The sequence below is a fragment of the Tachyglossus aculeatus genome, chromosome 2 (genome assembly GCF_015852505.1).
Source record: "Tachyglossus aculeatus isolate mTacAcu1 chromosome 2, mTacAcu1.pri, whole genome shotgun sequence".
NCBI lineage: Eukaryota > Metazoa > Chordata > Mammalia > Monotremata > Tachyglossidae > Tachyglossus > Tachyglossus aculeatus.
This window is the reverse complement of record NC_052067.1, coordinates 101,245,659-101,317,747: the sequence shown is the minus strand read 5'-3', so window position 1 is coordinate 101,317,747 and position 72,089 is coordinate 101,245,659. Positions and strand designations below refer to the sequence as shown.

The 72,089-nt window shown below is 45.0% G+C and overlaps 1 protein-coding gene across 2 annotated transcripts; it reads left to right on the top strand.

The window, feature by feature from the left end:
• Positions 1 to 16,777: 16,777 nt before the first annotated feature.
• On the top strand, positions 16,778 to 67,522 carry MALL (mal, T cell differentiation protein like). Of its 2 annotated transcripts, XM_038772963.1 has the most exons (4): positions 16,778 to 16,885; positions 61,916 to 62,083; positions 62,612 to 62,752; positions 66,263 to 67,522. In XM_038772963.1, the coding sequence occupies exons 1-4, from the start codon at positions 16,778 to 16,780 to the stop codon at positions 66,323 to 66,325; spliced, it is 480 nt and encodes a 159-aa protein (XP_038628891.1). In that variant the 3' UTR covers positions 66,326 to 67,522. The 2 variants fall into 2 exon arrangements, with proteins under 2 accessions (XP_038628891.1, XP_038628900.1); XM_038772972.1 differs by lacking the exon at positions 62,612 to 62,752.
• Positions 67,523 to 72,089: the final 4,567 nt, after the last annotated feature.

Genomic DNA, 72,089 nt, shown 5'->3' with positions numbered 1-72,089 from the left:
GTTAGACACAGTCCATGTCCCACATGGGGCTCACAGTCTTAATCCCCATTTTACAGGTGAGGTCACTGAGGCACAGAGAAATTAAATGTCTTGCAGAAGGTCACCCAGCAGACAAATGGTGGAGTCAAGATTGGAACTCAGGCCCTCAGACTCCCAGGCCTCTTCTTTTTCATTCATTCATTCAATCATTTATTGAGTGCTTACTGTGTGCAGTGCACTGTACTAAGTGCTTGGGAAGTACAAGTTGGCAATATATAAAGATGGTCACTACTGAAAAATGGGCTCACAGTCTAGAAGGGAGAGACAGACTACAAAACAAAACATGTAGACAGGTGTCAAAGTCATGAGAACAAATAGAATTGAAGCTATATGCACATCATTAACAAAATAAATAGAATAGTAAATATGTACAAGTAAAATATATAGAGTAATAAATCTGTACAAATATATATACAAGTGCTGTGGGGAGGGGAAGGAGGTAGGGTGGGGTGGATGGGGAGGAGGAGAGGGAAAATGGGGCTCAGTCTGGGAAGGCCTCTTGGAGGAGGTGAGCTCTCAGTAGGGCTTTGAAGGGAGGAAGAGAGTTAGCTTGGTGGATGTGTGGAGGGAGGGCATTCCAGGCCTGGGAAAGGACGTGGGCCGGGGGTCGATAGCGGGACAAGCTAGAACGAGGTACAATGGGGAGGTTAGCAACAGAGGAGCGGAGGGTGCGGGCTGGGCTGTAGAAGGAGAGAAGGGAGATGAGGTAGGAGGGGGTGAGGGGATGGAGAGCCTTGAAGCCGAGAGTGAGGAGTTTTTGCTTGATGCGTAGATTGACAGGCAGCCACTGGAGATTTCTGAGGAGGGGAGTAACATGCCCAGAGCGTTTCTGCACAGAGATGATCTGGGCAGCAGAGTGAAGTATAGACTGAAGTGGGGAGAGACAGGAGGATGGGAGATGGGAGAGGAGGCTGATACAATAATCCAGTTGGGATAGGATGAGAGACTGAACTGGCAAGTAGTAGTTTGGATGGAGAGGAAAGGGCAGATCTTAGCGATGTTGTGGAGGTGAGACCGGCAGGTTTTGGTGACAGATTGGATGTGTGGGGTGAATGAGAGAGTGGAGTCAAGGATAACACCAAGGTTGCTGGCTTGTAAGACGGGAAGGATAGTAGTGTCATCTACAGTGACAGGAAAGTCAGGGAGAGGGCAGGATTTGGGAGGGAAGATAAGGAGTTCAGTCTTGGATATATTGAGTTTTAGGTGGTGGGCAGACATCCAGATGGAGATGTCCTGCAGGCAGGAGGAGACACTAGCCTGAAGGGAGGGAGAGAGAGCAGGGACAGAGATGTAGATTTGGGTGTCATCAGCGTAGAGATGATAGTTGAAGCCATGGGAGTGGATGAGTTCACCAAGGGAGTAAGTGTTGATAGAGAACAGAAGGGGACCAAGAACTGACCCTTGAGGAACCCCTACAGTAAGGGGATGGGATGGGGAGGAGGAGCCCACAAAGGAGACTGAGAATGAATGGCCGGAGAGATAAGAGGAGAACCAGGAGAGGATGGAGTCAGTGAAGCCAAGGTTGGATAGCGTGTGGAGGAGAAGGGGGTGGTCCACAGTGTTGAAGGCATCTGAGAGGTGGAGGAGGATTAGGATAGACTAGGAGCCATTGGATTTGACAAGAAGGAGGTCACTGGTGACCTTTGAGAGGGAAGTTTCGGTGGAGTGTAGGGGACGGAAGACAGATTGGAGGGGGTCAGGGAGAGATTTGGCCTTGAGGAATTTGAGGCAGCGGGTGTAGATGACTCATTCTAGGAGTTTGGAAAGGAATGGTAGGAGGGAGATAGGGCGATAACTAGAAGGGGAGGTGGGGTCAAGAGAGGGTTTCCATTAGGTCACACTGCTTCTCTAGTGTAGAATTCTGGAGGGTGACCCCAGTCCTAAGGAATGGGAAGCCAGAGACAAAAGAGCTCACTGACCAGAAACTTCCCAAAACAATCTAGACTGTAAGCTCATTGTGAGCAGAGAATATGTCTGTTTATTGTCATATTGTACTCTCCCAAGCACTTAGTACAATGCTCTCCACACAGGAAAACACTCAATAAATACGACTGAATAAATGAAGAATCAGAGCCCTGGGTTCAGTACTGACCTTGATCAGTGATGATAAATTCCATTTGATTTAGAATCTGAGCATGCACTTGCTTAGGTATACCCTTATAAATTATTATCTCCCCTAACCTTAATCTATTTTCATATATGTCTCCCCCATTATATTGTACGTCCCCAAGCATTTAATACAGTGCTCTGTACCCAGTGAGCACTCAGTAAATACCAATGATTAATCTTTTAAATGATTTTAAATGGAAATAGGTTGAATTTCAAATCTCCCAGTCAGTGATTGGAGAAATGAACTTTCTGTTGGGATTTTGAAGGGAGACAAATATTTTGTAAAATTAATTTTAATTAATTTGAAATATGATAGCTTAAATAATAGTAAACGATATTAGTCAAAAATGGAGAGTGTAGAAGATAGCCAAAGAAGAAAATGAAACTTAAAATGTTTTCAAGCCTCTTTGGGTCAGATTTTATTTCCTTCCTTTACACTGTGACAAGCATCTAGCCACTCTGAACATACATCTGGTGGGTGCACAGCATGTAAAAACTTAAGCCCCAGGACAGTCTCTAGGAAACAAAAACAGTGGGAACAATCAGGATATCACCTTTGATAGGGCCCAGAAAATCAGAGGAAATTGGATTTAACAGGCTGAATGGCTCATTGGCTCCTGGGCGCGGATTTTGCTATAATCATTCTGCATCATAGAACTGCTTTCTTTGTCCAGGGGACTCACTGACAAAAATAGTGCAAACTAAGGGCCTCCTCCTCAATCAATCAATCAATCAATCATGGGAAGCAGCATGGCCTAGAGGAAAGAGCATAGGCCTGGGATTCAACTCTCTGTCCTTGGGCAAGTCACTTAACATTTCTGGGCCTGTTTCTTCATCACTAAAATGTGGATGAAATCCTACTCCCTCCTACCTAGACTGTGAGTCTCTTGTGAGACAGGGACCATGTCTTACCTAATAAAAATATAATGATGGCATTTGGTAAGCACTTACTATGTGCCAAGCACTGTTCTAAGCTCTGGGGGGATACGAGGTAAGCAGGTTGTCCCACATTGGGCTCACAGTCTTAATCCCCACTTTACAGATGAGGTAACTGAGGCCCAGAGAAGTGAAGTGACTTGCCCAAAGTCACACAGCTGACAAGTGGCAGAGCCGGGATTAGAACCCATGATCTCTGGCTCCCAAGCCCGTGCTCTTTCCACTGAGCCACTTGATAACTATATATCTACCCCAATGTTAGAAAAGTGTTTGGCATTTAGTAAGTGTTTAATAAATATGATATAATAATAAAACCAATCAATGGTATTAATAGAGCACTTAGTATCTGCAGAGCACTGTACTAAGCACTTGGGAGAGTACAGTATAACAAAATTGGTAGACAGTCATTCAATCGTATTTATTCAGCACTTTCTGTGTGCAGAGCACTGTACTAAGCTCTTGGGAGAGTACAATATAACAATAAACAGACACATTCCCTGCTCACAATGAGCTTACAGTCTCCCTGACCATAAGGATCTAACAGTCTAGAATAATAATAATGATGATGGCATTTGTTAAGCTCTTACTATGTGTCAAGCACTGTTTTAGGCCCTGAGAAGGGGAGAGAGACATTAAAATAAATTACGGCTATGCCGTATGCTGGGCTGGGCTGTGCTAAGCTGTGGGGCAAGAGCGAGGGTGACTCAGATGGGAAAGAAAGCAGGGGAAATGAAGACTTAGTCGGGGACTTAGTCCTCAACTTTCAAAACAGGAAAAGGTCATCAAGGAGCCAGAAGGCATAAGGGAATGTGCTTCTCTGGGCCCCCTGAAAGGAGATGTGAAATGAGCTCAGTGACTGAGGCAACTTCAGGACTCTTGGCTGAACATTGGCCTTGATACTATGCTAGAATCCCACATAAACAGGAGCAGAATTATCACAGGTCCTGTGCTCTGCCCTCATATGTTTGCAGGTAGGAATTTTGTTTGTCTATCGCTATCTTCAAGGACATTCTGACTGTAGTGGAATTTGACAATCTAGTTCCTGTCCAACGGCAAGATTTGCTCTATTCATCCCTGAGACGTTAAAAGTTGTGACGTTTTCTCCAAGGTGTGGCTCTGACAAAACCGCCCACGCCACAGAGGAATTTCCTCCCTTACATGGCCCTATTACCACCTTCTCTGGTTATTTTTTCACTGGTGTGCATCTAGCAAAGTTTGATTTTCATTTTTATAGCACTGTCGTTGGTAATTATTAATGAAAACGTCTAGCAACCTTCCCTTGACAATATTCATTCATTCATTCATTCAATCATATTTATTGAGTGCTTACTGTGTGCAGAGCACTGTACTAAGCACTTAGGAAGTACAAGTTGGCAACATATAGAGACAGTCCCTACCCAACAGCGGGCTCACAGTCCAGAAGGGGGAGACAGACAACAAAACAAAACATATTAACAAAATAAAATAAATAGAATAAATGTGTACAAGTAAAATAAATAGAGTAATAAATATGTACAAACATTTATACATATATACAGGTTCTGTGGGGAGGGGAAGGAGGTAAGGCGGGGGGATGGGGAGGGGGAGGAGAGAGAGAGGAAGGAGGGGGCTCAGTCTGAGAAGGCCTCCTGGAGGAGGTGAGCTCTCAGTAGGGCTTTGAAGGGAGGAAGAGAGCTAGTTTGGTGGATGTGCGGAGGGAGAGCATTCCAGGCCAGGGGGAGGACGTGGGCCAGGGGTCGATGGCGGGACAGGCGAGAACGAGGCACGGTGAGGAGGTTAGTGGCTGAGGAGCGGAGGGTGCGGGCTGGGCTGGAGAAGGAGAGAAGGGAGGTGAGGTAGGAGGGGGCGAGGTGATGGAGAGCCTTGAAGCCCAGGGTGAGGAGTTTTTGCCTGATGCGTAGGTTGATTGGTAGCCACTGGAGATTTTTGAGGAGGGGAGTAACATGCCCAGAGCATTTCTGCACAAAGACGATCCTGGCAGCAGCATGAACTATAGATTGAAGTGGGGAGAGACAGAAGGATGGGAGATCAGAGAGGAGGCTGATGCAGTAATCCAGTCGGGATAGGATGAGAGATTGAACGAGCAGGGTAGCGGTTTGGATGGAGAGGAAAATGCAGATCTTGGTGATGTTGTGGGGGTGAGACCGCAGATTTTGGTGACAGATTGGATGTGAGGGGTGAATGAGAGAGCGGAGTCGAGGATGACACCAAGGTTGCGGGCTTGTGAGACGGGAAGGATGGTAGTGCCATCAACAGTGATGGGAAAATCAGGGAGAGGGCAGGGTTTGGGAGGGAAGATAAGGAGTTCAGTCTTGGACATGTTGAGTTTTAGATGGTGGGCAGACATCCAGATGGAGATGTCCTGAAGGCAGGAGGAGATGCGAGCCTGGAGAGAGGGGGAGAGAGCAGGGGCAGAGATATAGATTTGGATGTCATCAGCGTAAAGATGATAGTTGAAGCCATGGGAGCTAATGAGTTCCCCAATGAGTGAGTGTAGATAGAGAACAGAAGGGGACCAAGAACTGACCCTTGAGGATTCCCTACAGTAAGGGGATGAGAGGGGGATGAGGAGCCTGCAAAAGAGACTGAGAATGAATGGCCGGAGAGATAAGATGAGAACCAGAAGAGGAAGCCTGTGAAGCCAAGGTTGGATAGCATGCTGAGGAGAAGGAGGTGGTCCACAGTGTCGAAGGCAGCTGAAAGGTCGAGGAGGATTAGGATAGAGTAGGAGCCATTGGATTTGGCAAGCAGGAGGTCATTGGTGACCTTTGAGAAGGCAGTTTCCATGGAATGTAGGGGACGGAAGCCAGATTGGAGGGGGTCGAGGAAAGAGTTGGCATTGAGGAATTCGTGGCAGTGCGTGTAGATGACTCGTTCAAGGAATTTGGAAAGGAATGGTAGGAGGGAGATAGGACAATAACTAGAAGGTGAGGTGGGGTCAAGAGAGGGTTTTTTTTAGGATGGGAGGGATGTGGGCATGTTTGAAGGCAGAGGGGAAGGAACCAGTGAAGAGTGAGTGGTTGAAGATGGAAGTTAAGGAGGGGAGAAGGGACGGAGCAAGAGATTTCATAAGATGAGAGGGAATGGGGTCAGAAGCACAGGTGGCCGGAGTAGCACTTGAGAGGAGGGAGGAGATCTCATCAAAGGATACTGCTGGGAAGGATGGGAGATCAAAGTGGTCAGACAATTTTATGTTAATCCCCATAGCACTGTGCCAAAGAAGGATGCAGCTATTCACATTATATCCTTATTCGATGAATGGAAAAATAGAGACCTGGAGGTTGAGAGGCAGCATGGCCTAGTATATATCTGAGAATATCTGAGGAATTGCTATCATTTTTTGATTCTTTAACAACAGCAGAATAATGTGTTGTGCTTTAATTTTTTTCTGAGAAGCAGTGTGGCTCAGTGGAAAGAGCCCGGGCTTGGGAGTCAGAGGTCATGGGTTCTAATTCCAACTCCACCACTTGTCAGTTGTGTGACTTTGGGCAAGTCACTTCACTTCTCTGGGCCTCAGTTACCTCATCTGTAAAATGGGGATTAAGACTGTGAGGCCAATGTGAGACAACCTTATTACCCTGTATCTCCCCCAGCTCTTAGAACATTGCTTGGCACATAATAAGCACTTAACGAATGCCATCATTATTATTAGTAGTAGTAAGAAGATTTTGGGCCTGGGAGTCAGAAGATTTGGGTTTTATTCCTGACTCTGCCATATGGTGGCTGGGCAAGTCAATTCACTTCTCTGGGCCTCAGTTTCCTCATCTGTAAAATGGGTAATCTCATCTCTAGACTGTAAGCTCATTGTAGGTAGGGAATGTGTCTGTTTATTGTTATATTGTACTCTCCCAAGCTCTTAGGACAGTGCTCACACAGTGAACGCTCAATAAATACAGTTGAATGAATGAATACCTGTGGATCTTCCTGCTTAGATGGTGAGCCCCATGTGGGACAGGGATTGTGTCTGACCTGATTATCCTGTATCTACCCCAAAATTTGGCACAGTGTTAGGCACATAGTAAGCGCTTAACAAATATTTAATTTATGACTTGGAGAGGAATGTTAGTGCAACGGGCTGGGTAGGCTTTGATAGTGCCATGCCCTCAACAGAGTCTTTGTAACTAGACAGCCTAGAACCATGTCTGATCTAATGATCATGTATCAGTGCTTAGCACACAGAAATGTCTAATAAGAACAGTTACTCTTCGGCCATTGCAGATAGTGAAGAAAAACACTAGTGGCCTAGTGGATAGAGCACGAGCCTGAGGGCAAGAAGGATCTGGGTTTTAATCCCTGCTCTGCCATTTGCCTGCTAAGTGACTTTGAGCAAGTCACTTTACTTCTCTGTGCCTCGGTTACCTCGTCTGTGAAATGGAGATTAAGACTGTGAGCCCTAAGGGGGACATAGACTGTGTCCAATTTGCCTATCTTGCATCTTACCCAGTGCTTAGAACTCTGCCTGGCATGTAGTAAGCAAAAAAAAATTAACAAACCAAAAAAAAAAAAAGACGTTATCACTATTCATTAACTCTCTGGGTGTCTAAGCAGCCCCATTAGGGATTCACTGCTCATCCGAATTGGGAAAGGACAAGAAACTGATCTAAAAATTTCCTTCCATCTTGAGTGGAAGGAATCAATGGTCGTGACTGGTCTTTTCAGCCACGTCACCCACGGAATTCAGCGTCAACAGCATCACCTGCAGAGGCAAACAGCTATGGGAAGAAGCAGGTGTGGGGACAGTCTATCATGTTACTGCGTCGAGATTGTTGAGTGATGATTGACAAAGTACCGAGAGCTTCCGACAAGAAAAATCTGCCCACTCCACCCCTGAGGCCTGGAGAGAGCAGAAGGGCCAGGCTCCCTGTGGCTGAGGTCTTACCTCGCTTTCTCCAACCTCCCCTGAGCTGGCTCTCTCTACCAACGCTCCCTCCTCAGTTTCCTTCTGCTGCAGCTCCTCCCACTGCAGCCTGCCTTTCTGCCCTTCAGTGGCTTTTGATGGCCCCCGGAGTATGGAGATGCTATAAAACCCAATCATACAGTGGAATTAGTACATAACTTTGGACCATATATTTCCAGCTTTCATCAGCTGTTTCTCCTGCTCTGCCGGTTCCAGGATTTGCCTTCCCTGGACTTTACTCCACTGACTCGTAGCATAAAATGGCAAGCCTTCACCCTATTATGAATCAGCGTGGCCTAGTGGATTGAGCACAGGCCTGGGAGGTAGAAAGACCTGGGTTCTAATCCCTGATCCACCACTTTTCTGTGTGACCTTGGGCAAGAGGCTTCACTTCTCAGTTACCTCATCTGTAAAATGGGGATTAAGACTGTGAACTCCATGTGGGACAGGGACTGTGTCCATCCCTATTTGGGGCTTTTATCCACCCCAGTGCTTTTTTCAGTGCCTGGCACATAGTAAGCGCTTAACAGATGCCACAATAGCAGGCAGACTAGGGATTTACAACAACAGTTGATTCCTGAAAACTGTTCCTTGAATCAAAATATCCCATGTTGGAGCCAATTTTCCTCTAGGAAGGATGTTAGAAATGGGGATTGGTTCCTGAACCAGGGTCAGATACCCTATTTTTATTCACTCATTCATTGAATTGTATTTATTGAGCACTTACTGTGTGCAGAGAAATGTACTAAGCACTTGGGAAGTACAAGTTGGGATTGGGAACAACAAGTATAAGTTTATCAAACATAGCCAGGATTGTGTGCTCAAACAATTAGGGTTGAGAAATATAGCTGCATTAACATATTTTATGTAAAGCTGGTGAGATTCTAAGATAGGGTAAGTGACTTCACTTGAGCGTAAAATAGCCTTGTCAGTCAGTCTGCCCCATTGGCTCTGCCTAACCCTAACCCTACCCACTTAACACCTCCTGACCTCTCCCACTCTGCTTTCTCTACCCTTTTAACACTAGCTCTCTTTCCTCCTCCCCTACCACCTTCTTCTCCTCCCTCCATCCTCCTCCCCTTCCACATAATGCTAAAGATACCGCTATTATAATAATAACTGTGATATGTCTTAAGCACTAATTGTATATGCCAAGTACCATACTAAACGCTGGGGTTGATACCAGCTAATCAGCTCCCAGATGGGACTCCCAGTCCAGATACGAGGGAGGGCAGGCATTGAATCCCCATTTTCCAGATAAGGGAACCGAGGTCCAAAGAAGTTAAATGACTTGCCCAAGCTCACACAGCAGTAAATGGTGGAGCTGGGATTAGAATCCAGGCCCACTGACTCCCAGATTCGTGCTCTTTTCACTAGGCCATGATACTTCCCTCTTCCTTATAACATAGTAAACATAGTAAGCACTTAATAAATGCCATTATTATTATTTTTTTAAATGCTTACTATGTGCCAAGCACTGTACTAGGCGCTGGGGTAGATACAAGTTAATCAGGTTGGACACAGTCCCTGTCGCACTTGGCGCTCACACTCTTAATCCCCATTTTACAGATGAGGTAACTGAGGCACAGAGAAGTGAAGTGACTTGCACAAGGTCACACAGCAGACATGTGGCTGAGAGGGAATTAGAACCAGGTCCTTCTGACTCCCAGTCCCGTGCCCTATCCATTAAGCCACACAGTTTCACTTCCTCTTCCTCCTACTCCTCCTATAACAGCTTTTCAAATCATTTCCCTATTTCTCTTGCAGTTCCCAGACTCCCTATCTCCCATGCCTCTGGAGCTGGTGCCATAGAGAAGGCTATTACTTTCATTCATTCATTCAGTCATATTTATTGAGCGCTTACTCTGTGCAGAGCACTGTACTAAGCCCCTGGGAGAGTACTATACAACAATAAATGGACACATTCCCTGCCCACAATGAGTTTACAGTCTACAGTGGGGGAGACAGACATCAACACAGATAAATAAATTACAGATACGTACATAAGTGCTGTGGGGCTGGAAAGCTGGGAAGAACCAAGGGAATAAATCAGGGTGGAGCAGAAGGGAATGGGAGAAGAGGAAAGTCATAGTCCCTGTGTTGTAAAGCTGGATTAGGATATGCATTGAGAAATGTTACACACATCATTCATCTTCACTCTAAATGTCTTAGGCCAAGGACTACTTGCAATGGGTACCCATGGTGTACAGAGCACTGTGGCCGACACCTACTATATGTGGAGAGCTGGGCACGGGCCTGGGAAGGAATCAAGAGAGGAGTCCATGACGTGAAAAGAGCAAAGGGTGAGTGGTGAGAACGTTGAGAGCAAGGAACAGTTAGAAGATGAGCTTGGAAGGAGAGGAGCATAACAACTAACATTTACCAGGAGAAGAAAGCAGACTGATGAAGAGATGGCTACTGGAGGGCCTTAAAGAGAAGCAGTGTGGGTTAGTGGAAAGAGCACGGGCTTGGGAGTCAGGTAGTGGGTTCTAATCCCGGCTCCGCCACTTGTAAGCTGTGTGACTTTGGGCCAGTCACTTAACTTCTCTGGGTCTTAGTTACCTCATCTGCAAAATGGAGATAAAGACTGTGAGCCCCATGTTAGAGAACCTGATTACCTTGTATAATAATAATGATAGCATTTATTAGGCGCTTACTATGTGCAAAGCACTGTTCTAAGCGCTGAGGAGGTTACAAGGTGATCAGGTTGACCCACAGCGGGCTCACAGTCAATCCCCATTTTACAGATGAGGTAACTGAGGCACAGAGAAGTTAAGTGACTTGCCTAAAGTCACACAGCTGACAACTGTGCTCTGCACACAGTAAGCGCTCAATAAATATGATTGAATGAATGAGTGAATTGGTGGACTCGGGATTTGAACCCCTGACCACTAACTCCAAAACCCATGCTCTTTCCACTGAGCCACACTGCTTTGTATCTACCCCCAGAGCTTAGAACTGTGTTTAGTAAGCATTTAACAAATACAATTGTTATTATTATTATTATACCCATAGTTTCTGTTTGATGCAGAGGAAAAGGGAAAACTATTGGATGGTTCTGGACGGAAGTGATCAATCAATCAATCGTATTTACTGAGCGCTTACTGTGTGCAGAGCACTGTACCAAATGGCATTTTAAGACTATAATCAGAAGGATGGACTGAAGTTGGATGAAGCTCAATTAAGGGAGATCAGGAAGAAGGTGGCTTCAGTAGTCAGTTTGGGAGATGATGAGGGCTAAGCACTTAGTACAGTGCTCTGCACACAGTAAGTGCTCAATAAATACGATTGAATGAATGTGGATCAGAATGGCATTTGGAAGGTAGTCGCAGAAGCCCGGGAGGTGTCAGTTGGCCAATTGGGGCTAAGAAAGGATCCCAAAGATTTCTCTATCCTCTTAGGCTATGGTCTGGAAGAGGAAGAATCAATCAATCAACTAATCAGTGGTACTGACTGAGAATTTACTGACTAAAGAGCACAGCTCTATGAGCTTAGAGCAGCCTTTTGTCAACTGGTTTTGAATAATAATGATAATAATTGTGATATTCGTTAAGTACTTACTATGTTCAAGACACCACACTAAGTGCTGGGGTGGATACAAGCAAATCAGGTTGGAAACAGTCCCTTCTCCACATGGAGCTCATGGTCTCAATGCTCGTTTCACAGATGAGGTCAGTGAAGCACAGAGAAGTGAAGTGACTTGCCCAAGGCCACAGAGCAGACAAATTCATTCATTCATTCAATTGTATTTATTGAGTACTCACTGTGTGCAGAGCACTGTACTAAGCGCTTGGAAAGTACAATTTGGCAACATATAGAGATAGTCCTTACCCAACAACAGGCTCACAGTCTAGAAGGGGGAGACAAACAGCAAAGCAAAACAATTAGACAGGTGTGAATACCATCAAAATCCCAGCTCTGTCAATTGTCAGCTGTGCGACTTTGGGCAAGTCACTTCACTTCTCTGTGCCTCAGTTTCCTCATCTGTAAAATGGGGGTTAAGACTGTGAGCCCCCTGTGAGACAATCTGATGGCCCTGTAACCTCCCCAGTGCTTAGAACAGTGCTTTGCACATAGTAAGCACTTAATAAATGTCATTATTATTATCAAAATAAATAGAATTATAGATATGTACACATCATTAATCAAATAAATAGAGTAATAAAAGTGTACAAATATGCACAAGTGCTGTGGGGAGGGGAAGAGGGTAGGGAAGAGGGAGGGAGTAGGGGCGATGGGGAGGGGAGGAGGAGCAGAGGATAAGGAGGAGGGAGGGGGAATTAGAACCAATGACCTTCTGACCAAAGCCCCTGCTTATCCACTATGCTTTGCTGCTTCCCCAGACACACATCCGAGCCCATGCTCACTGACCCGATCTCGGGCAAAAATGTGAACCTGGAGGTCACAACTTGAGAGTCAGAAGGACCTGGGTTCTAATCCCAGCTCTTCCATCTGTCTGCTGTGTGGCCTTGGAGAAATCCAGCGTGGCTCAGTGGAAAGAGCACAGGCTTTGGAGTCAGAGGTCGTAGGTTCAAATCCCGGCTCCACCACTTGTCAGCTGTGTGACGACGGGCAAGTCACTTCACTTCTCTGGGCCTCAGTTACCTCATCCGTAAAATGGGGATGAAGACTGTGAGCCCCTCGTGGGACAACCTGATTACCTTGTATCTACCCCAGCGCTTAGAACAGTGCTGTGCACATAGTAAGCACTTAACAAATACCAATATTATTATTATTATTGTCACTTCACTTCTCTGTGCCTCAGTTACCTCATCTGGAAAATGGGGATGAAGACTATGAGCCCCACGTGGAACATGTACTGTGTCCAACCTGATTCGCTTGTATCGACCCCCATACTCCTGCACAGTGCCTGGCACATAGTAAGCTCTTAGCAAATACCATAAAAAAAAAGAACCTTCATTCCCAGAGGTTCTCTGTGACTTACATGGCTAGGAAGCAGGCTCCCAGGCTCCAGAGTTCTGTGCCTGTGCAGTTCATTATCAGGGCAGAACTGCTCCCACTCATACATACCCTGGAGTCAGGAGGCCTTCCCAGACTGAGCCCCTTCCTTCCTCACCCCCTCATCCCCCTCTCCATCCCCCCCATCTTACCTCCTTCCCTTCCCCACAGCACCTGTATATATGTATATATGTTTGTACAGATTTATTTCTCTATTTATTTATTTATTTTACTGTCCATATCTATTCTATTTATTTTATTTTCTTGGTATGTTTGGTTTTGCTCTCTGTCTCCCCCTTTTAGACTGTGAGCCCACTATTGGGTAGGGACTGTCTCTATATGTTGCCAACTTGTACTTCCCAAGCGCTTAGTACAGTGCTCTGCACACAGTAAGCGCTCAATAAATACGATTGATGATGATGATGATGGGGTCTTGCTCCCTAAACATTTAATAGTTCTGACTAATAAAGGTTATAACTCTTTACCTTTCATCTGTGATTGCCAAATGACCCTACACTTATGAGTCAGCACACCATCCCCAGGAGCTATGGCAGAAGTGGCAGCCCCATTTTATAAAGGGGAAAACTACCTCATCAGACAATTAGGTGAGTTGTCCAAGGTCCCACCAAAGATGAGGGTCAGACTCAGAGCTGAGGTGGGTCTCCCATCCTTGTCACCTCTGTACTAGATCCACAGAGTCCTATGCTTAGTGAAATCAAAATCAAGAGGGAAAAGCCCTGTCACCTAGTGTGTGTGTGTGTGTGTGTGTGTGTGTGTGTGTGTGTGTGTGTGAGAGAGAGAGAGAGAGAGAGAGAGAGAGAGAGAGAGATGGGGGTCAGTCAGTGTTTTTCACTCTGAGGGTTAGCGTGACTGACATTTACACCTAGAGGAAACTTACCATCACCTCACACAATGGTCTGGCCTACCATTTTCATTTGAAGTCTATTTTACCCCAAATTTCCAGTTCTTAGAAAAAAATTTAAAAAAATATACCAAAATAAATCATTGTTTTTATTAATCCATATGGGCACGTAAGCCTTACTGAAGGCACATCTCCTCCAAGAGGCCTTCCCTGACGAAGCCCTCCTTTCCTCTTCTCCCACACTCTTCTGTGTCACTCTGACTTGCTCCCTTTATTCATCCAGCCCCATGGCACTTTCATACGTATCTGTAATTTATTTATTTATATTAATGTCTGTCATCCTCTCTAGACTGTAAACTCAATGTGGGCAGGGAAAGAATCTGCTTATTGTTGTATTGTACTCTCCCACACAGTAAGTGCTCACAGTACTGAGCACACAGCAGGTGCTCAATAAATACAACTGAATGAACAAATAAATGAATGTATGAATGGTGTCCCAGCCTAAAAATTCCAGCCTCACTCTGAACCGGAAGCTGCTGGAGGGCCCCCCGGCTGCTCTTTGATGTGATGTGAAGTTTCCAGAGATTTGTTCTAATGCTCAGACCCACTTCCCAAGTCAGAAACAAGACCCAAGAAGATACTTATATTTCTAGCACTTCCTGCTGCAGATGGGGGGAAACTAAAAAGGAAATTCCAGTTCTTAGCTGGAACAGCACACGCTTTCTTCCCACTAACATTTCCTCCAATTGGGCCGTAGCCACGGGTCCTGATGGATTCTTGGGGAAAAAGAAGTAAAACAGGGGGCTGAGACCTCACAGGGGTTATCCCAAACACAGATAGTTCAAGGGTCTACTCTATCTACACTCACTCCCTTGGTGAACTCATTCGCTCCCACGGCTTCAACTATCATCTCTACGCTGATGACATCCAAATCTACATCTCTGTCCCTGCTCTCTCTCCCTCCCTTCAGGCTCGTATCTTCTCCTGCCTGCAGGACATCTCCATCTGGATGTCTGCCCGCCATCTAAAACTCAACATGTTCAAGACTGAACTCCTTATCTTCCTCCACAAACCCTGCCCTCTCCCTGACTTTCCCATCACTGTTGATGGCACTACCATCCTTCCCGTTTCACAAGCCCGCAACCTTGGTGTCATCCTCGACTCCACTCTCTCGGTCACCCCTCACATCCAATCCGTCACCAAAACCTGCCAGTCTCACCTCTGCAACATCGCCAATATCCACCCTTTCCTCTTCATCCAAACCGCTACCCTGCTCATTCAATCTCTCATCCTATCCCGACTGGATTACTGCATCAGCCTCCTCTCCAACCTCCCATCCTCCTGTCTCTCCCCACTTCAATTCATACTTCACACCGCTGCCTGGATCATCTTTATGCAGAAACACTCTGGGCATGTTACTCCCCTCCTCAAAAATCTCCAGTGGCTACCAATCAACCTACACATCAGGCAAAAACTCCTCACCCTCGGCTTCAAGGCTGTCCATCACCTCTCCCCCTCCTACCTCACCTCCCTTCTCTCCTTCTACAGCCCAGCCTGCACCCTCCGCTCCTCTGCCACTAATCTCCTCACTGTGCCTTGTTCTCACCTGTCCCATCGTCGACCCCTAGCCCACTTCCTCCCCCTGCCTGGAATGTCCTCCCTCCGCACATCCACCAAGCTAGCTCTCTTCCTCCCTTCAAAGCCCTAGTGAGAGCTCACCTCCTCCAGGAGGCCTTCCCAGACTGAGCCCCCCCTTTCTCTCCCCTTCCTCCCTCTCCCCATTCCCCCAACTTACCTCCTTCCCCCCCTCACAGCATCTGTATATTTGTATATATGTTTGTATGTATTTATTACTCTATTTATTTTACTTGTACATATTTATTCTATTTATTTTATTTTGTTAATATGTTTTGTTTTGTTGTTTGTCTCCCCCTCCTAGACTGTGAGCCCACTGTTGGGTACCGACCGTCTCTATATGTTGCCAACTTGTACTTCCCAAGCGCTTAGTAGCTCTGCACACAGTAAGCACTCAATAAATACAATTGAATGAATGAATGAGTGAGGGTCTTGTTTTGTGGGCTCACAGCCAATTGGTAATGGCCACAGAACTTTATCCCATCCTCTTCTCTCTTTCCACTGGATTGGTGTGTCGTGAAAGTGGACTCTGGGGATCCCACAGTTCTCATGGGCCAGGAAAGGGAAAGGGATGAGGAAGGAAATGGGTGGGTGGGGCAGGATCCTGGAGATGAGGAAAGGCGCAGAGCGGGATGCTTTTGAGAGATAGGGGAGGAGGGGAGGGCTCTAAGGTTGATGGAAGGGCAGTGAGGTTGTGGAGACTAAGAGACTTTAGATGAAAACGAAAATACAAGTGATTGCCTGATGACCAGAGCAGACCCTGGTGGGGAAGCCCATTTTGGTTGTCACAGAAATGTAGCGGGGCTGTAGAAGGCAGAGGGTCCTGGAAAGGGGTAAGAGAGAATGTGTCCATTTATTGTTGAATTATGTTCTCTCCCAAGGGCTTAGCACAGTGCTCCGCACATGGTCAGCATTCAATAAATATGATTGAGTGAATGACTGGTTTCAGCATCTACATACTGGCCCATCAAACTGGGCTTTGGTGGTAAAAGACAAAGTCTCCAGATCCCCCTCTCACCACCACAACCAAGGCAGCTTCTTTCTCTATGCCTGCATCGAGAGAAAAGTTTGAATTTCAAGAGAAACGGAGTCTAGGTCAAGCCTCAGGATGCTCCCGCAGCCCAAGTCCCCACTCAGCCCCTTTCCACAGTTTCGCCGATGATTCTTGCGGTGGGAATGAGTGGAAGGACCTGCTAGGCTGGAACTTTTTTTTTCTCTCTCAGTCGCCAGCCCCATGGGTGTGTCGGGGTTTAATATCTGAAGCCATTGTGCCAGGAAGCCCTGTTACTCAGACCAGCGAGTCCTGGAGCAGCTGTGGGAGCTGGCCCAAAGGAGCAAGAATGGCATCTAAAGATCTCCCTCCCCCGACCACCTTTGCCCCACCTGAAATCCCTTCTGGGTTGGCTGTATTTAGGACCGTTCCGTATGCATTTTTCCTGCCGGAGCTGGTAAGTGTAAAATCTTCTTTTTTTTTTGCCTAAGGAAACAATCTGAAGTTTCCAGACAACTTTAAATTAAGATAAAATACCCATCAAACCCCGTTTAAAGAAGTAGCATGGAGAAAAGGAGAGTAACTCTCACCTGATCACTTCTGGAATCTGAGGCTAGGTAAGCCACTGAAATGATCTCAGCATGCAGTGACACCAGCTTCTGGAATGTGAGTGTTTGTTTAGAATATGCAAAGCCGATTTTGTGTCTAAACCTTCCCCATTTTTGCCTCTGATTTCCACAGATTTTTGTACAGGTTGTAAAGGTTTTGGGGGTCAGAATTCAGAACTGGATCACTGTGGTTATGATGGTCATGATTTCTTGATTATTCAGATTTGTATCTAGCTTTGGCCCCACAGATCTTGATTTGTTGCTTTTTTAAAGCAGAGAAGCAGCCAGGCTCAGTGGAAAGAGCCCGGGCTTTGGAGTCAGAGGTCATGGGTTCAAATTCCGGCTCCGCCACTTGTCAGCTGTGTGACTTTGGGCAAGCCACTTAACTTCTCTGTGCCTCCGTTCCCTCATCTGTGAAATGAAGATTAAGACTGTGAGCCCCACGTGGGACAACATGATCACCTTGTAACTTCCCCGGCGCTTAGAAGAGTGCTTTGCGTATAGTAAGTGCTTAATAAATGCCATTATTATTATTATTATTATTAAATCTTAATGAATCAAATGTCACCACTGTAATGGAAGGACAAAGAGAAAAGAGAAAGAAAATAGGACACCCCCCCCACACACACACACAAATAGTTTTCCTTATGACTACACATTTCAGAATCCAACAGCAGCAGGTATTTGATTGCTTGTTGACTTTGAACTTTGATTTGTTTGTACCACACACAAAAGTGACCTAACAGCTTGAGCTGTTGGAGAGATCCACTTCATGTCTAGGTTTATGCCCACGGACCTAGTGGCTGCACTGATTTACCCATTGTCAGAAGCAGAGTAAAATTCTTCAGGACCAGTGACAGGGTCTTACATTTGAAAATGCAGTCTGAAAACCCTGGGAGACTGCAGACTGGGTCTTCATACACACCTCCTGTCTCGGCTATTTGTGTCCCTGCCCCAGGAGGAAAAGCCAGAGGGTGAAGCTTTTTACACAGAGACTACTGGTGGGTTTTTTTGTATTCAGACTTTCTCTTCTGTTCTTCATTTGGCAACGGTGCCTGAGCCTTGAGTAATGCCGAGGCGGCCCGTTCTCAGGGCCTGAGTGTATGTAAATGGAAAATGGGTAACCAAACCCAAATAAGTCTAATGGTGCTTGTCATAACTAGCAGAAGCCCTACCCAAACCTACCGAGTTTTTCCCTCAGCTCTGTCTCTGCTCTGTTTCTGGCCAACTTAGAGTGTTTGGGCAGGGTGGGGGGGTTATGGTATTGTTAAGTGCTTACTGTATACCAGAAATTGAACTAATCTCTGGGATAGATACAGATCAGGTTGGACACAGTTCATGTCCCAGTTGGGACTCACACTTTTCATCCCCATTTTCCAGATAAGGTAACTGAGGCCCAGAGAAATGAAGTGACTTGCCCACGGTCACCCAGCAGGCGAGTGGTGGACCAGGGATTAGAAGCCCAGATACTTGTGACTCACAGGCTTGTGTTTTACCTACTAGGCCACACTGCTTCATCTGATAATCAAAGTCATTTGGCAGGCTGTTGGCAGGAGAACCGTAACCAAGCTACGTTTCTTTAGCTTGGAGGTGATGTGGGCAAGGCGGGCAGTTGGAAACTCATCGCTATTCTGATGAGAGGAACCAGAGGAAGGGCTAGTCTGTGTGTGGATGGGACAGCTGACAGTGCTGGGGGTGTCCATTCCGAAACCAGACCCAGAGATAATAGCCAATAGGAGGGATCCAAGAACCAGACTGGGTTTTCTGGGCCTCTGGCTGTATTCATTCATTCATTCAATCGTATTTATTGAGCGCTTACTGTGTGCAGAACACTGTATTAAGCACTTGGGAAGTACAAGTTGGCAACATACAGAGATGGTCCCTACCCAACAACGGGCTCACAGTCTAAAAAGGGGGGGACAGACAACAAAATAAAACATGTGGATAGGTGTCATCAGAACAAATAGAATTAAAGCTAAATTCACATCATTAACAAAATAGAGTATTAAATATGTACAAGTAAAATAAATAGAGTAATAAATCTGTTCAAACATATATACAGGTGCTGTGGGGAGGGCAAGAAGGTGAGGGGTGTTGGAGAGGAGGAGAGGAAAAAGGGGACAGTCTTTGATCAACAATCAGGCAAGCAAGCAATCAATCAATAATGGTATCTATTAAGTGCTCACTGTGCACACAGCACTGTAGATAGCATTTGGGGAAGTACAATATAATAGACTAGGTCCCCGCTGTGAGCAGGGATTGTCTCGCTTTACTGCTGAATTGTACTTTCCAACCACTTAGTTCAGTAATCTGCACACTGTAAGCACTCAATAAATACAATTGAATGAATGAATCCAATCCTTGCCCACGAGGAGCTTATAGTCTACTTGTCATATAGCTTATTGATTTTGACATGTGCTTTGACATATATAACCTGGACATATGTTCTACATTGTGCCACATATGGTATACTGGGCTATTAAAGCCACCCAAAAAGCCCCTCTTAATCCTGCTGGCTATGTCCACAGTAGGCAGTCAATGAGGTGGGCATGATAGAGACACCCAAGTTGTTTCAAGCTGGTTACAGAGAAGCAGCATATCTCAGTGGAAAGAGCACGAGCTCTGGAGTCAGAGGTCATGGGTTCAAATCCTGCCTCCACCCATTGTCAGCTGTGTGACTTTGGGCAAGCCACTTAACTTCTTTGTGCCTCAGGTATCTCATCTGTAAAATGGGGATTCAGACTGTGAGCCCCCTGTGGGTCAACCTGATCACCTTGTAACCTCCCCAGCATTTAGAACAGTGCTTTGCACATAATAAGCGCTTAATAAATGCAATTATTATTATTCAATGTACTGTTTCAGTCACCCAGACTGCTTTCCAGAGAGGAAACTAACTCTTCACAGTAGGCTACTAGAAACAAAATTAACTTTTTTATTTTGGCGCTGGGGGCACTTCTAGGCCTTAGGCTTTCCTGAAATACAAAAGAGAGAGAGGGAGCAACGACGCCAGTGAGGAAATGACTGTTCCCTTCCTTTCATTTTAAGAGTCAGTGACCTCTCCCTGCATCCTGGAGGCCTCCTTGTCTGCCTCCCTACCGAGAACAGAAAGCTCTCTCCACTCCCTCGATCCTCTGTCCCTCTGTCACGCTCACTTCACCAATCCCCAGCTGGAGCTGCTTCTGAGCAGCATGGCTCAGTGGAAAGAGCATGGGCTTTGGAGTTAGAGGTCATGGGTTTGAATCCCAACTCAGCCACATGTCTGCTGTGTGACCTTGGGCAAGTCAGTTAACTTCTCTGAGCCTCAGTTACCTCAACTGTAAAATGGGGATTAAGACTGTGAGCCCTACGAGGGACTACTAGATCACCTTGTATTCCCCCCGCCCCAGCGCTTAGAACAGAGCTCTGCACATAGTAAGAGCTTAACAAATGCCATTATTACTATTATTATCTACAGTCAGCTTCCTTCAAAGCCTAATTGAAGGCACATCTTCTCCAAGAGGACTTCCCTGACTAGCCCCCCCTTCCCTCTTCTCCCACTCCCTTCTGCATTGCCTTGACTTGCTCTCTTTATTCATCCCCCCTCCCAGCCCCATAGCACTTAGGTACATATCTGTAATTTATTTATATTAATGTCTGTCTCCCCCTCTAGACTGTAATCTCATTGTGGGCAGGGAATGTGTCTGTTTTATTATTATATTGTGCTCTCCCAAGCACTCAGTACAGTGCTCTGCACACAGTAAGCACTTGATAAAATTGAATGAATGAATGAATGAATGAATGAATGATGGGTTCTACTCGGTTCAAATCATTCTTGACCTCTCGACTGCCTTTGATGCTGTAGATTTTCTCCTGGGTCCCCTACTCTCCTAAATCTAGGCTCATTTGTTTCTGGAGCTGTGCTTGTACAAGGCATGGTTTACACACTGACACCAAATGTAAGTGCTCATGATATGTGTCGTAAAGGTACCAGGGATGCAAGGCATACAAAGGCTACGTTTAATAAGTAGGTTTCTTAGGGAAGCAATACTCACACCCCGATCAGTGGAGGGAAACACAAGCTTAGCCGCACAGAAGAGCCACAGGGAACACATGTGGCCTAGTGAGAAGGAGAGTGGCCTAATGGATAGAGCACAGGCTTGGGAGCCAGAAGGACCTGGGTTCTAATCCCAGCTCCACCACTTGTCTATTGTATGACCTTGGGCAACTCACTTCACTTCTCTGTGCCTCAGTTCCCTCATCTGTAAAATGGGGATTAAGACTGTGAGCCCCATGTGGGACATGGACTGTGTCCAACCCAACTATCTTGTATCTACCCCAGTACTTAGAACAGTGCCTGGCATATAGTAAGCACTTTAACAAATAGTACAATTACCACTTGCCTGCTATGTGACCTTAGGCAAGTCACTTCACTTCTCTGGGCCTCAGTTAATTCATTTGAAAAATGGGGATTGAGACTGTGAGCCCTTGTGGGTAGGGACTGTGTCCAATCTAATTACCTTATATCCATCCCAGCCTTAGTACAGTGCCTCATACATAGTAAGAGCTTAACAAATTCAGTGATAATAATAATGATGCAAAGGACGGTCTTTGCGACCCTCCATCATGGGTCTCAATAGGAAGAGGGATGCAGCAAGTTTTTCTAAGCTGTGCTGGTTTCGTGCACAACATGAAACCATGAAATGAGGGGCAGGGTTGGGGGGAGCTGTGGGAATGTTATCACCTCTGGAAGTATTCTCCCAACCAAGACCAGCATTTCCCCACAGCCCAGATTTTTATGTTTGTCTTTGCTATATGAGATAAGGACTACATTCCCTGAGTTGGGTCATCTGCACCTGGTGCAGGGATGTGGTTATTCTTTATCAGGGGCCATCCTCCTCCCAGGGATAAGAATAGAGGGGCCCATAGTTCTCGGGTTGGCACTGAGAGATCCTTGCCCGCTAGATTGGTTAAGTGCCACTAAGAGCCCTCCTCATTATTCTTCCACAGTATTCCCCTTACAGGAGCCCATTCATTCATTCACAGAGCTCCAGCTCGCACTTCAGTATGGTTGACTTCCAAATCTGCTTCACTAGCCCCTGCTATTTCATCTCAGATTTCATTTTATCTCAAGGACATGGAAGTCTTGCTAACACTTCATTCAGTAAGTGAGCTCTATCAAGTGCCTACTGTGTGCAAAATTCCTAAGATAGTATACCAGGACCAAAAGGTTCACATCAAGACACTTCGAATACAACATGACTAAAACTGAACTCCTTATCTTCCATTCTTTTTTTTAGTGATATTTGTTAAGCACTTACTATGTGCCAGGCACGTAGAGTCCCACATGAGCCTCCTAATCTATAATTCTATTTATTTAGATGGTATTGACACCAGTCTACTTGCTGTGTTTTGTTGTCTGTCTCCTCCTTCTAGACTGTGAGCCTGTTATTGGGTAGTGGCTGTCTCCATCTGTTGCCAAATTGTACTTTCCAAGCGCTCTGTACACAGTAAGCACTCAATAAATACAATTGAATGAATGAATCTTAATCCCTATTTTACAGATAAGGTAACTGAGGCATAGAGAAGTTAAGTGATTTGCCCAAGGTCACAAAATAGACAAATGGCCTTCTTTCTCCTCCCACTCATTAAGATCACCATTCTTCCTGTCCTTAAAGCTCGACACCTGTGTTATCCTTGACTCTGTGCTGTCTTTTAACTTTCACATTTAGTGTTAAATCCTGCAATTTTTACACCCATCTATGTTCTATCCCAGCTCTGCTGTATGACCTGGGGCAAGTCACTTAACTTCTCTGTGCCTCAGTCCCCTGATCTGTAATACTTGTTCTCCCTCCTACTTAGTAAGACCCATATGGGACCTTATTATCTTGTATCTATCCCAGCACTTAGTACAGTACTTGGTACATAGTAAGCACTTAACAAAAGCACACATTAGCATCTCCCATCTCCCCCATGCATCAGGTTGGGGTTTTTTTAGGGAATTTGCTAAATGCTTACTATGCTCCAGGCACTGTACTAGACGTGGTGTCGATTCAAGCTAATCAGGTGGGACACAGTCTGTGTTCCACATAGGGCTCCCATTCCACATTTTACAGAGAGGCTAACAATAATAATTAATAATAATTATGGTACTTGTTAAGCTCTTACTATGTGCCAAGTATTGTTCTAAGCACTGGATAGTATAAATTAATCAGGTTGCACACAGTCTGTGTCCCGCACTGGGCTTACACACTTAATCCCTATTTTTTACAAGTGAGGCAACTGAGGCACACAGAAGTGAAGTGATTTGGCCAAGGTCATACAGCAGGCATGTGGTAGAGCCGGAATTAGAACCCAGGTCCCTCTGACTCCCCCGTCCATGCTCTATCCACCAGGCCACACTGCTTCTCTTTAAGATCCTCTCTTCAACTGCTTCTCCCCTCCTCATACTCTTTGCTCTTTTTAAGCTTCTCACTGTTCTTACTCTTTGCTTTCTCACATAGCCCATTGTTGGGTAGGGACCATCACTGAATGTTGCTGACTTGTACTTCCCAAGCACTTAGTACAGTGCTCTGCACACAGTAAGCTCTCAATAAATATGATTGAATGAATTTTATCCGTTGCTCGTGCCCACCCCCTTATCCGTAACCTCATTCCCTTTCCAACTTCCCGACCCCACCTCTCGTCATCATCAAAGCCCTTCTGAAAACACGCTTCCTCCAGGTAGCTTTCCCCCTTTAATTTCATATTTTTAAATTCTTTATCTTTAAATTATGCATTATAAATGATTTATTTATATTAATGGCTGTCTCTTCCTCTAGATTGTAAGCTCCTTGTGGGCAGGGAATGTGTTTGCCAACTCTGTTGTATTGTACTCTCCGAAATGCTTAATACAGTACACTGCAAATAATAAACACTCAATAAATCCCAGTGTTTGATTGATCCCACCACTGTGGGTAATGTCAACCCAGAAGCCATAACTAGTATTTATCAAACCATCCTTAGCACTTTGGTTCATTTCTATGCACATCTACTATTGATTTATTCCCTTATTTATTCATCTATTAATCTTTCCATGCGGTTTCTATTATCTGTTGTCTCTCTGTTCTCTGTTCTGCCTCACTTATGCATATACCTGTAATTTATTTTAATCTCCATCTCGCCCTCTAGACTGTAAACTCCTTGTGGTCAAGGAAAGTGTCTACCAATTCTGTTGTACTGTACTCTCCCGAGCACTTAATAGAGTGCTTTTAACACAGTCAGTGCTCAATAAATACAATTGAGTGATGAATTGATTAATCTTCCTCCTCCTCCAGCTACTTTTAATTTGTACCCGCAGATCTTCCCCACTAGATTTTGAGTGTCTTGAGGGAAAGGCCAATGTTTGTTACTCTCACTGCATGTTCCCAACCACTCAGTGCAAAACGCTGCACATAGCAGTGTTCAAATAATACAATTGAACGAGGCAGGATTGAGTTCTGGAAAAGTTGCAAAGCTACGGCTTGTTCCAAACCAGTGTAAGACCAACCCCATGCCACAGCTGACCTGGCTTTGAGGAGGGTGAGCACCTCCCTGCCCTCCCACCCCCCTATCCCTCTCCCTGACCAAGAGCAACTATCCCAGGGACTGGACACATAGAGACCCCAAAGATGTGCCAAGACCCCACTATCCCCATGATGGTTACACAGGGTCATGCACATGCCCAGGGGAACTAAAATGAGGAGACTCTGAGCCCAGCCCACATTTCCATGGCTTGGCCACATTAGAAACTTCTTCAATCAATCAATCAATCCATCAGTCGTATTTATTGAGCACTTACTGTGTGCAGAGCACTGTACTAAGCACTTGGGAAGTACAAGTTGGCAACATATAGAGACGGTCCCTACCCAACAGTGGGCTCACAGGACAGGATCTTTAGAATGTTCTGTGGAAGAGAAATGGGAGTCTTGTAGGATCTCTAAGCAGTTCACCCCTCTTATCTCCAGCCCCCATCATTTTAGCTCTGTTTACCCTGAAGGGTGGGGATAGCAGAGCTGGGTACTAGTTGGCATAAGGATAATAATAACAATAATAATAATGATGGCATTAGTTAAGCACTTACTATGTGCAAAGCACTGTTCTAAGTGCTGGGGGGGATGCAAGGTGATCGGGTTGTCCCACATGGGGCTCACAGTCTTAATCCCCATTTTACAGATGGGGGAACTGAGGCTCAGAGAAGTTAAGTGATTTGCCCAAGATCACACAGTAGACATGTGGGGGAGCCGGGATTAGAACCCATGACCTCTGACTCCCAAGCCCGTGCTCTTTCTACCGAGCCATGCTGCTTCTCACATAGGATGAAAGGATTCATTCATTCATTCATTCATTCATTCGTATTTATTGAGCGCTTACTGTGTGCAGAAAGGATGAAAGGTGTCTGGCTTTTTTAAAGTTTCTTGTTCCAGTCTACCAAAGTTGCTTTTCACAAAGCACCCAAAATGGTTAAAATCCCACTTTCCCTTCTGAAAGAAAGCAATTTGGCCTAATGGAAAGAGTACAAGGGCTGGGAGTGAGGGAACCTGGGTTCTAAATCTGACTCTGCCACTTTTTTATCATATTTGTTAAGCACATACTATGTGACAAGCTCTGAACTCTAAATGCTAGGATAGATTATATCTGTAAACTGTAATTTATTTATTTATGTTAATAGCTGTCTCTTCCTCTAGATTGTAAATGCTAGAGAATGTCTGTTTATTGTTGTATTCTCCCAAACACTTAATACAATACTGTGCCCACAGGAAGTGCTCAATAAATATGATAAACTGACTGATGGACTGACTGAATACAAAATAATTGGGTTGGATGCAGTCCCTGTCCCACATAGGGCTCACAGTCTTAATCCCCATTTTAGAGATGAGGTAACTGAGGCACAGAGAAGTGAAGTGACTTGCCTCCAGGTCATGCAGCAGACAAATGGCTGGAAGCAGGATTAGAACACAGGTCCTTTAACTCCCACGCCCGTGCTTTCCACTAGGCCATCCATTTGCCTGCTTTGTGAACTTGGACAGGTCACTTAACTTCTCAATGCCTCACTTTCCTCATCTGTAAAATGAGGATTTGATAGCTTTTCTCCCTCTGACTTAGACCTTGAGCCCTGGATAAAGTGGGATCTTGTGTCTGACCTGATTATCTTGTATCTATCTCAGCATATAGTAAGTATAGCATCTTTGCATATAATAAGCGCTTGAAAAAGTACCTCAAATATCATTATTGTCATTATAATTATTACTGCTACTACAGTGAAATCAGTATTTATTCCAGTATAAAGTGTTTCTTGCCATGGCAGAGCCAGTGAGAGCGTGTTACAAGACCCCACTGATGTCATACAATGAATGATACCCTCTCAACTACCAAAATGATTCCCTGGATTTAATGTTCTGACTGACTCTGAAATCACCTTTCCCCAGTGAAGCAACAGCAATGACTTAGCTCCTTTTGTTTTTTTTTTTAAAGTAAAATCACAACTGGTTGTCGTCCTGTTAGCTAGCCACCCTTCAAAAATCCCATGGAAAAGTGAGATTCATTACAGCAGATTGTGGCATTCACATGGGCTTGGTTTTGAGAAGACAATAGCTTTCATGGCAGAAAATCTACATTAATTTGATGGCTTGAAGTACTCTTAAATAACAGCGTCTCTGAAGCAGTGTATGTGGTTGCGGCTCTTTTGTAGTATAAAATGGAATAAAGTGAAACAAAGAGAGAAATTTCCCACCTAGTAGGTCTCCATGAAGTTAAAGCTCTGTGGATTGAGAAGCTCTCTTTCTAGCTGACATTAATCTTGCCTACTGGCAGTGGCAAATTTCCAGGTGATGACAGAAGGAACTCAGCTCTTTCAGCACTCTCCTTGAGCTCTGAATGAAGCCATCTGAGGAAGATCACAACTTTTCTCCTATTAAAGAGCATCACGGGGGCCCATTCTGGACTTGATTTTTTAGGCCTGGCTGACGTTCAACCCATTTGACATTGTTATCTTGGTGACCAGACTAACTTGGCTGCTTGAGAGATGCTTCTGTGGTGAGGTTGATCCCCACCTCTCCACGGCAGCCCCACCCCAGTGAACAGGCAGGCGTTCTCTCTCTTCTGACTGGCGGGTTGTGTGACTGACAGGATCACGCCAGGACTGGCAAGTCTGAGTGAGTCAGGCGGGTGCTCAGGACCCACCCTTGAAACCCTAAGGCAGGAGCTGCCTTCTCTGCCAGCTGGCTCAGAAATAAGGAGAGGCCTGAAAGCCAAAGAGTAAGAGAAGTGGTGGCAGGGAGATAGAGTGTGTTTGTGTGTGTGTAAGAGAGAGAGAGAGACAGAGAGAGAGGAAGCTAGAGACAGGGAGAGAAAGAGAGGGAGGAAAAAGAGAGTTTCAACCCACCTGTTTAAGTTGCTGAAACAGAAAGGGTGAAAGGTGGCTAAGGAAAGAACCTTCACATAAAGACAGAGTCTTTAGAACATTTTCGTACCCATCTCTCTCCCCATTCTCCTGAATAGGTTTTGAGGCTCCTCTAATCCTCTTAGCTTCTCTCCATTTCTCTCCCCTCCAGATAAAAACACTAATAATAATAATCATTGTGGTATTTTTAATGGATTTTTTAATTTTAAATTTAAAAATTTAAAATTAAAATTTAAAAATTTAAAAATTTTAAAAATTTTAAATTTTTAAGTGCTTACTATCATCATCATCATCATCAATCGTATTTATTGAGCACTTACTATGTACAGAGCACCGTACTAAGCGCTTGGGAAGTACAAATTGGCAACATATAGAGACAGTCCCTACCCAACAGTGGGCTCACAGTCTAAAAGGGGGAGACAGAGAACAAAACCAAACATACTAACAAAATAAAATAAATAGAATAGATATGTACAAATAAAATAAATAAATAAGTAGAGTAATAAACATGTACAAACATATATACATATATACAGATGCTGTGGGGAAGGGAAGGAGGTAAGATGGGGGAGTGGAGAGAGGGACGAGGGGGAGAGGAAGGAAGGGGCTCAGTCTGGGAAGGCCTCCTGGAGGAGGTGAGCTCTCAGCAGGGCCTTGAAGGGAGGAAGAGAGCTAGCTTGGCAGATGGGCAGAGGGAGGGCATTCCAGGCCCGGGGGATGACGTGGGCCGGGGGTCGATGGCGGGACAGGCGAGAGCGAGGTACGGTGAGGAGATTAGCGGCGGAGGAGTGGAGGGTGCGGGCTGGGCTGGAGAAGGAGAGAAGGGAGGTGAGGTAGGAGGGGGCGAGGTGATGGACAGCCTTGAAGCCCAGGGTGAGGAGTTTCTGCCTGTTGCGCAGATTGATCGGTAGCCACTGGAGATTTTTGAGGAGAAAAATCTATGTGTTCTAAGTGTTCTATGAACACTATATGTTCTAAGCACTGGGGAGGCTACAAGGTGATCAGGTTGTCCCACGGGGGAGCTCACAGTCTTCATCCCCATTTTACAGATGAGGTAACTGAGGCACAGAGAAGTTAAGTGACTTGCCCAAAGTCACACAGCTGACACCTGGCAGAGCTGGGATTTGAATCCATGACCTCTGACTCCAAAGCCTGGGATCTTTCCACTGAGCCATGCTGCTTATGTGCCAAGCACTGTGCTAAGCCTTTCTAGACTGTGAGCCCACTGTTCGGTAGGGACTGTCTCTATATGTTGCCAACTTGTACTTCCCAAGCACTTAGTACAGTGCTCTGCACACAGTAAGCACTCAATAAATATGATTGAATGAATGAAAGCCCTGGGGGAGATACAATGCAGTCAGATCTGACATAGTCCCACTTGTGGAAAGAATAATACAGACTTGCATGCCCTCATTGTTAGGGTTGGAGAGGGTGGGAGATGGTTCCGGGCTTCGTTTCGGGACGCTTGACCAACCCATCCATCTTCATCATCATCTTCCTCCTTCTCATTATCTTCAGTTTTTATTAAATGCCTACTCAGTCAGTGAGTATTGAGCTCAGTATTCATATAGCACTTACTACGTGCAGAGCACTATACCAAGCATTTGGGAGAGTACAATAAAACAATTAACGACACATTCCCTGCCCACAATGAACATACAGTCTACACATTAATATAAATAAATATCTTACCCTATAAATACCCTGCTGTGTAAAGGATACTGGGCTGAGTGTCTCCTGGGTGCAGAGCCTTATACTGTGCATCTTCTCTGTGCAGATCACTATATTGAACACCTAACTGTATACAAAGCACTGTACTGAGTACCTACAGTGTGAACAACACTGCACCAGATACCTAGGGATGTGCAGAAAAGTAAAAAACTCCTATGTACCTGTCCTTTTTAAAAAAAAAATGGTATTTGTTAAGCACTTACTATGTGCCAGGCACTGTTCTAAGTGCTGGGGTGAAACAAGATAATCGGTTTGGACACAGTCCTTTTCCCACATGGGGCTTCTAGTCTTAAGCCCCATTTTACAGATGGGGGGACTGAAGCACAGAGAAGTGAAGCGACTTGTCAAAGGTCGCCCAACGGACAAGTGGCAGGACCTTCAGACTCCCAGTTCCATTCTCTATCCATTCGGCCATGCCGTTTCTCCTGCCCTTCCGGAGCTGACAATCAAATAAGGGAGACAGGCAGGCAGAGATTGTATATATACATCTGGAACAAGAGTCAAAGCACAGATATGACATGTAGCCAAAAAAAATAAGCAAAATAATGAACAAAACAGATGTTTATGCCATTTCCCCTCATTTTCTTCAGAGAACTCTCCAAGATGCCCTGGTCCCACCCTTGAAGTTCTTTGAGTTCTGTCAGTAAGGAAATCCCCCCGGTCTCCCAGTAGGCCTATTTTAATGTCCCACTATCCTGTCTGGCAGGAAACTCTTTATGTCGAATCCAAATCTCTTCTATTGTCATTTCAGCCAGTTGCGTTGTGTTCTGCTCTCTACACGCGAGCCTCCTCCTTGCATCAACCATGTGTGTTTGTGTGTATGTGTGTGTGGACAGCATTTGCGCTCCACTTCTGCTTTTGCAGGGAATGTGTCTGTTATACTGTTATTACTATTGTATTGTACTCTCCCAAGTACTTAGTACGGTGCTGTGCACACAGTAAGCTCTCAATCAATACTGACTGACTGATTAATTACTCCATGTCTTACTGGGCAATCCCGGGATTACCTTTGGAATGCTCCCAGTTCCTCTCCTTTCCCAAGCTGGGAACCTTCCTCATTTCCTTCCCCTCTCCCCATACTGTATTCTCCTCAATCATTCATTCATTCATTCAATCAATTATATTTATCAATCAATCAATCATATTTATTAAGCGCTTACTGTGTGCAATGCACTGTACTAAGCACCTGCCTCTTTCTCCCTCCAACCCTTCTTCTTGGCCCATCCTCTCCCTGCCATTTTCCCTGTCCCTGCTGCTCTGTCTAGTTTCGGCCTTGCTGGAGTTTCGACTCTGTTCTATGAGTAGCGTTTACTCAGACACATTCCAGGCCTCGCCCCCAACCCTCGTCCCACTTGAATAAAGTTCCCAAGTGAGAGAAATCAACACTAACGGGAATGAAGGGATGAATGGAGCAGTGCAGCTGAAGTCTGTGAAGCTAGTTTAATAATAATAAAAATAATTCTGGTATCTGTTAAGTGCTTGCTGTGTGCCAGGTACTGTACTAAGTGCTGGGGTGAGTACAAGCAAATCAGGTTGGACACAGTCCCTGTCCCATATGGGGCTCACAGGCTCAATCTCCATTTTACAAATGAGGAAACTGAGGCATGGAGAAGTGAAGTGACTTGCCCAAGGTCACACAGAAGACAAGTGTGAGCATATTATACATACTTACTACTCCTTGTACATATTTACCACTCTATTTTATTAATGTGCATATAGCTATAATTCTATTTATTCTTACGGTTTTAACACCTGTCTACATGTTTTGTTTTGTTGTCTGTACCCCCCTTCTAGACTGTGAGCCCGTTGTTGGGTAGGGACCATCTCTATATGTTGCCGGCTTGTACTTCCCAAGCACATAGTACAGTGATCTGCACACAGAAAGTGCTCAATAAATACGATTGAATGAATGAATGAAAGTAGGAGAGGTGGGATTAGAACCCACAACCTTCTGAATCCCAGGCCCCTGCTCTATTCATTGCGCCATGGTGCTTCTCGTGTAATGTAAATCCTGGTCCTTGCTGGGTCCATTCTGCTCTTCCTCAGATAGAAACCAGCTCTACCAGGGTGAAATAAAAGTGTTTGTTTTGTTTTATGGTACTTGTTGAGTGCTTATTATGTGTTTTAGAGAAGCAGCGTGGCTCAGTGGCAAGAGTTTGGCTTGGGAGTCAGAGGTCGTGGATTCTAATCCTGGCTCTGCCACTTGTCAGCTGTGTGACTTTGGGCAAGTCACTTAACTTCTCTGTGCCTCAGTTCCCTCATCTGTAAAATGGGGATTAAGACTGTGAGTCCCACTTGGGACAACCTTGATTACCTTGTATCCCCCCCAGTATTTAGAACAGTGCTTGGCACATAGTAAGTGCTTAACAAATACCAACATTACTATTATTATTGTTATGTGTCAAACAGTGTTCTAAGCTCTGGGGTGGGTACAAGTTAATTAGGTCAGATACAGTCCCTGGCCCACATGGGGGCTCAAAATCTTAAGTAGGAGGAATAATAGGTGTTGAATCCCCAATTTACAGTTGAGGAAACTGAGGCACAGAGAAGTTAAGTGACTTGCCCCAGATCACACAGCAAGCAATTGGCGCAGCCCATAATAATAATAATAATGGCATTTATTAAGCACTTACTCTGTGCAAAGCACTGTTCTAAGCACTGGGGAGGTTACAAGGTGATCAGGTTGTCCCAAAGGGGGTTCACAGTCTTAATCCCCATTTTACAGTTGAGGTAACTGAGGCACAGAGAAGTTAAGTGACTTGCCCAAAGTCACACAGCTGACAACTGGCGGAGCCAGAATTTGAACCCATGACCTCTGACTCCAAAGCCCGTGCTCTCTCCATTGAGCCATATTAGAACCCAGGTCCTCTAACTCCTAGGCCTGTGCCCCTTCCACTAAGCCAAACTGCTCCTTTAATAGGGCAAATAAATTATCTCTCTTTAGTCAACTCATAGGGAGTTTGCTCCCTTTTGTCATAAATTTTCGATGAACTTTTTGTTAAAATGGTATTTGTTAGGTGCTTAGTATGTGCCAAGCACTGTACTAAGCACTGGGGTAGATGCAAGATCATCAGGTTGGACACAGCCCACAATCTCAATCCCCATTTTACAGATGAGGTAACTGAGGCTCAGAGAAGTGAAGTGACTTGTCCAAGGTCACACAGCAGACAAGTGGCAGATCCGGGATTAGAACCCAGGTCCTTCTGATGCCCGGGCCCGTATTCTAATCCACCAGGCCATTCTATTCGTATTTCTAACAAAGGCACACACATGTAAACACAGGTGCTCACAATCAGTTGAGCAATGGTGTTTACTGAGCACCTTCTGAGCCCAGAGCACTGTACTAAACCCTGGGAGAGAATACACAGATGGGAATTAGACCTGATCCCTGTCCCTTGGGGGGCTCACATTGGAGGAATACAGTGGAATTACTAAAAATAATCCCTGCCTTCAAATACCTTGCAATCTAGTGGGAGAAACAGGTGCTAAAGTAAATTACAGATTGGAGTTGAGAAGCAGTGTGGCTTAGTGGAAAGAGCCAGGGTTTAGGAGTCAGAGGTCATGGGTTCTAATCCCGACTCCACCACTTAGCTGTGTGACTTTGGGCAAGTCACTTCACTTCTCTGCGCCTCAGTTACCTCATCTGTAAAATGGGAACTTAGAGTGTGAGCCCCACGTGGGACAACATGATTACTTTGTATCTCCCCCAGCGCTTAGAACACTGCTTGACACATAGTAAGCACTTAACAAATGCCATTATTATTATTATTAAAATACATTCATAAATGCTATGGAGCGTTGTGAGTACTTAAACGCATAGTCGGCACAGAAGAGCTTAAGTGGCAGTTGTGGGATATTAAAAGGGAAGATGAAAAATTACTTGAGGGAGGCCTCCTCGAGGAGATGCAATTTTGAAGGGACTTTGATGATAGGGAGAGCTGAGGTTTGGTCGATGTGCAGGGCGAGGGTGTTTTAGGTAATGAGTAGAGTGTGAGCTAGAGACTAGCAGCAGAAGAAACAAGAACAGGGCATAATAAGTAGATTAGCTTGAGAGGGACAAAGAGTGGGAGCTGGTTCACAATGGGAGAAGAGAGTGAATAACTGAAAGAGAGAGAGAGCAAGCACTGATTGAGTGTCATAAAGCCAGGTACTGAGTTTCTGCTTAATTCAGGGAGATTAACAAAGAGGTTGATGCAGTAGTCAGGCCAGGATATGACAGATGTCTGAGTCAACATGACTATTTGGATGAAGAGGAAGGGGCAGAGCTTGGAAAAGTTACATAATAATAATAATAATAATGGTATTAAGTGCTTACTATGTGCAAAGCACTGTTCTAAGTGCTGGGAAGGATACAAGGTGATCAGACTGTCCCACATGGGGCTCACAGTCTTCATCCTCATTTTACAGATGAGGTAACTGAGGCACAGAGAAGTTAAGTGACTTGCCCAGAGTCACAAAGTTGGCAATTGGCGGAGCCGGGAATTGAACCCATGACCTCTGACTCCCAAGCCCGTGTGCTTTCAATTGAGCCACGCTGCTTTATAAAATGTTACAAGCAAATGGAGGCTCGTAGAAATATGCACACCTCCAGATTTGCACACTCATATCCCCAGATACCCTCACATTCTTGCACACAAGCACACACATATACAACACACACATTTGAGCCCACCGTTGGGTAGAGACCATCTCTATATGTTGCCAACTTGTACTTCCCAAGCGCTTAGTACAGTGCTCTGCACACAGTAAGCGCTCAATACGATTGAATGAATGAATTTGAGCAAACATGCATATACACAGATCTAGACATGCAGACACACCCTTACACCCCCTACATACATGCTGAACACATGCAAGCACAAATGCAAGCATGCACCCACACAGGCAGACACCCTTTCCCCTTCTCTGAAGCCTAAAGCCATTTGTTGTGTTCCATGACAATGCTAGAAAAACAGAGCAGTAAAACTGGAAATTTCATTCCTTCAATTATATTTATTGAGTGCTTACTGTGTGCAGAGCACTGTACTAAGCGCTTGGGAAGTACAAATCGGCATGTAGAGATGGTCAATACCCAACAATGGGCTCAAAGTCTAGAAGGGGGAGACAGACAACAAAACAAACAAGTAGACAGGTGTCAATACTATCAGAATAAAAAGAATTATAGCCATATACATATCATTAATAAAATAAATATAGTAAATATGTACAAATAAAATAGAGTAATAAATAAGTAGAAATATATACAAGTGCTGTAGTGAGGGGAATTCTTTGGGCTTTGTTGGGCCCAGAGAGCACCTGCAGATAGTGACCATTATGCCTAGCCTGTAAGCTTGGTTGTGGACAGGAAACGTGTCTACCAACTCTGTTATATTGTAATCTGTCGTATTATATTAAGAAGCAGCATGGCTTAGTAGCAAGATCACGGGTTTGGGAGTCAGAGGATGTGGGTTCTAATCCCGGCTCTGCCACTCGTCTGCTGTGTGACCTTGGACAAGCCAGTTAACGTCTCTGTACCTCAGTTACCTCACCTGTAAAATGGGGATTAAGACTGTGAGCCCCATGTGGGGCAGGCTGATTGCCTTGTATCTTCCCCAGCTCTTAAAACAGTGCTTGGCATATAGTAAGTGCTTAACAGATACCATCATTATTATTATTACTTTCCCAAGCGCTCAGTACAGTGTTCTGCACACAGCAAATGTTCAGTAAATACAGTTGATTGATTGGGCTATGAAGCAAATGAAATTAAGCACCTTGACAGAATGTCTCCCCTTTTATATGAAACCCTTGGGTGATCAAGGCCCTTGCTGCGAAAAACCACCTTTGATTTTTGTGCTCCCAAGCACCTAGCACAATGCTCTATATATAGATAGGGTCCCACTTCAATGCTCTGCACAGAGTGCCTAGTACAGTGTCCTCATCTGTAAAATGGGGATTAAGACTGTGAGCCCCCTTTGGGACAACCTGATCACCTTGTAACCTCCCCTAGCGCTTAGAACAGTGCTTTGCACATAGTAAGCGCTTAATAAATGCCGTCATTATTACAGTGCTCTGCACACTTCTGTCCAATAAATGATACTATTGCTCTTGCTGATGATCATGAAGGATGAAGTAAATAGCTGTTCTTTCCCATGTACTCACTGCTCACTCCAAGAGGCTGATTTGCTCTGGGAAGGCCTGGGAGAGACTAGTGTACCATGGACGGGCATCAGGAGATCAGTTTAGTTTGGAGCGGCTCCTGAAACTCCTGAGCTTAGACAGAAAGGCACCGCAGAGATGTCCGAAGTCACTCGGTCGTGACTGATGTCCAACAAAGACCCAGGCTCTGGCCTCCGGTGAGGGAGATGAAGAGAAGAAAATGGCAGGTGACATCAGTGAAACAGAATGTTGGCCAGGGTGTTCCCATCAGCCCAGTCAATCACAAGAAAGATTGACTCCTGGAAAAGATGAGCCCTATTGATGTGGATGGAGAAACGGCAGGCCTGGATTGTCTGACATAATTGTAAGAGATTGTAATTAATGGAAAATGAAAACTGACTGAGAATTATATATATACATTTTTAATGTTTTTTGTAAAGTGCTCACTATGTGTCAAACACTGTTCTAAATAATAATAATAATAATGATGGCATTTATTAAGCGCTTACTATGTGCAAAGCACTGCTGTAAGTGCTGGGGTAGATAAACAGCAATCAAGTTGTCCCATGTGGGGCTCACAGACTTAATCCCCATTTTACAGAAGGTACAAGTTAATTAGCTTAGATACAGTCCCAGGTCTGTATGGGGCTGAAACTATAGGGGGAACAACAGGTATCCCCATTTTACAGTTGAGGAAAGTGAGGCATAGGGAGGTTGAGTGACTTACCCAAACTCACGCTGCAAGAAAATAGCGGGGCCGGTGATAGAACCCAGGTCCTTCTGACTCCCAGGTGTGGCTTCTCTCCAATTGGCCAGAGAAGCAGCATGGCTCAGTGGAAAGAGCCCGGGCTTTGGAGTCAGAGGTCATGGGTTCAAATCCTGGCTCTGCCACTTTTCAGCTGTGTGACTTAGGGCAAGTCACTTAACTTCTCTCTGCCTCAATTACCTCATCTGTAAAATTACCATTTTATGAGCCCCACGTGAGACAACCTGATCACCTTGTAACCTCCCCTGCACTTAGAACAGTGCTTTGCACATAGTAAGTGTTTAATAAATGCCATCATTATTATAATTATTAAGCTGCAGTTTCTTATATTCAAAGAAAATACCGTGAGAGAGGAGATAGTTCTGCTCCAGCTCTGGGGTGAGAATCCTCTTCTGGGATAGATGAAGAGGAAGTGGATCTGAAGATGTGACTGAGGGAAGGCTAGAGGAAACAGGGAGATAATTCAGTAGGTCTTTGGACTATCTGGAGAGAGAGAGAGGAAAATAAAAATCTCCTCCCTGAGAGGAGAACCAAACTGACCCTTTGGGAGAAAATCATCCTCTGTTAGATTTTTCTTGCCTCAAACTGTCAGAGAGAATGGAGTACTCGAGGTCAGCAAATGTTAGTCAGGGGCCCCAGGTAAAGCATTCCAGATGCAGAAAAGGCCCCTGGGTCTCTCTGCGTCCCCACCCAAAATAAAAATAAACATAATAATCATATTTGTACTATGTGACAGGCACGGTACCAAGCACTGGGCTAGATGGAAGATAATCGGGCTGGACACAGTTCCTGTTCCACTTGTGGCTCACAGTCTTAATCCCCATTTTACCAAGGCAAAGAGAAGTTAAATGACTTGCCCAAGGTCATTCATTCATTCAGTCGTATTTATTGAGCAGTTACTGTGTGCAAAGCACTGTGCTAAGTACCTGGGAGAGTACAATATAACAGACACATTGCCTGCACACAAGATCACACAGCAAAGTGGCAGAACCAGAATTACAACGCAGGTCCTCTGATTCCCAGGCCCATGCTCTTTCCACTGAACCATGCTCTTTCTCAAGCAAAATACCAAGGAGTCTGGGGCCTCTCCCAAGTCTGATGCCGTGAGGGAGAAAGAAATGATGGAGTCAGTAAACCTGTGGCAGGAATGACAGGGGAGCTGAACTAAACTGCCCTGCGTCTAGTCAGGGAATATTGCCCTCGGAGTCATTTCCAGGGAGGATCGGATATCGGAGAAAGATATCCTCAGGGATGTCATGTTTCCTATTTTCCTGAGTCATTTCAAAGGAGACGAAAAAAGGACTGAGGTGTCCTTTTGCTGGCAGGAACACTTGCCAAGATGGACAAGATTAGGGTTAGGATTCAGCTTGGTAGTGACGTCTCCAGCTTTGGCTAGTCAGTCAGAACGAATGCCAGGAGACCTGGTTTTCAGGATCTTAGGCCAAGCAGGGTGGGAGAGAGGGGTGGGTCAGAGTACAGCTTGTGAGGGGACAGGTGCTTCTCGTTCTGCTGATTTTGGAGCCAGGAATAGCCAGTGAAAACGGTTCATGAGATGAGCTGTAGTTAAAAAGGGGAGGGTGGTGACAGAGTGGTGGTGAAGGAGCAGGGATGAGGATAGAAAATTGATTTTGCATTCAGAGGGCTCAGGCTATGGGGTGAACATGTAAGCAGGAAGGCCAGGGAAAACAAACAGTGTTGTCAAGTGGTTAGAGCATGGTCTCACGAGTCAGAAGGATCTGAGTTCTAATTCTAAATCTGCCACTTGTCTGCTGAATGATGTTGAGCAAGCCATTTCTCTGAGCCACTTCTCTGAGCCTCAGTTACCTCATCTGTAAAATGGGAATGAAGACTCTGAGACCCAAGTGGGATGAACTTGTATCTACCCCAGTGCCTGGCAAATAATAAGTGCTTAACAAATACCATAAAAAGAAGAAGAAAAAAAAAAAGATGGTCAGAGCAAGTTGCAGGAAGGAGAGTATGTGCGGTAGCCAAAGCAGGATGTGGCCAGAAATTAGGGTGGCATGGAAGGCAGAAATAGCCAGAGATCAGGTGTGGGCTGCCAGGATGGCAGAGACAAGAAGGGATCCCCTTTTAAAGCTTGTGAAAAGAAGCAGGAAGTCTTGAGGTTGACATGCCTGTTGTATGAGCTTGGGCAAGTCACTTAACTTCTGTGTACCTCTGTTTCCCCATCTATAAAATGAGGATTAAGTACCTGTTCTCCTTCCTCCTTACACTGTGAGACAGGGACTGTGTCTGATCCGATTAAATAAATGAATTATTTATATTAACATTTGTCTACCCCCTCTAAACTGTGAACTCATTATGGACAGGGAATGGAACAATGTTTACTATTTCTGTTGCATTGTACTCCCCCAAGCATTTAGTACAGTACTCTGCACATGGTAAGTGTTCAATAAATACCATTGATTGATTATCTTGTATCTACTCCAGCGCTTAGTTCAGTGCCTGGCAGAGAGTAAGCATTTCATAAATACCCTATATCTGGAAGGGAGAGGAGAGGGTAGATAACTCCTGGGACCAGAAGTAGCAGTTATGTGAGGCAGGAAGGAGGAGGAAGTTCAGGGGAACTGGAGTTCAGCATTGAACTCTTGTCCCTTGACACCCTGTAAAATGACAATCGATACCTGCCACACACCCCTCCCCGCCCCCAGCTCGGGTCCGAGGTCTCTGGACGGGAGGGGCTCAAGGGCAGGTTTTTCTTGGACAGAACGGTCAGCTCAGGGCCGAGTCTGGGAACACCCAGTAGTTTGAAGAATGCCCTTCTCTAACTGGCTCCGGTAGTTGGGCAGGAACAACCCTCGAGGAGGAAACGAGTCCTGTGCCATTGTTTCCAGGGAGAGCTGAGTAATAATCATTCCCTCCTAAAGGCATAAAAGGGTGTAGCTCCCTCACCCCAACCCTGGCCCCTGCCTACGGAGTTCAGTCACTTCCTCAAACTCTTAGTCCAAAGTAGCAGGAAGCCCATGCTGAGGGGCGGGAGGCTCGGCCCAGGGCAGGCCTTGTGGACAGAGCTGCAATCTGGTAGTCGAAAGCTACCAGCTTTCTAATCCCTGCTCCACCGCTTGTCTGCTGTGTAATGTCAGGCAAGTCCACTTCTCTGTACCTCAGTTTCTTCATCTGTAAAATGAGGATTAAGACTGCGAGCTTCATGTGGGACAGGGACTGGGTCCAATCTGAAATACCCCAGGGCTTAGAACAGTGCTTGACACATCAATCAATCAATCAATCAATCATATTTGTTGAGCGCTTACTGTGTGCAGAGCACTGTACTTAGCGCTTGGGAAGTACTAGTTGGCAACATATAGAGACAGTCCCTACCCAACAGTGGGCTCACAGTCTAGAAGGGGGAGACAGAGAACAAAACCAAACATATTAACAAAATAAAATAAATAGAATAGACACATAGTAAATGCTTAACAAATACACTGAAAAGCAGCGTGGTTTAGCAGAAAGAGCCCGGGCTTGGGAGTCAGAGGATTCTAATCCCGGCTCCACCGCTGGTCTGCTCTGTGACCTCCCACAGCACCTGTATATGTGTTTTTACAGATTTATTACTCTATTCATTTTACTTGTACATATTTACTATTGTATTAATTTTACTAATGATGTGCATCTAACTTCATTTCTATTTGTTCTGATGACTTGACACCTGTCCACAAGTTTTGTTGTGTTGTCTGTCTCCCCCTTCTAGACTGTGAGCCCGTTGTTGGGTAGGGACCATCTCTATAATGTTGCCAACTTGTACTTCCCAAATGCTGCGTACAGTGCTCTGCACACAGTAAGCATTCAATAAATACGAATGAATGAATGAATGACCTTGGGCAAGCCACTTAACTTATCTGTGCCTCAGTTACCTCACCTTTAAAAGGGGAATTAAGACTGTGAGCCCCACATAGGACAACCTGATTACCTTGTATCTATCCCAGCACTTAGAACAGTGCTTGGCACATAGTCCTTAGCAAATACCATAATCATCAAATACCATTACTATCATTATTATTATTATTCCTCGGTATTTGAGGAATAATTCCATGCCCATATGGAGTTTATGGTCAAGACTCAGTGTGAACACAGGGCCACTGGTGGCAACCAAAAACATAATAATAATAACGATGGCATTTATCAAGCACTTATTATGTGCAAAGCACTGTTCTAAACGCTGGGGAGGTTACAAGGTGATCAGGTTGTCCCACGGGGGGCTCACAGTCAATCCCCATTTTACAGATGAGGTAACTGAGGCACAGAGAAGTTAAGTGACTTGCCCAAAGTCACACAGCTGACAATTGGCGGAGCCAGGATTTGAACCCATGACCACTGACTCCAAAGCCCAGGCTCTTTCCACTGAGCCACGCTGCCAGGTGGAGGGTGGTCCAAGGTGGGGGTCACCTCCTGCAGAGGTATGAGTCCTCCTGCTGGGCTGGCCACCAGCAAAAGTTACCTCATGGATAGAGCACAAGCCCGGGAGTCAGAAGAACCTGGGTTCTAATTCCGGCTCTGCCACCTGTCTACTGTGTGACTTTAAACAAGTCACCTCACTTCTCCATGCTTCAGTTCATTCATTCAATCATATTTACTGAGCGCTCACTGTGTGCAAAGCACTTGGGAGAGTACACTATAACAAAGAACAGACCCATTTCTGTCTGCAACGAGCTCACAGTCTAGAGGGGGAGGCAGACATTAATATAACTAAATAAAGAGATCAATAAAATATTTATCGTATGTATTTATAAATACATTATAGATATATGCTATATACATGTGTGCTGTGGGGATGGGAGGAAGGATGAATGAAAGAGCAAGTAAGAGTGGCACAGAAGGGAGTGGGAGAAGAGGAAAGGAGGGGCTTCGTCAGGGAAGGCTTCTTGGAGGGAATGTGCCTTCAGTAAGGTTTTGAAGTGGGGAAGATCAATTATCTGTCTGAAATGAGGAGAGAGGGCATTCTAGGCCGGAGGTAGGATGCTTCTCCTCCCCTCCCCATCGCCCCTACTCCCTCCCTCTGCTCTACCCCCTTCCCACCCCACAGCACTTATGTATATTTGTACATATTCATTATTGTATTGATTTTATTAATGATGTGTATATATCTATAATTCTATTGATCTATTTCGATGCTATTGATGCCTGTCCACTTGTTTTTGTTTTGTTGTCTGTCTCCCCGTTGTAGACTGTGAGCCCTTGTTGGGTAGGGATTGTCTCTATTTGGTGCCAAATTATACTTTCCAAGAGCTTAGCATTAGAGGATCAGTTCCATTATCTGTAAAAGCGGAGATTAAGACTGTGAGCCCCATGTGGGACGTGGACTTTGTCCAGCCTGATTAGCTTGTATCAACCCCAGCACTTAATAGAGTGCCTAACATATAGTAAGTGCTTAAAAAATGCCTTTAAAAAAAACCACCCGCCTTGCCTGCAAGGTGAGCCTGCTCTGGTTTGCCCCATTATCACCCTTTCAAATCCCAGGGAGACACTTGGCAGGGGCTCAGGCAGTGGGAGGGAGCTGACTAACCATGAATGAGACAGGAAAATCCTGAGGGCAGTCAGGACTCTTCCTGGATTTAGGGCTTCCCGGATGGGCTTACTTTCAGAAATGTGATTTTTCAAAATGCTTTCCAAGTGGATTGTCCAGCCATCCTAAAAGAAACCCATGAGAAAGAGAATCTCAGTCAGTTCCTTTACATAATGTTTCAAAGGATTGGATTTCAAAAGTCAGCAGGTCAGCTGGTGGCTCTACTATTATTATTTTGATGTGATTTGTTACGCCTTTGCTCTGTGTCAAGCACTGGGGTAGATACAAGTTAATTAGTCCTTGCCCACATGGGGTTCACAGCCTAAACCGGCATTGAATCCCCATTTTATAGATGAGGAAACGGAGGTATAGGAAAAGTAAGTGACTTGCCCAAAATCACACAGCAGATACCTTGGAAGAGTCAGGATTAGAACCCAGGTCCTCTGACTCTCAGGCCTTGGTACATTACACAAGTTCCTGCTACTCCCTGATGAATGGGTTTCTGCACTTGGGTTCTAATCCCAGCTCCTTTACTTTTAAAAAAAAAAAAATAATATTTAAGTCCTTACTATGTGCCAGGCAATGTACTAAGTGCTGAGGTAGGTACAATCTAATCAGGTTGGACACAGTCCATGTTCCATATGGGGCTCACAGTCTTAATCCTCATTTTACAAATGAGGCAGCTGAGGCACAGAGAAGTTGTGACTTTGCTCGCTGGTGACCTTGGGCAAGTTACTGCGCTTACCTATGCCTCCGTTTCCACACCTGTCAAATAGGGATTAAATACCTCCCCTCTAGATTGCAAACTCCCTTCTAGATTGTAAACTTGTTTTTTCTTTTATGGTATTTGTTAGGCGCTTACCGTGTGCCAGGCACTGTACTACTGAGCCCCTTCCTTCCTCTCCCCCTCGTCCCTCTCTCCATCCCGCCCATCTTACCTCCTTCCCTTCCCCACAGCACCTGTATATACGTATATATGTTTGTACATATTTATTACTCTATTTATTTATTTATTATTTTACTTGTACATATCAATTCTATTTATTTTATTTTGTTAATATGTTTGGTTTTGTTCTCTGTCTCCCCCTTTTAGACTGTGAGCCCACTGTTGGGTAGGGACTGTCTCTATGTGTTGCCAACTTGTACTTCCCAAGTGCTTAGTACAGTGCTCTGCACGCAGTAAGTGCTCAATAAATACGATTGATGATGATGATGATGATCTAAGCCCCACTCTTCACCCTTATACTGTCTGCTCATACAGTGTGCACAGTAAGCGCTCAATAAATATGATTGAATGAATACCTGCTGGAATAGGGACTGCTGATACCCCCCACCCCCGACCCCAGAATCCCACCAAGCAGAAGTGGCAAGCAGAAGATGTCTACAACTTGGAACAAGCCACTGGACTTCTGGCAAAGACAGGCCACCCAGCTCTGTGGGTGCATTTTCCTTTAACCCTCCAAGACTCTCCCTCCCTCTCTCTCTGCCCCTCACCCCTTCTTTCATTCATTCTTTCAATCGTATTTATTGAGCGCTTACTGTGTTCAGAGCACCGTACTAAGTGCTTGGGAAGTACAAGTTGGCAACATATAGAGATGGTCCCTACCCAACAACAGGCTCATAGTCTAGAAATCTAGAAGCCTAGAAGCTCACAGTCTAGCTTCTTCTGTTGCAGGTGTTTGAATTCTGCAGTGTGTCAGGGTGGAGGAAGAGGGAGAGCCTCTGCTTCCCTCCCTTTCCATCTCTGCATCCCCTGTTGATTCTGTCTTTTCCTCCGCCTGGAAAAAGATAATAATAATGATGGAATTTGTTAAGTACTTACTATGTGCCAAGCACTGTTCTAAGCGCTGGGGGGATACAAGGTAATCGGGTTGTCCCACATGGGGCTCACAGTCTTAATCCCCATTTTACAGATGAGGTAACTGAGGCACAGAGAAGTTAAGTGATTTGCCCAAAGTCACAAAGCTGACAAGTGGCAGAGTCGGCATTAGAACCCATGACCTCTGACTCCCAAGCCTGAGCTCTTTCCACAGAGTCACGTCTCTTTTCTGTTGGGAAGACAGAGAAGACAGGTTTCCCACCAAGGACTGAAATGTGAAGAGAGAAACAATTCCTAAGTAAAATCTGTCATTTTACACATGTATAATATCCTTAAAGGAATTTCTAATCACCCCTCTCTATGTCCTCTCAATCGCCACTTTATTTCCACACCACCTTGTCACTTAAACCTCTCAACCTCCCCAAACTACAAGAATGATATTGATTTAGCACTTACTATGTGCTGAGCACTAGTCTAGATAGAAGATAATCAGGTTAGAAACAGTCTCTGGTCCTCAGGAGGCTCCCAGTCTGAGGGAGAGGGAGAGTAAGTGTTGAATCTCCATTTTATTCATCTGATCACACTTAGTGTTTTCTGTGTACAAAGCATTATAATAAGAGCTTGGGAGAGTACAACCACAGACATATTCCTTGCCTGCAACAAGCTCACAATCTAGAGGGGGAGACAGATGTTAATATACACAACTAAACAAATAAATAAATGAAAATGGGACACGGGGATATTAAGTGTCTTGCCCAAGGTCACACAACAGACAGGTGGCAGAGCCAACTCTAGAACCCAGGTCTCCTGCCTCCCAGTCTTGTGTTCTTTTAGGTGCATACTTTACATACCCCATTATCTATGTACGTTTCCCCTTTTCCTCCTTTTCCTACCTGTAATTGATTTTAGTGTCTTTTTCTCTCTAGACTATAAGCTCATTGAGGGCAGGCATCAGGTAGGCTGATTCTATTCTACGCACCCAAGTGGTTACTTAGGACAGTGCTCTGTCCAGAGGAGGTGGCCATTGAAAATGATTGATTGATTGATTGATTAGGATCAGAACCACCCAGACTGCACTGGAACCAGACATTACTATCATCGTTATTATTTATAATTGTTGCTAATTTGCTATTGCATCAGATTCTCCTCTCTTCCTTGGAATGGTCATGGGTTCAAATCCCAGCTCCGCCACTTGTCAGCTGTGTGACTTTGGGCAAGTCACTTAACTTCTCTGTGCCTCAGTTACCTCATTTGGAATATTCATTCATTCATTCAATCGTATTTATTGAGCGCTTACTGTGTGCAGAGCACTGTACTAAGCATTGAGAAGTACAAGTTGGCAACATATAGAGACGGTCCCTACCCAAGAGACAGCCCCTACCCAACAGTGGGCTCACAGTCTAGAAGGGGGAGACAGAGAACAAAACAAAACATATTAACAAAATAAAATAAATAGAATAAATATGTACAAATAAAATAAATAGAGTAATAAATACATACAAACATATATACATATATACAGGTGCTGTGGGGAAGGGAAGGAGGTAAGGCCGGGGGGAATGGAGAGGGGGATGAAGCAGAGAGGAAGGAGGGGGCTCAGTCTGGGAAGGCCTCCTGGAGGAGGTGAGCTCTCAGTAGGGCTTTGAAAGGAGGAGGAGAGCTAGCTTGGCAGATGTGCGGAGGGAGGGCATTCCAGGCCAGGGGGAGGATGTGGGCCGGGAGTCAACAGTGGGACAGGCGAGAACAAGGCACGGTGAGGACGTTAGTGGCAGAGGACCCGAGGGTGCAGGCTGGGCTGTAGAAGGATAGAAGGGAGGTAAGGTAGGAGGGGGCGAGGTGATGGACAGCCTTGAAGCCGAGGGTGAGGAGTTTTTGCTTGATGTGTAGGTTGATTGGAAGCCACTGGAGATTTTTGAGGAGGGAAGTAACATTCCCAGAGCGTTTCTGCACAAAGACGATCCGGGCAGTGGCGTGAAGTATGGATTGAAGTGGGGAGAGACAGAAGGATGGGAGATTGGAGAGGAGGCTGATGCAGTAATCCAGATGGGATAGGATGAGAGCTTGAACGAGCAGGGTAGCAGTTTGAATATGAACTGTGTCCAACCTGATTAGTTTGTATCTACCTCAGTGCTTAGTACAGTACCTGGCACATAGTAACCCCTAAACAAATACCATGAAAATATATAAATAAGGGGGAAAAAAGTGACAAGCCCCACCCACCTGGAGCTTATAGGGAAGAGGGAGTGGCATTGTATGGGTCCAGGTAAGTCATTTCACTCTTCTCTGTGCCTCAGTTACCTCATCTGTATAATGGGGATTAAGAATGTGAGCCCTATGTGGGACGGGGACTGTCTCCAACCCAATTTGCTTGTATTCCCTCCTGAGCGCTTAGTACAGGATTACATACAGGAGTACATATTAATTGCTTAACAAATACTACAAACACCACCTGGCTCTGCTAGTCCAATTAGCTTCCTTTTAAAGAGTCAGAGGTGGTTCTCTTGTTCCCAGAATGCAACCAGACCCCACTAGTAATCAATCATTCAGTTGATGGTATCTACTGAGCACTCAGCAAGGGCAGAGCAGTGTATTAAGCTCTTGGGAGAGTACAGTAGAGTTAAGAGACAAAATTCCTGCCCTTGGGGAGCTTACAGTCTATCCAGAAAAGACCTTCTTAAAAGAAGAAGAAGAACTGTGGATATTTAGGTTAGTGAGTGCTCAGGTTTTAGGGTATAGACAAAAGTGCTACAGGTGGTTGTGAGTAAATAAAAGTGTGGTTGGTACAAAGTGCTATCCCTTATGGTCAGTTTACTGCTTAATAGAGCCTTGGGCAGGGCAAAGGGCAGAGAAAAGGGAGAGTAAAGGGACTAAAACAGTCTGTCCAAAGTCCTACTTGTTGTTCCAGGAAAGGTTTCCCAGCTGAGAGGTTGGGGATTCTGGCCTAACCGATGTTGTGGTTTTACCAGTTTGGCATCATGCTTCTAGGAACACATCATCATCATCAATCGTATTTATTGAGCGCTTACTATGTGCAGAGCACTGTACTAAGCACTTGGCACTGGCACATCAGCAGGTGGTGTGGGCCCCTTGGAGGGTGGATGGAAGCTGAGCTGGACTCTGTCACTGGAAGCTGCAGGGTTCAGTGGATGGATCCTGTCTAAGACTTGGTCTTCTATCCTGGCTATCACTGTCTCTCTAGGGGCCCGTGGGTCTCTCTGGCTCATCACTTTGTCCCTTTGAAAGGAGGCAGGTGTCATTCCCTCTGCCGTATGGGGGTAGAGCATACCAATAAACAGAGAAGTGGCATGGGCTAGTGGATAGAGCAAAGGCCCAGGAGTCAGAAGGACCTGGGTTCTAATTCCACTCTGCCACTCATCTGCTGTGTCACCTTGGGCAAGTTACATTACTTCTCTGTGCTTCAGTTCCCTCATCTGCAAAATGGGGATTAAGATGGTAAGCCCCATGTGGGACAGGGACTGAATCCAACCTGATTAGCTTGAATCCACCCCAGTGCTTAGTACAGTGCCTGGTACATAGTACCATAGCACTTAAACACCATAAAAAAAGATAACCCCAGGGAAAAATGAAACTGCCTTGCCAAGGGCACTCACTAGTGAAAATGCCTAGTCTGGCCCCACCAGGCAAATAAACTGGCTCCCGGGGGGAATAGTGAGGGTACATAATAATAATGATGGCATTTGTTAAGCGCTTACTATGTGCAAAACACTGTTCTAAGCGCTGGGGGGATACAAGGTGATCAGGTTGTCCCACGTGGGGCTCACAGTCTTAATCCCCATTTTATAGATGAGGTAACTGAGGCACAGAGAAGTTAAGTGACTTGCCCAAAGTCACACAGCTAAGTGGCGGAGCTGGTATTAGAAGCCATGACCTCTGACTCCCAAGCCCGAGCTCTTTCCACTGAACCATGCTGCTTCTCATAATACATAATTCCAGACTAGCTCCTTATGTCACTAAGAGTGATAAACGGCCGGGGAAATCAGGGTTCTGAGCAGCCAGATGCTCCTCCACGTTCACCTCTACAGAAAATACGATGTGAGATCAGCAGGTCAGATCCAGGCCCTGTCCCACGTAGTCAGGGACAGACCAGGTATCTACATTCAGACCGTGCTTCCCCACTCCTCAGTAAACTTCAGGGGTTGCCCATCTGCCTCCACATCAAACAAAAACTCCTCATCATTGGCTTTAAAGCACTCAATCACTTTGCCCCCTCCTACTTCACCTCCCTACTCTCCTTCTACAACCCAGCCCTCACACTTTGTTCCTCTAATGCAACCTTCTCACTGTACCTTGATCTCATCTACCTCACCGCCAACCTCTTGCCCACATCTTACCTTAGGCCTGAAACACCCTCCCTTCTCATATCAGACAGACAATTGTTCTCCCCGACTTCAAAGCCTTATTGAAGACACATCTCCTCCAAGAAGCCTTCCCTAACTAAACCTTCCCTCCTCTCCTCTTCTCCCACTCCCTTCTGCCCTGTTGCCCCAACCTGCTGCCTTCATTCATCCTTCCTCCAATCCCCACAGTCCATATGTATATTTCTGTAATTAATAAATTAATTTATGTTAATGTTTGTCTCCCCTTCTAGAGTGTGAGCTCACTGTGAGCAGGGAATGTGACTGTTGTATTGTACTCTCCCAAGCACTTAGTACAGTGCTCTGCACACAGTAAGTGCTCAATAAATGTGATTAAATGAATGAATGAATGCATGAATGATTAAATGGGCTTCCTGTCTAAGTAGGAGGGAGATCAGGTATTGGATCCCTATTTTACAGGTGAGGGAACTGAGGCTTAGAGATGTCAAGTGACTTGCCCAAGGTTACACAGGAAGCAAGTGGCGAAGCTAGGAACAGAATCAATCATATTTATTGAGCACTTGCTGTGTTCAGAGCACTATTCTAAGAGTTTGGGAGAGTACAATATAACGGATGCACCCCCAGCCCACAACGAGCTTACAACCTAGAGGGGGAGATGGACATTCATATAAGTAAATAAATTACAGAGGTGTACATAAGTGCAGTGGAGCTGAGATTGGTAGGGGTGAATAAAGGGAGCAAATCAGGTTGATGTAAAAGGGAGTGGGAGAAAAGGAAATGAGGGCTCTGTTAGGGAAGGCCTCTTCCCAGAACCCCGATCCTCTGAACTCAGATCCTCTGACTCCCAAGTCTGTGCTCTGAGAAGCCCTACATCACACCATGTGGATGCTCACCTCCTCCAAGAGGCCTTCCCAGACTAAGCCCCCCTTTTCCTCTGCTCCCTTTCCCCTCCCCATCACCCCGACTCACTCCCTCTGCTCTACCCCCATCACCACCCCTCAACACTTGTGTATATATGTAAATATATATTATTCTATTCATTTTATTAATTCATTCATTCATTCCATTGTATTTATTGAGCACTTACTGTGTGCAGAGCACTGTACTAAGCGCCTGGGAAGTACAAGGTGGCAACACATAGAGACGGTCCCTACCCAACAACGGGCTCACAGTCTAGAGGTATATATCTATAATTCTATTTAAATTGATGCGATTGATGCCTGTTTACTTGTTTTGATGTCTGTCTCCCCGCTTCAAGACTGTGAGCCCGTTGGGAGCAGGGATCGTCTCTATTGCTGAATTGTCCTTTCCAAGGGCTTAGTACAGTGCTCTGCACACAGTAAGCACTCAATAAATCCGATTGAATTGGATGAATGAATGGATTTAACTGGGGCTGCATTTAAAAAGGCCCTCCTTAGGTTTGAGAGAGTTCTTTTGGCTTGCAGTAGACAAATCCAGATGGAATTTGTGAACTTGAGATAGTATTAGGTTGCTTTGGAAACTGTACCTAGTCCAGAAGTAGAGTTTGACCTTTGAGAGGGCCCAGAGGGGACCTATTTCTTGTTTGTAGAGAAAGGAGCTTGCTCAGATGTCCAGGGAAACCTAGTAGAAAGAGCACAGACCCGGGAGCCAGAGGACCTGGGTTCTAATTCTGGCTGTGCCATTTGTCTGATGCATGACCTTGGGCAAGTCTCTTCTCTGTGCCTCAGTTACCTCATCTGTAAAATGAGGATTAAGACTGGGAGGCCCATGTGTCCAACTTCATTAACTTGTATATAGCACAGTGCTTGGCGTATAGTGAGTGTTTCATAATTACCGTAAAAAAGGTCTTCTTCGAAGACCTTGGAGGGTTTCTCATTACAACATTTAACAGTAATTTTGAACATCTAGAAGGTTCTGGGGACTCTTACCATTATTAAATCAGACACCCCTATTAAACGACTAGCAAGTCATTTAATAGGGGTGTCTGATTTAATAATGGTAAGAAGTATTCTTGTTGGCTTTCTTCCAACCTCATGTATTAATACAGCTAATCTAAGTGGTCTTAAAGAACCCAGAAACTTTCCATATTCAGCAGCTTGAAGCTTTTGGTGAGGCCTGATCCCCAAAGGTGGTTAAGGTAGCGTCCCCTTTTGCTTTTAAAGGAGGGTGTCTTCTACCTGACAGTCTCATATATACAGGTATTTCAGTCAGTGCTATTTATTGAGCACTTATTGTGAGCAAAGCATCATACCAAGTGCTTGGAAACTCTCATTTCCCTGGCTCCCTCTCCCCTCTGTGTCATCCTGTACATTTGGAGAAGCAGCGTGGCTTAGTATAAAGAGCCCAGACTTGGGAGTCAGAGGTCGTGGGTTCTAAATCCGCCTCCACCACTTGTCAGCTGTGTGACTTTGGGCAAGTCACTTAACTTCTCTGTGCCTTGGTTTCCTCATCTGTAAAATGGAGATTAAGACTGTGAGCCCCACATGGGGCCACCTGATTACCTTGTATGTACCCCCGTGCCTAGAACAGTGCTCGGCACATAGTAAGCACTTAACAAATGCCATCATTATTATTATCATCATTATTAGAATCTGAACCCTTTAATCCCTTGACATTCACTCCACCCTCAGCCCCACTGCCCTTACATACATAGACATAATTTATTTTAATACCCCCCCACTTCCTCTCCCCCTCCTCCCCCTCTCCACCCCCCCACCTTACCTCCTTCCCTTCCCCACAGCACCTGTATATATGTTTGTACATAGTTATTACTCTATTTATTTATTTTACTTGTACATATCTATTCTATTTATTTTATTTTGTTAATATGTTTTGTTTTGTTCTCTGTCTCCCCTTTCTAGACTGTGAGCCCACTGTTGGGTAGGGACCGTCTCTATATGTTGTCAACTTGTACTTCCCAAGCACTTAGTACAGTGCTCTGCACACAGTAAGCGCTCAATAAACACGATTGATTGATTGACTGATTAATATCTGCCTCCACTAAACTGAAGACTCTTTAAGGGCAGGGAACATCCCTACCAACTCTCTTGTACTCTCCCAAGCACTTAATATGGTGCTCTGCACACATTAAGCACTCAATAAATACCATAGATTGATTATAAGCTCATTGTGGACAGGGACTGTGTCTACTGACTCTTTTGTACCGTACTCTCCCAAGTGCTTAATACAGTGCTCTCCGCACAGTCAGTGCCCAGTGAATAGCCTTGATTGATTGATCCCTGCCTTCAAGGAGCTCACAGTCTAGCAGAAGAGCTTACATTTGAGGCACTGGGGCAAACTGGGTCAAATATTTCCCTCCCAGCCTTACGGAGGGTGGGGTTGGGGGGACCCTTAGGGAGCATTACAGTGTGAGAAAGAGGCCTGCCAAAGGCAGTAGCTCTGCTACTTCATGATCACAGAAAGGGTGGGAAAGGGAAAATAGAAGTTGACAAGAAAATGACAGCCCCTGAGCAGAGGAATTAGGTGTTGGCTACCCTCTAACTAGCTATGCTATGTGGGAAGAGCAGTAATCAGAGTTACACCTTTCACGCGCCTTCATTTTTGAAACCAAATATGTATTTACTAGCCTGGCATGCACTTTGACTCCTGAGTTTCCACGGGTTGGGCCTAAATGCTGCCACTCCTCCGAAATCTGAGGGGAGTGCACAGGTTTGCCTTCGGCTTGATTTTTTTTACCTTCTTCTTTTGGGTTTGAAGACTGAACTCGAGGGAGAAGCGGGTGGAAGGGTGAGGCTGCTGGGCAAGGTGCAGTCATTCCAGCGTGGCTCAGTGGAAAAGAGTACGGGCTTTGGAGTCTGAGGTCATGGGTTCAAATCCCGGCTCTGCCACTTGTCAGCTGTGTGACTTTGGGCAAGTTACTTAACTTCTCTGTGCCTCATTCCCTCATCTGTAAAATGGGGATGAAGACTGTGAGCCCCACGTGGGACAAACTGATCACCTTGTATCCCCCCCAGCACTTAGAACAGTGCTTTGCACATAGTAAGCGCTTAATAAATGCCATTATCATTATTATTATTATTATTATTATTATTATTATTCCAAACCAAGGAGAGAGCTGGGTGTTCTTGCGGGACCTTTGCCCTGCTCGATCCCCACTGGGCTCAGCGTTTATGCCCACCACTTATGGAAGAACCAACAACCCAGATGTTAACTCTGTGATTCATTCACTCTTTCAATTGTATTTATTGAGCACTTACTGTGTGCAGGGCACTGTACTAAGCACTTGGGAAGTACAAGTTGGCAACATATAGAGACGGAGATGGTCCCTACCCAACAACGGGTTCACAGTCTAGAAAGGGGAGACAAGACAACAAAACAAAATGTGCAGACAGGTGTCAAAATCGTCAGAACAAATAGAATTATAGCTATATGCACATCATTAACAAAATAAATAGAATAGTAAATATGTACAAGTAAAATAGAGTAATAAATCTGTACAAATATATACAAGTGCTATGGGGAGGGGATGGAGGTAGGGCAGGGGTGGATGGAGAGGGGGAGAGGAAAAAGGGGGCTCAGTCTGGGAAGGCCTCTTGGAGGAGGTGAGCTCTCATTAGGGCTTCAAAGGGAGGAAGAGAGTTAGCTTGGTGGTTGTGTGGAGGGAGGGCATTCCAGGCCAGGGGGAGGACGTGGGCCGGGGGTCGACAGCGGGACAGGCGAGAACGAGGTACAGTGAGGAGATTAGTGGTGGCAGAGGAGCGGAGCGTGCGGGCTGGGCTGTAGAAGGAGAAAAGGGAGGTGAGGTAGGAGGGGGTGAGGCAATGGAGAGCTCTGAAGCCGAGAGTGAGGAATTTTTGCTTGATTCGTATGTGATCAGCAGGGAGATCTCTTCCCTACCCAGATTACAGGGGAGAGGACCCATTTGAGTTGCTGAACCATATTCAGTCCTTTCATTTGGAAGTGGTGTTTCCTCATGGTTAGAGCACGGGTCTCGGAGTCAGGAGGACTTGGGTTCTAATCCCAGCTCTGCCACTTATCTGCTGTGTGACCTTGGGCATGGCATTTCACTTCTCTGGGCCTCAGTTAACTCATCTGTAAAATGGGGATTAAGACTGTGAGGCCCATGTGGGGCCAGGACTGTATCCAACCCAATTTGTTTATATCCTCCACACCCAGCACTTAGTGCATTGCCTGGAACGTGACAAATGCTTAACAAACATCATAATTATTATTGTTATAATTCATCTGTGGTTACGTATTTTTTCATTTATTCATTAAATCGTGTTTATTGAGCACTTACTGTGTGCAGAGCACTGTACTAAGCTCTTGGGAGAGTATAATACAACAACAAACAGACACATTCCCGGTCCACAACAAGCTCACAGTCTAGAGGGGAAAATTTTTTACGGCATTTGTTAAGCACTTACTATGTGTCAATCACTGTTCTAAGCACTAGGATAGATATGAGTTAATCAGGACAGATACAGACTTGTCCCACATGGGGCTCACAGTCAAGTAGAAGGGAGAATAGGTATCAAATCCCCATTTTACAGTTGAGGAAATGGAAGCCCAGAGAAGTGAGATGACTTTGGCCCTGATCCATTAGGGTGGATGAGGGGAGCAGGCAGATGAAAATCAGGGACATTCCACTGTTTCCCTGAGGTACATGTTGCCCTGTGGATGAATACACATACAGCACCCGTTCCAGAGAACTATGTTCTGTGTGGAAACTCAGGCACCCAAAGAGGGCACTGATTTACTCCTGATCGGTTACAGAAGGGTTTTGTGGATGAAAATTTCTTCATCATTTAATAGTATCAAGATGTCCATTCTATCAGTCGTATTTATTGAGCACTTACTGTGTGCAGAATACTGTACTAAGCACTTGGAAGAGTGCAATGTAAAAGAGATGGTATAGAGCTTACAGTCTCAGGGGAAGGCAATATAAATTACAGATGTGTACATAAGTGATGTGGGGTTGAAGTTGGGGTGAATAAAGAATGCAAATCCAAGTACAAGAGCAAAGTAGTAAAACCTCTTGCAGGAAAATCTCTTAAGACATCATGTTCCTTTATTTTTCCTGACTTCTTTCCCAGGTTTCCATTGCCCTCTTCATCTCGTCACTTCCAGCTTTGGTCCATGTTAACTCTGTGTCTCAGTTTCCTTACCTGTAAAATGGCGATTAAATTCATTCATTCATTCATTCAATTGTATTTATTGAACGCTTACTTTGTGCAGAGCACTGTACTAAGCACTTGGGAAGTACAAGTTGGCAACGTATAGAGACGGTCACTACCCAATGGGCTCACAGTCTAGAAGGGGAAGACAGACAGCAAAACAAAACATGTAGTCAGGTATCAAGTCATCAGAATAAATAGAAGAAAGCTAGATGCACATCATTGAGAAAATAAATAGAATAGTAAATATGTACAAGTAGAATAGAGTAATAAATCCGCACAAACATATATACAGGTGCTGTGGGGAGGGGAAGGAGTTAGGGAACGGGGGAGGAGGAGAGGGAGAGGAAAAAAGGGGCTCAGTCTGGGAAGGCATTGCAGATCAGAGGCAGGACATTCCCAGTCATTCTACATCTGGAGGTAGAACTTCCTTCTGGAATGGCTGGATTGGGGTAGCTGTCTTACATCTGCAGGTTATGCTCCCACCCAAGCCACTCCCTGTTTCAGACCCTGCAGGGTGGTACTACTCCAGAAGGATGAGGACCATTTGCCCAGGGACTTCAGGAGGAAGCTGCACTTTATTCACTTTTTTTTCTTTATGGTATTTGCTAAGCGTTTACTTTATGCCAGACACTATAGTAATCACTGGGGTTGATACAAGCTAATCAGGTTCGACGCAGTCTATGTCCCACGTGGGGCTCACAGTCTTCATCCCCATTTTACACATGAGGTAACTGAGATGCAGAGTAGTGAAGCGATTTGCCCAAGGTCACACAGCACAAAAATGTCAGATCCATTAGGCCACGCTGCTTCTCTTTTAAAAGTGATCAACCAATGGTATTTATTGTGCACTGACTATGGGCCAAGCACTGTATGAGGTGCCCGGGAGAGTCCAAAACAAGGGAGCTGGTAAGCACAATCCCTTTTCTGGAGGGGCTGAAGAGCTTCTGTCCTGATTTTACACTTTCTCAGGTATCTCATCCATTTGTACAGGTTCACCTACCCCATGTCTGCCAAATCTACCCCAGTCAATTAATCTTATTTATTGAGTGCTTACTACGTGCAGAGCACTGTACTAAGTATTTGGTAGAGTACAATACCCAACCACCGCTGACCTCTCACAGACTCGTGCTGTGGGGTTAAAAAGGCAAAAACTGAACCTTTCAACTTTCCTACTATTAAACCTCCTTTCTCCCACTTCCTTTTCTACCCTCCATAACTCAGAAGCTCCCAGCCTTGACTCCTCTCTTTCTTTTACTTTCCACAATTAGTCTGAGCCTAAATCATGCTGATTTTTTCTCTTCCTCTCTTTACTTACATACACTGCTTTGCACCGAGGTCTTGCCTTCTGAATAATACAACCACTTCCTTATCAGCCTCCAGACCACCAGCTGCTGGGATCATCCATCAGTTGTATTTTTTGAGCACTTACTGTGTGCAGAGCATTGTATTAAGCGCTTGGGAGAGTACAAAAGAACAAAGTTGGTAGACACGTTTCCTGCCCACAACAAGTTTACATGGGAAGTGTCATTTGGAACACATTGCAGAGAAGGAGCGTGGCTCAATGGAAAGAGCATAGGCTTGGGAGTCAGAGGTCATGGGTTCAAATCCCAGCTCCACCAATTGTCAGCTGTGCAACCTTGGGCAAGTCACTTAACTTCTCTGGGCCTCAGTTACCTCATCTGTAAAATGGAGATTAAGACTGTGAGCCCCACGTAGGACAACCTGATCGCCTTGTATCCCCCCAGTGCTTAGAACAGTGCTTTGCACATAGTAAGCACTTAACAAATGCCATCATTATAATTATTATTATTCCCTCCTCAAAGACCTCAAGTAACATTTCTCCAGAAAAAAACACCTCCCAATTATTGGATTCGAGCCCGTCTTCCCACTTGCTCCTTCTCACTCAGTTTCACACTTCTCCTGCTCCTCTCTCCATCCCACCTCACAATCCTTGTTCCTGCCGGGTGAGCATTCTAATTGTAATAATAATAATAATAATAATGATGGTATTTGTTAAGCGCTTCCTATGTGCCGAGCAATTATACTCTTTCACAACTCTCCCATCTATGACCCATCGTTCCAACCTCTCCTCTACCTGACACTCCCTGCCCCTCCCTCAGATCTGCCAAGCCATGGACTTCCCCTTCTTAAAAAACACTTTCAGGGAGGCTGCAGGACCTAAGGTAGAAATGACTCCTTTTTTCAGCATCACTCCTGATATCTCTCCTGAACTCTCACTTCGAAATGGTTGTATCCCTTTGCTTTGGGCACTAGTTGTTGTCTTTGAGGAGCAGGGGCACCTGTCTTCTTTCACAAATGTTCACTGGCTCTTAGAACCCCAGTGTGGCCAGGAAATTCCCAAAGGCTTTGACCCCTTGCCTCCAGAATCACCTATAACAGTTCCATCACCAGGAATGGAGATTTTACAACCTCTCTTGGAGCTAGGATCTTCGTTGTGCCAATCAATCAATTAGTCATAAACATTATCATCCTCAACAATGGTATTTAGTGAACACCTACTGTGAGCAGAGCATGGTACTAAGTGCTTGAGAGAGTACAACACAACAGAGTTGGCAGACATGTTCTGTCCCCACAATGAGGTTATAGTCCAACCATAATGTCTCCTGCATTGATTATTATTATTGTTGTATTTTTTGAAGTGTTTACTATGTGCCAAGCTCTGATCTAAGGTATCAGTGCTGGGATAGATACAATATGTGCATATCTGAAGCAATTCCAGTCTTACATGGGGCTCACAGTCTAAGTAGGAGGGAAAACAGGTGTTAAATCTCCCTTTTACAGATAAGAAAACTGAAGCACAGTTAGTGACTTGCCCAAGGTCACACAGAAGGCAAGGGGCAGAGCCAGGATGAAAAGCCAGGTCCCCTGGCTCCCAGTGTTCCTTCTATGAGGCCAGCATTTAAAATGTTCTAGGGAACTGGGCTAACATTTGTAACTTCTCATCCCCACCCATATCAGGAATGAGCTAAGGGTTTGTCACCAAATACCAGAAAGTCATTGAACGCAAGTCTCCAAAAGGAAACCTCAAAATCCAATCTCATGGGGTGGAGCTGGGCGGAGGTGTTCTTGCTTGTTTATTTTTTTTCTTCTGTCCAGATTTTACCTAGTATCACTGCATACCAATTTATGCCTAATACTCTGCCGATAAACAGTTGCCTGGGAAAAGAATGTATTTATTTGGTCGATTTATAGTCAAGCAGTCAGCTATTTATTTGGCCGATTTACAGTCAAGCAGGCAGCCAGTGCTTACTTTCTCAAAAAATCCCCAAGCCTATACCACCAAGCATATGAACACAGTTTGGCTTCAGAATTGACAAAATTGCCAGTTGGCCTGTTGGTCTCTATGAAGCTTGGATTAACTGAATGAATGTCATAGGTAACTGTTTAATAATAATAACTGTGGTACTTGTTAAGCGCTTACTATGCGCCAGGCACTGTTCTAAGTTCTGGGGTAGATACAAGTAAATCAGATTGGACACAGTCGCTGTCCACTTACAGCTTTCGGTCTTAATCCCCGTTTTACAGATGAGGGAACTGAGGCACAGAGAAACTAAGAGACTTGCCCCAGGTCACGCAGCAGACAAGTGATGGAGCCGGAATTAGAACCCAGATCCTTCTGAATCCCAGGACCACGCTCCACTAGGCCAAGCTGCTTATCTTGCCATTGTACAGTGCTCTAGTCAGAGTGGCTTGGTGGCCCAAGGAGGAGGCTTTGGGAAGACAGGACTTTAGGGGGAGACCTGGCCAGAGGGACCACCCTAAGTAGCCCAGAGGAGAGTAGCCTGACACTTGCTTTATTTGGCTGATTCAATTGGGGCCATCGGATAGAACTAAGATCCCAGTCTAGAACTTGCCCTGCCTTAGCTTAAACAGCCTGGGGTTGGGGCTGATGCTGAGAGGCCCCTTCAATTAAAGGGTCTGACTGTATCTGCTCTGAACACAGTAAGTGCTCAATAAATACAACTGAATGAATGAACTAATGAATGTGGAAGGGAGTCGGTTTGTACATCCATCTGGGAGTGAGCTGGCAGAAGACGAATCCACAAGCTGGGCGTATGAGCCAAGAAACTCTCTAGGAAGCAACATGATCCATTGGAAAGGACACGTCTGGAGGTCAGGAGTCCCGAGTTCTAGACTCAGCTCTGCCCCCGGCTTGCTGAATGACCTGGGACAGATCACTGAACTAGAGAAGCAGCGTGGCTCAGTGGAAAAGAGCCCGGGCTTTGGAGTCAGAGGTCATGGGTTCAAATCCTGACTCCGCCAATTGTCAGCTGTGTGACTTTGGGCAAGTCACTTAACTTCTCTGTGCCTCAGTTCCTTCATCTGTAAAATGGGGATGAAGACTGTGAGCCCCCCGTGGGACAACCTGATCACCTTGTAACCTCCCCAGTCCTTAGAACAATGCTTTGCACATAGTAAGTGCTTAATAAATGGCATCATTATTATTATTATTATTATTATTATTATCATTCTGTACCTCAGTTTCCTCAGCTGTTAATCGGGAGGGTGGGGAGGAGGGCAGCATGACCAAGTGGAGAGAGCACAGGCCTGGGGGTCAGAAGAACCTGGGTTCTATGTGACGTTGGGCAAGTCATTTATTAGAGAAGCAGTGTGGCTTAGTGGAAAGAGCCCGGGCTTTGGAGTCAGAGGTCATGGGTTTGAATACCGGCTCCACCAACTGTCAGCTGTGTGATTTTGGGCAAGTCACTTCACTTCTCTGGGCCTCAGTTCCCACATCTGTAAAATGGGGATTAAGACTGTCAGCCCCCCATGGGACAACCTGATCACCTTGTAACCTCCCCAGCGCTTAGAACAGTGCTTTGCACATAATAAGCGCTTAATAAATGCCATCATTATTATTATAAGTCACTTAACTTCTCTGGGCTTCAGTTATCTCATCTGTAAAATGGGGATTAAGACTGTGAGCCTCATGTGGGACATAGACTGCGTCCATCTGACTGCCTTGTATCTAACCCAGCGCTTAGTACAGTGCCTGGCACAAAGTAAGCACTTAAATACAATTCAAAAAAAAAAGTAAGGACGCCTGACTCTCCCAGTCTCACAAGGATATTAGCAAGATGAAATGAGAGACCTGATTTTGAAGCCCTTTGGGGAAGATTCGGTGTTATTACACACAGGATCATGGCTCTGGTCCCTTGGGTTACAGGCCCAGTGCCATTTTGGGTGGGAGCAGGGATTTGGGGCTGGAAAATGGGCTCTTGGTGGGTGTGCTATGAAGAGAAACAGCTAGCTAGAAAGGTGTTTTCCCCTATCTTGAACAAAAACAACCAATCAAGCACAAACTGCTGCCCCATGGTATGCTTGGAAAGAGGTTCTTTATAGTTTCCACTCCGGATAGCAGAGAGGGTTGTCTCATTGCAGCCTGATGTTCAAATGGCATGCGCCATTGGGTGGCTGAGCACTGGGACCTTCTGGAGGGCAGCTGGCCCATCCTCGTGGGTAGGGTAATGCTGGGTGCCAAGGCCGAAGCACTTTCCTGCACGGCCGAGTCTGGAATGGCAAGCACGTCTATAGAATTGGGTGGGAAACCATCCTTAAAAGCCAACTCAAACAGACACCCGGGAACCTGTTGATCCACAGATGTTAGCCTGAAGCTGCCTAATCACAGGGCATCGCTTACTGCTTCCGCTGTGCGTGTACTCGGTTATCTGTGCTCGTGTGGGAAAGGGAAATTATGGAAAATTGAAATGAACAGATATTTAAGAAGCCCTCATCTTGTCCGTTAATTTCAAACTCCCCCTCTACCAAGCCCAATTATTTTCATCATTAATCGATTGATCAGTTATATTTATTGAGCACTTCCTGTGTGAAGAGCACTGTATTAAACACTCAGGAGAGGACAATATAATGGAGTTTGTAGACACGTTTCCTGCCCACAAGGACTTTGCTATCTACCATTATTATCACTGGTTGGTAACAAGAACCAGTCGACTAATGTGAGTGTCACCACTTTTCCACTGCCTCTGAAAGGTGGGAGTAACATGAAGCTCTAAAATAAGTGAAAATTAGGCCCAAAAGAGAGAATTAAAGAACTTGGATCATTCCCAAACGTGACTAATTAAGTTGACAGGATTTGAGGAAGCAGAACCCCCCCAGCCTCCGTCGACAGGATGAGCCGAGGAAGGAGATGGAAAGTGGTGGTGAGAGTGAGTGACAGGTTATCGGGGCCTTCGAGTATTTAACCTTCAAAATTATGCAAGAGCTAATCAATGTCTGTGTTATCTATGCCCTTGGACCTGTAACCTTCGAGCATTTGATACTCGCCTCGCCCTCAGCCCCGCAGCATATGTACATATCTATAAATCATTTATTATAAATTATTTATTTACAGTAGTATCTGTGTCCCCCCTCTAGACTCTAAGCTCATTGTGGGCAGGGTATGTGTCTACCAACTCTTTTGTAATAATAATTATGGTATTTGTTAAGCCTTTACTATGTGCCAAACACTGTTCTAAGTAAGCGCTGGGGTAAATACAAGGTAGTCAGGTTGTCCCAGTTGGGGCCCGGTCTTAATCCTCATTTTACAGATGAGGTAACTGAAGTACAGAGAAGTTAAGTGGCTTGCCCAAGGCCACACAGCAAACAAGTGCCGAAGGCAGGATTAGAACCCACATCCTCTGATTCCCAAGACTGGTCTCTTTCCATTAAGCCACACTGTGTATTGTACACACTTAGTATTATACTAAGTTCTAAGTATAAAGTAAGTGCTCAATAAATACCATTCATGATGATGATGATGATTTTTGACAAGCGGAGGTTTTTAACTGACACACAGCAACTGCCCGATATAGTAATAATTGAAAATGATTTATAATAATAATGACATTTGTTAAATAATAATAATAATAATAGTATTTGTTAAGTGCTTACTATGTGCAAAGCACTGTTCTAAGTGCTGGGGAGGTTACAAGGTGGTCAGGTTGTCCCATGGGGGGCTCACAGTTTTAATCCCCCTTTTACAGATGAGGTAACTGAGGCCCAGAGAAGTTAAGTGACTTGCCCAAAGTCACACAGCTGACAATTGGCAGAGCCGGGATTTGAACCCCTGACCTCTGACTCCAAAGCCCGTGCTCTAAATGCTTACTAAGTGTCAAACACCGTTCTAAGCACTGGGATAGATACAAGTTAATCAGGTTGAACACGGTCCCTGTCCCACATTGTTATATTATTCTATTCATTCATTCATTCATTCAATCGCATTTATTGAGCATTTACTGTGTGCAGAGCACTGTACTAAGCACTTGGAAAGTACAAGTTGGCAACATATAGAGATGGTCCCTACCCAACAGTGGGCTCTATTGTTATATCGTACTTTCCTAAGTGCTTAGGACAGTGCTCTGCACATAGTAAGTGCTCAATAAATATGATTGACTGACTGACTGACTGACTGACTGACTCCCGCATGGGGCTCACTATCTAGGTAAGAGGGAGACTAAGTATTTACTCCCCATTTTACAGTTGAGGAAACTGAGGCCCAGAGAAGTAAAGTGACTTACCCAAGGTCACACAGCGGGCAAGTGGCAGAGCTGGGATTAGATCCCAGGCCCTCTGTCACCTAGGCCCGTGCTCTTTCCCCTAGGCCACATCGCTTCCCATCTGCACATCTGCTGTGAAACCTGTAACAGCTCCTTTGGAAATAAAAAAGTTTAATCCAAATGGGTTTAGGTGGTGGTGACAAGAGCCCAGAGAGAAAAGCAATCAACTCCAACTAACTCCCTGCTGGGCTCATCATTGTTTCATCATATATGTTTGTACATATTTATTACTCTATTTATTTATTTATTTATTTTTCTTGTACATATCTATTCTATTTATTTTATTTTGTTACTATGTTTGGTTTTGTTCTCTGTCTCCCCCTTTTAGACTGTGAGCCCACTGTTGGGTAGGGACTGTCTCTATATGTTGCCAAATTGTACTTCCCAAGCGCTTAGTACAGTGCTCTGCACACAGTAAGCGCTCAATAAATACGATTGATGATGATGATGATGATGTTTCCTTGTTTTTCAGATATTTGGGTGCTGGGTCTGGATTCTGGTGGCCGCCACCAGAGTCTGCTTCGCCTTGCTGCAGGGATGGGTTATGTACGTGTCCATCACCTCGTTTCTCATCTCCTTGATGTTCCTGCTCTCTTACCTGCTGGGATTTCATAGGAGGTTCGAATCCTGGCGAGTGTGGGTAAGGACGTGCAATGATACTCTAGAGGGCTATTGGTGAGCAGGGGTCATAATAATAATAGTAATAATATTAATGATAATAATGATGATGACTGTTTTATTTGTTAAGACCTTACTATGTGCCAAGCAATGTTCTCAGCACTGGGGAAGACACGAATTAATCAGGTTAATAGAGAAACAGCTGAGGGGAGAATGGATAGAGCCTGGGCCTGGGTGTCATAAGGTCATGGGTTCTAATTCAGCCCCACTACTTGTCTTCTGTGTGACCTTGGGCAAGTCACTTTACTCCTCTGTGCCTCAGTTACCTTCATCTGTAAAATGAGGGTTGAGACTGTGAGCTCCGCACAGGACAGGAACTGTGTCCAACCCAATTTGCTCTTATCCACCCCAGTGCTTAGTGCAATGCCCGGCACATGGTCAGCACTTAACAAATACCTGAGCAGGCTGGCTCTGATCTGATGGTTTGGCTTCCTTCTGGCCTCCTGCAGACAAGTTAATCATCTCAAGCTTTCTGTCTGGGTCATTTCAGGATAGTCTTTATCACGGGACCACTGGAATTTTATATATGAGCGCCGCCGTTTTACAAGCCAACGCGACAATCCGATCAGAGAGGGAGATGGTTAACTGCAATGCGATCCCCATGCACTACCAAATTAATTGTGCTGCCACGGTAAGTCGGTTCTTTCCAGATATGGTGAATCTTCTTTCAAAACAGATCATGATTCTTTCGCCAGCCCTTCTCTGAGGTGGCCTTGAAAGGCACAGTCATCAGAGGCAACCACATCTGGAGCCGCCATCTAGGCCAATCCTCTCCTGCCCTGAGGCCATTGGTTTCCGGAGAAAGGGGAATGAATTCCTTCTCCTTTTTCCCCTGCCTGAGCTTCAGGAGCTATGGCAGTGCCACCTGGATCCTCACCCACATCCACTCCCGCATCTGTCGCTCAGCCTGCTTAGGGTCCTGGAGCTGGCATCAGCTGTGGGCATTGTGTGAAAAGGGAGGAGGAGGAAAAGGAGGAGGAGGGCAGGACGGAGGAGGAGGAGAAGCAGGAGAAAGAGGAGGAGGAAAAGGAGGAGAAAAGGAGAAGCAGAGTGGCCTAGTGGATTGAACACGGGGCTAGAAATCAGAAGGATTTGGATTCTAATCCCAGCTCCACCTCTCTTTGGCTGTGTGATTTGGGGCATCACTTCACTTCTCTGTGCCTCAGTTACCTCATCTGCAAAATGGGTATTAAGACTATATGTGTATATATGTATATATCTTTGTACATATTTATTACTCTATTTATTTATTTTACTTTTTCCTATCTATTCTATTTATTTTATTTTGTTAGTAGTTTGGTTTTGTTCTCTGTCTCCCCCTTCTAGACTGTGAGCCCACTGTTGGGTAGGGACTGTCTCTATATGTTGCCAGCTTGTACTTCCCAAGTGCTTAGTACAGTGCTCGGCACACAGTAAGCGCTCAATAAATAGGATTGATTGATTGATTTAAAAAAAGAAAAAAGGAGTAATAGGAGGAGGGGGAAAGGGGGGAGGAGATGGAGGAGAAGGAAGAGGGGGAGGAGGAGGACAAGGAGAAGGAGGAGATGGACAGTCATGGTGCGGTTGATAGAGCATGGGCCCAGGAGTCAGAAGGCCATGGGTTCTAATCCCAGCTCTGCCACTTGTCTGTTGTGTGACCTTGGACAAGTCACTTTACGTCTCTGTACCTCAATTACCCCATCTGTAAAATGAGGATTGAGACTGTGAGCCCCACATGGGATAGGGATTGTGTCCAGCTGGATTTGTTTGTATCCACCCCAGCACTTAGTACAGTGCCTGGCTCATAGTAAGTGCTTAACAGATACTATTATTATTGGTGGAGTTTTGGTCTTAGGATGCAAAGGGAATGAGATACCTGTGATTCCTAGCTGTGTCCCTGACTTGCCATCAAATAACCTGGGGGAAAACACACCTCCCGGTGCCTCCCTTCTCCTTTTGCTCTCTCTTGATTCTCTCCAGCTCTAAAGATGTAGGGTGTGGGGAAATGGGGATCTTTGAGCTGTATTTCTTTCCTCCTCCCTTACTTCCTCACTCCTGCAGCAGGAGGAAGGCCCTGGGGTGCTACTGGTAAAAGACCAGCCTAGACCAGTTCTGATAATTCCTGGACATTTGGAGCATGTGTGCATTCATTCATTCATTCAATCGATCACATTTATTGGGCGCTTACTGTGTGCAGAGCACTGTACTAAGCGCTTGGGAAGTACACGTTGGCAACATATAGAGACGGTCCCTACCCAACAACGGGCTCATAGTCTAGAAGGGGGAGACAGACAACAAAACAAAACATGTGGACAGGTGTCAAGTCATCAGAATAAATAGAAGTAAAGCTTAAATTCCCCCAATCCCCTTCTGCTCTTGCCCCCTGCTTGGGGCGGGCAAGACCTCCGGCTCCAAAGGCTCTGGGGAAGACGGGCCTCGGATGGGGGGCGGAGAGTCCCTCAGCCAGCGCTCACCAGGCTTGACCTCCACGGTGGTCTGATCCATGTCGCTCTCCCCCTTGGCATCTGTCACTTTCAGGTGCAAGGGGTCAGTGGTGAGATAGACAAAATCGAGACACAGTGAGCAAGCTGGTGTTAGGGGAGCAAAGTGTAGGGGCTGGGTTGTAGTATTACCACACTACAGCAAGATGAGTATGGTAAATGCACTCTGTTACAAAATCACATATTACTTTTCCATGATCTACTTAATAATTATAACAATAATAATAATAATGGTATTTGTTAAGCGCTTACTATTTGCCAAGCACTGTTCTAAGTGCTGGGGTAGATACAGAGTTATCATCATCATCATCATCATCATCAATCGTATTTATTGAGCGCTTACTGTGTGCAGAGCACTGGACTAAGCACTTGGGAAGTCCAAGTTGGCAACATATAGAGACAGTCCCTACCCAACAGTGGGCTCACAGTCTAAAAGGGGGAGACAGAGATCAAAACCAAACATACTAACAAAATAAAATAAATAGAATAGATAGGTACAAGTAAAATAAATAGATAAATAAATAGAATAATAAATATGTACAAACATATATACATATATACAGGTGCAGTGGGGAAGGGAAGGAGGTAAGATGTGGGGGATGGAGAGGGGGACGAGGGGGAGAGGAAGGAAGGGGCTCAGTCTGGGAAGGCCTCCTGGAGTAGGTGAGCTCTCAGTAGGGCCTTAAGCTATCAGGTTATCCAGGTTATCAGGTTATCAGGTTATCAGGTATCGGGTTACCAGGTTATCAGGTTAAGTTATCAGGTTGTCCCACATGGGGCTCACAGTCTTCATCCCCATTTTACAGATGGGGTAACTGAAGCACAGAGAAGTGAAGTGACTTGCCCAAATTCACACAGCTGACAAGTGGCGGAGCTGGGATTAGAACCCATGACCTCTGACTCCCAAGCCTGGGCTCTTGCCACTAAGCCACACTGCTTCTCACACTTCTCACACTACTTCTTCTACTTGTTACTCAATAGTTGAAATAATCATGTTATGCAAGGATTAAGTCTCTGTCCTCAAGAACTTGCGCCTGGGGCATAAGCACTTGAAATTCGTTTCCACAAGCAGTTGTACAAGGTATCAGAAGGTTCCAGAAGGGTTTGTATCATTTAATGAATGAATCAATCAATAAATCGTATTTATTGAGAACTTTCTGTGTGTGCAGAGCACTGTACTAAGCTTCCTTCTAGACTATAAGTTCGTTATGGGAAGGGACTATGTCTGTTTATTGTTATATTGTCCTCTCCCAAGCGCTTAGAACACCACTTGGCACATAGTAAACTCTTAACAAATACCATTATTATTATTATTCGTGCTGTGCTCTGCACACAGCGCTCAATAAATACAACTGACTGACTACTAAATGCTTGGGAGGGTTCAATACATGGAAGTCAGTAGACATATTCCCTGCTCTCAATGAGTTTACAGTCTGAAGGACAGTCATGGACAAGTTTCCTATAATGTGGCCCTAAAGGGAAAGGCAGGGGGATGTTGGGTGGTCCAGGAGGGCAACTATCACACACGGTTCTTCCAAGTACCCTGTGTTGACACTTCGAAGATGAGCCACCAGGCTGGATGGGTCCCGGGATTAACTAAATTGCAGCCGATGGAATTACAGGACATTCACAACCGAGCCTTTTCTCCTTTTGTCTTTCAGTTTTTTGCTTTTATCACGACGCTGCTGTACATTTTACATGCCTTCAGCACCTACTATCACTGAAGAAGAACCGCATAAAGACACTGGGGCAAGATGTCCTCTGCCCATCCAAAGACCACATGGGGTTTTTGTATCTATAACCTGTCTGAATGTTTGAACACTTACCCTCAGAGTCTACTGATATTTGTTCAGAAACACCCAAAATATCTTCTCAGGGTTCTCCCGCGGTCAAATATTTTGAAATCTTGCTTTGTGTTCAGCTGTATGTTTTTTCCAGTGGATTGATATTCTTGTTAGACAATATTATTTACTTATCCTGGAATATAACCATCACCTAAGGCCCCTTTCTTTGAGCCGTACTAGTGCCCGGATCACAGACCGCACTATACGCCTTGGATTTTTTTTCAAAGGAGTTCCACTCAAAGTTCTTAATATACCATGGACTTATATCACAAGGTTTATGGAAACATCTGCTGCAAACTGTTTTACTTACTAGAAAGTTTTGTGCTGCATTGTTATTCTGCCTCGGGGTCTGCCACTCCAATATGACATCATTTTTTCTCCCTTAACTAGTTCTCTCATCCCCATTTGAGGTGATGCCAAGTGACGGGCCTGTTCTTCCACTCAGGAGACCTGGTCTTTGCCCTTACTGCCCATGCCTACATCCCCAAATTTGAATTTTCAGATTAGGGTGTTCACTCCAGCCTTTTTGGGTGGATGTCCTAAGGCCCATCTTGATTTATTATGACATATAATTTTTCCAAATGGTTCCCCACAGATGCCTTGTGAACTCCTAGTTAGCTTTCTTAGAAACCTTTGTGCCTTACAGAAATGACTGAGTGAAAGAGTTTGAATAAGGGGTTAGTGTATGATACTATGCTGTACAAACATGCCCATAATATCTCAGCAGAATATAAACTATGGTGTTTACATCCCTGAAGTTTTTATTTCCTATATGGGAACTACCTGCGGTTCAATAAACTTACAAGGAGCATGTGAATGGCTTAGAGTTATGTGGTGAGAAAGCTATGCTAGTTGAAGCCCCTGAATTCTTCATGAGTTTAATGTGTGTGTTTGTGTGTGTGTGTATCTTTGTGTCTGTGGATGTGTTTGTCTGTCCTCTATAAGGACTGTACGTGCTTTATGATGGAAGGGTGTTTTCTTCTGACTATAGTCAATGATATGAAAACGAATATTATCTGTTATCCCTCAATCCAAATGAGATGCAAGGTGCTTTTTCAAATTAAATATATTTGAATACATGGCTATGCTATTCTTTTGGACAAGTATGTACTATGGTTTCTTTCAGAATATGGGGATGCGAGCACCTCAGTTCATTGATATGGTTCAAAAATACTAAAAATGAGTGAAACAGGGAAGGGGGGCAGAATGGCCTGGTGGAAAGAGTATGGGAGCCAGTAGACCTGGATTCTGGTTTCAGTCCTACCAGTTATCTACTTTGTGACCTTAGGCAAATCACTTAACTTTTCTGTTCTTCAGTTTCCTCACTTGCAAAATTGGGAGAAGAATAATAATAATAACAATATTTGTTAAGGGCTTACTGTGTGTCAAGCATTGTACTAAGCGCTGGGGTACATAGAAGATCATCAGGTCTACAAGGTGCTCACAGTCTAAGTAGGAAGGAGAACATGCATTGAATCCCAATTTTGCAAATGAGAGAATTGAGGCACAGAGAAGTTAAGTGACTTGCCCAAGCTCACATAACAGGTATGTGAAGGAGCCAGGATTGGAACCCAGGTCTTCTGACTCCCAGGCCTGGGATCTTTCCACTAGGCCACATTGCTCCTCCAATAAAATACCTATTAATAAACACTCCAATGCTCACCCCACCTCCATAGCCCTTACATACATGACTATCTGTAATTTATTTTAGTGTTTGTCTCCCCCTCTAGTCTGTAAGCTCGTTGTGGGCAGGGAACGTGTCTACCAAATCTGTTGCATTGTACTTTTCCAAATGCTTAGTGTAGTGCTCTGCACACAGCATTTAACACATACCATTGATGATGATCAATCAGTCTAACCAACCAATGGTTTTTTATTGAGCACTTACTATGTGCAGAGCAACACACTTTGTATTTGGGAGGGTACAATACAACTGGACAGGGACTGTGTCCAACCTGAGCCCATTGTTGGGTAGGGACTGTCTCTATCTGTTGCCGAATTGTACTTTCCAAGTGCTTAGTATAGTGCTCTGCACACAGTAAGCGCTCAATAAATACGTTTGAATGAATGAATGGTCTTGTATCTACCCATGAGCTTACAGTCTAGAGGGGGAGCCAGACATTAATATAAATAAATAAATGATTTATTGTATGTAATTTAAAGATACATACCTAAGTGCAGCCGGTTTGTGGGTGGGGCAAATATAAAATGTCCAGAGGTCACAGTTCCAAGTGCATAGACAACGCAGCAGGGAGAGAGAGCAGGGGAAAAGAGGGCTTAATCAGGGAAGGCCTCTGGGAGGAGACATGATCTTAAAAATGATGGTGATGATGACAATATAAGATACTATGGGCAGAGATTGAATCGTACTACTCTATCACATTCTCCCAAGAATATAGAATAGGGGTGTGAACACAATAAGTGCACAGTAAATTGCACTGATTGATTGACTGGTTGATTGATCAGATCAACAGTCCCAGAAGTCACAGCTGCAGCCATGGCAGTGACCTTCTTGATGTTCTAAAAGTTCAACAGCTCTGATGCCACTGCTCTGCACACAGTAAGTGCTCAATAAATACGATTGATGATGATGATGACTGGTCAAATCCTAACAAGGCTGGAGCAGGGGTCAGTGGGAGCCCTGGGGCTGTGGAGATGAGGAAGCATCTCTCCTGCAGGTACATAATAGTTGTGCAGCTTGCCACAACTACACTGTGACTCCGTAACAGGCGATAACTTCTAGGAGAGCTTTGAATGGATTCCATCAGTTATAATAATATTCAATGCTCCTGCCACTGGCCTAATTTAATTCCTTCATTGCAAGGATGAACAGTCTGCCTCTTTTGTTTTTTGTTTCTTTGGTACTTGTTAAGTGTTTGCTATGTCCCAGCCACTGTGTTAAGCACTGGGGTAGATACAAGACAATCAGGTTGGACACAGTCCCTCTCCAATATTGAGGTTCACCATCTAAGTAGGAGGGAGAACAGGTTTGGAACTGCCATTTTACAGATGAGGAAATGGAGGCCCAGAGAAGTGAAGTGACATGCCCAAGGTCACACAACAAGCAAGCGGCAGAGCCAGGATAAGATCCCAGGCCCTCTGACTCCCAGACTCCCATGCTCTTTCCACTGGACCATGCTGACAAGTCTGGGCCAGCGACTTGTCCATCCTGAGACTAACCTCAACTCTTCCTATCCCATAGCTTAAAATAAAACTTTAATACCTTTCCTTTGGGCCAAATTTTATGCCAAAATAATAATGCTTTAGCTAACACAAAAAAGAAAATCCCCTTATTTCTTTCCACAATACTTCTCAGAGGTCACCAATGATCTCCTTTTTGCCAAATCCAACAGCCTCTACTCCAGGTTAATCCTCCTTGACCTCTCAGCTGCCTTTGACACTGTGGACCACCCCCTTCTCCTGGAAGCATTATCCAACCTCGGCTTCACTGACACTGTCCTCTCCTGTTTCTCCTCCTATCTCTCTGGCTGTTCATTCTCAGTCCCTTTCGTGGGCTCCTCCTCTGCCTCTCACCCTAACTGTGAGCATTCCTCAAGGTTCAGTTCTGGGTCCCCTTCTATTCTCTATAGAATAGAACCCACTCTCTGGGACAACTCATTTGCTCCCATGGCTTAACTTCCACCTTTATGCAGATGATTCCCACATCTACATCTCCAGCCCTGATCTTTCTCCCTCTCTGCAGCCTCACATTTCCTCCTGCCTTCAAGACATCTCTACTTAGATGTCCTCCCATCCCTCAAACTTAACGTGTCCAAAACAAAACCCCTTATCTTACCACCCAAACCCTGTCTTCCCCTTGACTTTCCCATCACTGTAGAAGGCATCACCATCCTTCCTGTCTCAAAAGCCCATTATCTTGGTTTAATCCTTGATTCATCTCTCTCTTTCAACACACATAGTCAATCTGTCACTAAATCCTGCTAGTGTCACCTTCACAACATCGCTAAAATCCATCCTTTCCTCCACATCCAAACTTGTCTTATGCCATTGAGTTGTCTCTGATCCATAGCGATTCCATGGAAACACTTCTACTAGAATGCCCTCTATTTGCAATTGTTCTGATATTGTATCCATAGAGTTTTCTTGGTAAAAATACAGAAGTAGTTTACCTTTGCCTCCTTCTACCCAGTAAACTTGAATCTCTGACCTCGATTCTCTCCCATGCCCTCATTGCCCAGCTCAGGGGAGTTTTTGACTTGCTTTCTACTGGCTAGCCACTACCCAGGCTAGGAATGGAATGTGTATGCCTTTGCTTGACACTCTCTCCCGCAGCCAAAACTGGTAAAGTACTGGAAACTCTCCAGTTGTGAACCTGAGAGGGGCTACATCCAAACTGCTATCATATTAATCCAAGTATTTATTCTATCCCTCCTTGATTACTGTATCAGCCTCCTTGCTGACCTCCCTGCCTCCAGTCTCTCCCCACTCCAGACCATACTTCACTCTGCTGCCTAGATCACTTTCTACAAATGCTCAGTCCATGTTTCCCCACTCCTCATGAACCTCCAGTCATTGCCCAACCACCTCTGCATCGAACAAAAACTCCTTACCGTTGTCTTTAAAGCACTCAATCACCTTGCCCGCTCCTACCTCACCTCACTACTCTCCTACTACATCCCAGCCCGAGCACTTTGCTCCTCTAATGTCAACCTACTCCCTGTTTCTCAATCTCCTCTATCTCACCGCCAACCTCTCGCCCACGACCTGCCTCTGGCCTGGAATGCCCTCCCTTTTCATATCCTGCAGATAATTCCTCTCCCCACCTTCAAAGCCTTATTGAAGCCACATCTCTTCCAAGAGGCCTTCCATGACCAAGCCCTCATTTCCTCTTTTCCCACTTCCTTCCGCGTCACCCATAATTTCTTTATTTAGAGAAGCAGTGCGGCTCAGTGGAAAGAGTGCGGGCTTGGGAGTCGGAAGTCATGGGTTCTAATCCCGGCTCCACCGCTTCTCAGCTGCGTGACTTTGGGCAAGTCACTTAACTTCTCTGTGCCTCAGTTACCTCATCTGGAAAACGGGGATTAAGACTGTGAGCCCCGTGTGGGACAACCTGATTACCTTGTATCTCCCCCAGTGCTTAGAACAGCATTTGGCACATAATAAGTGCTTAACAAATACCAAAATTATTATTATTATTACATTAATGTCTGTCTCCCGTTCTAAACTGGTAAACTCGTGGTAGGCAGGGAATGTGCCTGTTATCTTGTTGTGCTGTACTCTCCCAAGCGCTTAGCACAGTGCCCTGCATACAGTAAGCGCTCAATAAATGCGATGGATTGATTGATTGACTTTTTTAAATCCATTGCAATGTAGTGTCTATTTTCCTAAACTATTATCCGCTTTACCTTGCTGTCATCTAGTGGCTTTTTGTGAAACTACATGAGACCTTAAAATACCGAAATTTTAAGTCCGTGACTTCGTCAGAATAAGTCCGTGACCTTCTTGCTCTGAGAAGATGTCCAGGTGTCCAGTTCTTATGGGATCATGAGTGACTGAAATGGCCAATTCAGGACTCACATCCTTGACCTCACTGTGAATCCACAAAGACTGCCTTGTACTATGTTTGTGGTTTGAGCCTCATGTGGGACAGGGATAATGTCCCATGTGTTTATCTTGTATCTAC

Coding starts and splice junctions, on each gene's coding strand:
- MALL (XM_038772963.1), top strand. CDS start 16,778: ATGGCATCTAAAGATCTCCCTCCCCCGACCACCTTTGCCCCACCTGAA. Junction 62,084..62,611: donor TCGAATCCTGGCGAGTGTGG/GTAAGGACGTGC, acceptor GGGTCATTTCAG/GATAGTCTTTATCACGGGAC. Junction 62,753..66,262: donor AAATTAATTGTGCTGCCACG/GTAAGTCGGTTC, acceptor TTTGTCTTTCAG/TTTTTTGCTTTTATCACGAC.